The sequence below is a fragment of the Lonchura striata genome, chromosome 7 (genome assembly GCF_050655825.1).
Source record: "Lonchura striata isolate lonStrDom1 chromosome 7, ASM5065582v1, whole genome shotgun sequence".
Taxonomy (NCBI): Eukaryota; Metazoa; Chordata; class Aves; order Passeriformes; family Estrildidae; genus Lonchura; species Lonchura striata.
Window position 1 is genome coordinate 23,817,145 of NC_140709.1, and position 72,089 is coordinate 23,889,233.

General features: G+C 40.8%; 1 protein-coding gene across 2 annotated transcripts; it reads left to right on the forward strand.

Moving 5' to 3' along the window:
- Window positions 1-1,228: 1,228 nt before the first annotated feature.
- On the forward strand, window positions 1,229-56,718 carry UBE2E3 (ubiquitin conjugating enzyme E2 E3). Of its 2 annotated transcripts, none has more exons than XM_031505399.3 (6): window positions 1,229-1,381; window positions 2,633-2,835; window positions 4,995-5,045; window positions 51,192-51,324; window positions 53,026-53,173; window positions 54,187-56,718. In XM_031505399.3, exons 2-6 carry the CDS (start codon window positions 2,642-2,644, stop codon window positions 54,282-54,284), a joined length of 624 nt encoding a protein of 207 aa, XP_031361259.1. In that variant the 5' UTR covers window positions 1,229-1,381; window positions 2,633-2,641; the 3' UTR covers window positions 54,285-56,718. The 2 variants fall into 2 exon arrangements, with proteins under 2 accessions (XP_031361259.1, XP_031361260.1); XM_031505400.3 differs by lacking the exon at window positions 1,229-1,381 and adding an exon at window positions 1,671-1,812.
- The last annotated feature ends 15,371 nt before the right edge of the window (window positions 56,719-72,089 follow it).

Consider the following 72,089-nt stretch of genomic DNA (forward strand, 5'->3'; position numbering starts at 1 on the left):
CCTCTAGAGCATGGTACATGCTCTTTGAGCCCTTGATCTTGCACAAGCTAAGAAAACACAGCAGTTTTAAGTCATTAGGCTGTTGATGATGAAAGCTATCTAGGCAAAAGCCCTTGTGCTGGACAGCAACTGTTAGCCTTGAGATTTCATGTACATTTCACAAATATTTATAGTAATTGTTAATTTCTTCTCTGCAGAAGCCAGTAATCCACCAGCTCAACCTCATCTACTTTTCCCAGATAGATAAGATCTTTCTAAAGAAACTGGAATTTAACGCCAGCGTGATCAGGCTCTAAAACTGGAGTATTTACATTCCCTAAATTGGTGTATTGCTATGGACAGATAGTGTGAGAAGCTGTTCAGCGCACACCGGCACCGTGCATTTGGGACGGGCCAGAAAATAAGCTGCATCTCCGTACCATAGCACCTTTCTGTGACACCACAATTGTTGTCAATTATCCCCTTTCCTCTTTAAAACATTTGTGATTTGGCGCGCTGGTTGCTCGCAGAGCAGCCCTGGTTGTGATGGTGAATACTTCTATTCAGAGTGGGGAGGCTGCAGGGTGGCCGGTGTTTTTCCAGCTCCAAGAGCCGAAGGCAGGCGTTGGGGGTGTTGGGGTCGAGGGTCCCATTCCCGCGTGTCCCTGGCCTGACGCGGGGCGCGCGGCACGAGCCGAGGCGTGCGAGGTGCGAGGCCGAGGGCCGTGGACACCGCACGACCCCCGGGCATCGCCGTTCTGCCGGGCACCGGCCCGGCGAGTCCCGCGGCGGGCCGGAGGCTGGAGCCCCCGGGACCGGGTCAGCTGAGGGCTGCGGGAGGCGCCCGGCCGGGCGGAGCGGCCATCGAGGGGCGATCCCCCCCCCCGCTCCCGGGCCGCCGCTTTGTCCTTGCCCGGCCCGGAGCACGCGCGCCCCCGGCCGCGGCGGGAGCGCGCCTGCGCGCACCCCGGCGGCCGGCAGACGGGAGCGAGCGCCCCCTCTCCCCTCCCCCGCTCGCCGGGAGCTCCGCCGGCGGCCGCGGGCGGGCGGGGGAGCCCGGGCGGGGCGGGGAGAGCCCGGGGGGCGGCCGGGCCCCCTCCCCGCCTCCGCTCCGCCGCGCGCGCCCGCCGCCCCCCGCCCCGGCCCCCCGGCCCGCCGCGGGAGCCCGCGCCGCAGAGCGGGGCCCGCCAGCGCCACCCGCCGGCCGCGGGGCCGCACCGCGCCTCCCCCCGTCCCCCCCTGCTCCGGCTCTCAATGTTCCACACTGCCCGGCCACAGAGCCGCCGCCGCCGCCGTAGAGCCCCCCGGCCGCCTCCGTCCCCTCCTCGGGCGCCGCGGGCCCGGCCCGGCCCCCCGCCATCCCGCCCCTCCGACCCAGCATCGGGACAGGACGCCGGCGAAGGTAAGGGAGCGGCGGGCGAGGCGGCCGCCGCGGCGGCTGGGCGAGCGCGGTGGGGGGAGGCGGGGAGGAGGCGGGGGGGCTGGTAGAGGAGCTTTGTTCTTGTTTTCGGCGCTCGCTGCCTGGCGGCGGCCGGGGACGCGGGGCCGGCCCGAGTTCACGCCTCACTTGGTGCACACGCACGGTGCGGAGCGGGGCCGGGCGAGCCGCCGCCGCCCGCCGAGCCGAGGCGAGCCGAGGCGGGCTGGCGCTCCCCACAAAGCGCGGCCGGGCGGCCGCCCGGATCCAGCCCTGCCGCAGCTCCCGCCGCTCCTCCTCGGGCCCCCCCGGCCGCCGGGGCAGCCCCCTCCTTCTCCCCCCCGCCCCCCCGCCTTCCCGATCGGCGGAAAAATGTCGGTCTGCCTGGCGGAGCTGCGGGGAGAGCCGTGCAGAAGGTGCAGTTTGAATTATGCTTCTTCCCCCTCCGGCAGCTCTGTGGTGGCCAAATGCAGTTCTCGCTGCTGGCCATGTAAATAACCGGAGCTGCTGCTACCCCAGTGGCTTTAAATGCGTCGCGGGGCTTTTCCCCTTACCAAAAAAAGCCCTACCACCGATAAAAAACCAGACCTCGTTCCCCCGCGTGCCAGCCCTTTAAATGCTCAGAGCAAGTGTACATTTCCATCTGAAATCAACCCAAGTGTAACTGGCAGTGTATTTTCTCGGAGAGAGGGGAAGAGTGGGGGATCTGGACCCAATAAAATGCTCTGTCCCAGTGTAAATATTTACGGGTTATTAGTGACTTTTTAAAAAACATTTTCAGTGAGGTCTGTTATTTACAGTGTGTCATAAGTTATTAATGCTCATTGCCTAAGTACTCTGCTAAATCTGTCTCATGCCTTAAACAAAGTCGACAATTGGCATATTGTTTAAAGTATGAAAAAAAATGTGAGTGGGTTTAAAAATTGGAAATATCTGTATTTTCAGAAGTGTAAATATTGCTTTGTAGCTGTCAAACTCCAGCCCTTGTGTATGAGACAAAGAAGTATATTTTGATTAATTTCTCACTGAAACTGACTTGTCACCTATTCAAAGTTTTCTGGGACTTGGGGAATACCAAGAGAGAGTCCTGCCTGTTGTATGAACTCTGCCTCTTTTCTTCCCAAAAAAAGTTCCGCATGATGTCCAATGGTAGGCAGAGGTCAGCGGAACTTGGGGAATGACAAGAGAGAGTCCTTCCTTGTGTATTAATTCTGTCTCTTTTCTTTCCCCAAAAAGTTCCCCACGATGTCCAGTGATAGGCAGAGGTCAGACGATGAAAGTCCAAGTACCAGCAGTGGTAGTTCAGATGCCGATCAGAGGGATCCGCCTGCACCTGAACCTGAAGAGCAAGAAGAACGAAAGCCCTCTGCCACTCAGCAGAAGAAGAACACCAAACTATCCAGCAAAACTACTGCTAAACTATCTACTAGTGCAAAAAGGTAAAGGAGGGCGTGAAACGTCCTGCAGTATTTTTGCACATAGTTGGAGTCACAGTACTTGCACTGCGCTTGTCAGGGCAGAGGCATTCTTCTTGTAAAGCTGTGTGGAAGGGAATGTACTATCAGCTTTGGTAGTTGACAGGAGCCTGCTAAGCAGTGTTTTAATTAATCTAAGTCTTGTTGGGGTAGCAGTTAAACAGAATAGTGCTATGTCTTTTGAAGAGTTGGTGCAGAACTTGGTGACTTACAGGGTGACTGGGAGGGGGGCACCTAGGTACATTTTGTATTTTCAAAAATGTGTGAGAGATCTTTGGTGCTTTTTTCTGAGTTAGGTTTCCATGCCTGATTGGTATAGGGTGGAGTCCTCCTGGAATATTTTATTATGGTTGGTAGACTGATGACAGGCAATGCTGTCTAATTAAAGAAGTCATAAAACCCCAGTGGCTTCTCTGGGCCTTATGAGAGCTTTTCATGATGATGCACAGGAGAGCCTTACACACCTTGAAGGAATGGGTTCATTCTGCCATTCTCCTGGGAGAAACTTAGGTGAGTTTTCTCCCTTAGGAGCTGTGGATTTAAACCTGTGACATTCTACAGGTAGCCTCTGCCTTTAAATATAAGAATCTTCAGAAACCTCGTTTAGTTATATTGGTTGCACTTTCATTTGCATATAAGTTTATTGGCAGCTGGGCTCTCAGGAATTACTCTGGTAATTTTCTCAAAGATCAGCTGTGTGAAATACTCAAACTTTAAATTCTTTAATTCCGGCTGTCTTTGGAGATGAAACATAACTTTCCAGTCCTTTCCTTGGAGTTGCTTTTCTTTGAAAACATTTACAAGTATCCAGTAGCAAGAAGAGTTGAAAAATAGCTGTAGTTAGCTTCAAATTTTGCTTATTCAGCGTAACTATTGTAGTTCTGACTTTTATGAGCACTTTAGTAATTTTGTATTGGACTTAAACTTAGTAAATTCTTTTTGAAATATGTTAAAATTGTTGCAGAGAATGGCTGCATGCCTTTGATGACTTTTGAGCTTGTTAAAGAAACCCTTTGAAATAGGACTGGCTAAAGAGAAAAAAGTTTTGCAACTACTGTGCAGCACTTGTAATTTGTTGTTACTTGTCTTTTATTTGACAAGCCTAAGATACAGGGTTTTGACATTGAATTTTCCCATATTGTCTTTATTTCATTTAATTGTTGCAAGTGTAATTCCATGCATCTCACATAATTCAGTAGGCATACTGAACTTATTTAATGTTAATGCAAGTGGTGTTAATGCAAGGACATCCAGAGCAGTTTCTGTTAGCTCACCTTTTAAGGCCTGCTATTTGCATGAAATTCACAGTATTGCTCTTATGAGAAGTCTTAATTTTTTAAGAGGAGTTAACCATGTGTATTTTGAAATTGCACCTCTTACGTACTTAAATAAACTTAAATTGACAGGAAGTTTTCTGTACTCATTTTTCAAATCTTAACTCCTTGTGAATGTTTGTAATAGAGTAAAGTTATGCACAGATTATTTCAAGTTATTGTATCATTTTTTATCACATAAATACAGCTACTGTATAAGGTTGCAGGAGGCAAGGCAGCAGAAGGTATGGAGAGAAACAAAGTTGATCCAGAGAGATTATTCCATAACAGAGACAGCCTGGCAGATCTGCAAAAACACTTTTTAAACACACCGCAAAGTAATAGGTAAAATATTGTGAAAAGACTGTGTCTGCTGCCAGCACGGTTCACTCGAGCCTCAGTCACAGGTCCTGTAGCTCTGGTTTAAAGTCATTGTCACATCTGCCTGTGCAGGCTCCCCCCCACCCCCGCCTCATTTGCATATTAGCTTGAAAAGAAAATCTCCCTGGTAAAAAGTGCTCGGATGTGAAAAAGAGTTACTTTTCTGAATAGTTGTGGGAAATTTCTACCCAGCTCAGCTGTAAGTGTTCTGTTTACATACAGCATGGAGCAGGAAAAAAGCTGCAAAGTTTCTCAGCTGTGGGATTTGGGTTATGCCTCTGAGAACAAAGAGGAAGCAGCCATGTTAGCATTACTGAAGGCAAAGCCAATCTTGCATTTAACTGCATGGTGGTAGAGGGCAGTGTAATTCCCTGATTTATTCTATAGACTATCTCAAATGCTTTGTGTCTGTTCTCATTTCACCAACAGAATCCAGAAGGAGCTAGCTGAAATAACCCTTGATCCTCCTCCTAACTGCAGGTATGTAATGGCTTCTTAAATTGTGGTCGGTGGTAGGAAATTAACGTACTCAGGTTAACAAAAGGCAAACTTAGCGTTTACTACGGGTGACTGTTAGACAGAAATTGCATACTGTGAATTGAATAAGCATACAAAATGTTGAAACTGAAGTTTGGTATTTTGTCTGCATGTTGGAGGTGTAGTCATTAGTGATTGATGTACACAGTGAAATCTGTTCAGTTTGTTGTTCATAGCTGGTCACTGCCTTTGTGAAACATTAATTATATGAATGTCAAAATATGCTGAATCTTTCAACTTAATGTCTGCATGTAGTTTGAACTGGCTTTTTGAGTGCTGAGTTTCTGGAGTGATCTTTTCATTCTGAAGTAAAGAACTGTATGTGATTTTTATATGCTTTCTCTTAGTATGTTGTTTAACTGATAAACTGAATTATTGCCTCTAAATTCATGTGTCTGTTGGTCAAAGTTGTAATCTCTTGATAAAGAATATTCTTAAGGAAGTTCTCAGCTTGGGAGGCACTTCTGTTTGGTTTTAGAAAAATGAAATTTTAAGCACGGGAGACTGAGTGATTTAGTTTTAAAGTGATGTTTTGGAATTGAAGCACTTGATCTGTAGGAAAGTTAGATAGTAGCACAGTTTGATTTCTTTAAATCTTTTGGCATGTTTTACTTTTGTTTAAAGGATGCATAACAATTCTTATTAGCTGTGAGCATCCGGTGTTCAGATTTGCAGTAAAGCTAGCTTTAAATAATGTTGCTTTCATTTGAGGCATCTCCATAGGATTTCTGTCTGGAAGGTATCTTAATAACTCATGTAACAGTGAGCCATGTACATATTTTTAAAAATTTGCTGAAGATGCTTTCTGATTGTGTGTTGGAATTGTTTGGCTTTTGAGTGGGTTGATGGGGTGTTTTGTGAATTTGATAAAATATGAGCTGTTCCTCTGTCTCACTAATCTATGAGTGCAGGGGCTAAACCAGAGCAGAGTTTTATTGAATTTGTGGTGAAGGCATCTTGTCCTGAGGACTGTGCTGTAGATTGCCTGTGGCAGTCTGATGTATTTGCATGTAGGGTCAGTGGCTCTGTTTGTTTAGGGTTTGGTGTTTGTGTTTTTTGTGGTTTGGTTTTGTTTTGTTTTGGTTTGAGTTTTTTGTTGTTTTTTTTTTTTATTCGTTTGGTTTTTTTGTTTTTTTTTTTTTTTTTTTGTGGGAAGATGGGTTTGGTTTGGTTTTAAATAACTGCTTTAGATAACTTTAAATATTGGGCTCTAGTTCTGTGTTGGTCCTGCACTTTATATTTGGACCATCAAAGGGGCATGGCAGAAAAGAAAGTATTTAAATGAAATAGAACCCTGATGGTTTGCTTACAGTTGCCAAAAAGATAATTGTAGCAGTTTCGGGTACAGCAAGTTACAGCTTTTAGAAAGAGAAGCTTTCACAGTCTGCAGCACTGTCTGATACTTGGCTCCCTGGCAAAGCTTATTCCTCTCATATTAGCACAAGAGTATTGCAGAGCATTTTGCTTGTGAGCCGGTACAGCCAGATGCACAGGGATGATGTTGAGAATGATGAAAACCCCGCAGTGTGTCTAAAATTATTCAAGTTTCTTTCCTACAGGGAATAGAAAAAAAAGGGTTTTTTTGCCAGTGAGAAAGTCAATGCTTCTGTTCCCATAGGTATTTTTAAGAAGAATTTAGTGGATTTACTCAGTAACAACTTTATAAGTGCTTTTTTACCTTTTGCAAAATAAAACCAGAAAAATCTACAACAAGCTTCTGTAACAGGAAATCTGAGTTTTCATGATAAACAGTTTGAGCAGAGTTTCAGTGCCCAAAGTATTTACTGTTTCATTGAAACTGACTTGTTAGAAGGAGCCGTTCTGGTATCAAGAAGAAAATGCAGCTGTGTGTTATGTGCAGAAACAGTTGACACTTTTACTTTCTTACAAGGTGTAGTAGCACAGATTAGGGTACAGACAAACAAAAGGCTGATGAGACCTCTGCACTGCTCATCATGCAACAAGCAGCAGAGTGCTACTTACTGCATTTCTTGTGAAAGAAAAAGAATTTGTAAAAAAAACCCCTAAACATTTAAAAGTGTGCAAGTGCTTTAAAAATAAAAACCTGGTGTCTAAGTTCTCCCAAAAGCAGTTTTTCATGCACAGTTGTTTCTTTTCGTGTTCTAGAGCACTATCTTATCGTTTGCAGTCTGCATTATTGCAAGCTTCACAAGAATACAACTGGATGCTGATAGTCCTGCTTACTCACTTACATAAGTAATGAAAAATTAGCAATTTTAAAAATGCAGTAATGGCACATATGAAATGTTAAATGTTACTTTAACAGGATACAATACAAATACTAAAGTACAAATATGTTAAGCTCTCTCATACCATGCTAAACACTGATATCTGCGGCCCCTTCTCACCTGCCAATGCAACTGCCCAGAGTCACCTCATAGGAGTGACTCGAGGTTGATTTATCTACTTTAAAATGACACCGACTGGCTGCACTGTGATTCTCATGCAAAAGAGGTGTAGATTTCACCAGCAGTTGTTTTTCCTGCAGTCACATCTATTGCTGTAACATCTGCTTTATAAAATGCCAGAGCCCCAAGAAAGCGTGTTCCTGGGTATGCTGAGCAGGGCTGGGCTGCACACTGACTTCTATTTTAGGCACTGGGATAGCAGAATGACAGGCACAGTAAAACTGACTAAACAGTAGTTTTTCGCTTGCCTGTCTCAACAGAAAGGATTGATTTCTGATTCTGTTAATTGGACAATGAACTGTTGAAAAAATCATGTTGTCATGTATCATGCTGTCATGTTTGTGAGCAGTGAATATGAGCTGCATCTCGGGGGTACCAGCTATAAAACTTAATATCTTCATGCTGATAGCTTTCTCCTTGACATGCAGTAGTACTAAATTCCTGTGATTTTGGTGTGATTTTCAAGAAAGATAAAGCATCAAAAGCAATAAAATTAAGTTCAGTCCTAAACCACTACAAATCTTGGAGAAAAACTAAGTGTTGCTTTCCACTCATGTTTTCTCCCGTTCAACAGAAAAGCCTGAAACAAATCAATTACTGTCCAACATAGACCATAACACTAGGACACATAGGTAAACTGAGGACAGGTATCTGATTCCATTTTTTCTTCCTTTTTCAATCTTAACTCAAAGCTGTGCTACTTGATGCAGTGTACTGTATTTAATTTCTTTTGTGCTTTTAATAGCATAAAGCAAAGCTAAAAAGATCTTGGCCCTATTACTCCTAGGCAGCTCAGTTTCAAGCCATGGCCAAGCACTTATACATACTTCAAGGTGTGGAAGTGTGCCAAGCCCCACTGTTACAGACTCGCAGGTAAATGCTGCAAAGATTTCGCACGTAGTGCATGGTAAATCTGGGCTGCAGAGATGCTCTTAAATAAGTTTGACATATCTGGAATAACTATTTTCAGCTCATAGCATAAAACTGTTTAGATCTGAAGTCACTGCTCTGTAGTTGAGGTTTTGTCTGAGGCTGCTGTTGAGACCTGCCCAGCTTGGAGGCTGCAGCTCAGGTGGAGCACGGCACTGCGTCTCCAGCTCTCATTGTATTTCCTGGATTTTAGGGCTGGCACAAGTGGGGCTGTTCCCAGGGGTACTGTGATTTATAGCAGCTTCCTTTAGCTGTTCCTGGCTGCCCTGCTGATCTGCAATAGCAAAAATGTGTATTCCCAGTTTTCTTTGCTCATTCTTCCTCCTTTCCATTCCTAAATTAAATATTGTTCTTCTTTGTGGAAATGTTTTTGAAGTTCTATTTAATAACACTCATGTCAGCTTAGTTTATAGTTTACAGCCCATATTACAACAAATCCACTTTAGTGTAAACTTTGCAGGAAATGAATGCAAACACCAAATTCAGTGTATCCACTTGGAGCTTAATTCATGTGGTTTAAAAAGTGGTGAGTTGAAATAGTGCATCTTTCCCAGGCAAGCAGGCGAATGTCTTTTATATCCTGTGCTGTAAATTGGCTTTAATATCTTCTCTTTACTAATCAGATATTTGAAAGCAAGTGGATAAAAAAAAGACGTAAAGTGGAAAGGCCAGGCAAAACACATGCCTTGGAGCACTGGTCAGAGAAACAACTTGCTTTCTTTGTAGCTGCTGGGAAATGGGACTTACTGCTAAGGGAGAGCTGCTTGGATCACCCCGAAGGCTCCCTGCTCTGTCTCATCCTCTAGCCAGTGAGTGCCTGACCTTATAGGACTATTGGAAAGATTTTCCTTAATAGGGATTACAATATTGATTCCTATTTATTTTCAGGCCTTGTATGCTAATACATACTAATGTGATTTGAGCAGTATTACAAAAAGTGGCAGTTGATGATTTTGCTGTTTGTAGCCTCTCCTAGACTTGCAAATAGGTTGATATTTTATGAGTAGTTAATTTTGAAATTATGTATTTTAAAATAACTCCAAAGTATGTGGACTAAGAACAAATGGAAGGAAGATGTGTAAGGAGTTTGTTTTAATACAGGATTTTTCTGCTTCCTAAGAGCTGCATTTGTCCGTTTCATTACTGCCACATCTTGGGCTAATTCCATCCTGCAGTGTTGCCAAGGCCGAGATCTGGAGTTTGACACAAAGAAGAATGCTTGCAAAACCCTGGCAGGCGAGCGCTATTACTGCTTTGGTTATGGACCCATGCATCCAGATGTTTGTGACTGTTGGACTGTGCTTGTTATTCCATCAGTGTGGGAGCACTGCAGTATGTGTTTAAAGCAATGTTGTGAAGCTATTCCTCAGACCAGCAATTTAAGCTCTTTCAGTTGAGCTGCCTGAAACAATGAGGAGCAATGAAAAATTGTGCTGGTGGTGCAGGCTCATCCACGTGCAGAGGTAGCGCTGGATTTGAGCTAATGCAGCTTCATGTTGTGAGGAAGGTGCTGCAGCTAAGCTTGTAGAAGCATTCCTTTTGTTAACATGCTCTGTCTGCAGTAAGGCTGTAAGCAAATGTTTACTCTGCAAACAGTTGTGCCTGTTGAAGATGTTACTGCACAGCTGTGGTTTGCTCCGGTTCTGCCACGGACATGACTACTCCAGTCAGAAAGTGAAGCAGATTCATGTGATTACTCTGTAATGCTCCGCAGGGAGGGAAAAAAAAAAAAGGAAAAAAACCATCCAAGTTTGCTTAAATGGTTTAAATAGGTGATTCAAATGAACTCTGCTGGGTTTTTCCTCTCTCCTCTCACAGAAGGCATTGTTCACACAAAGCTTTTTGCCACACACACCAGGATATGAATAAGCCAATCCATTCTTTTGTCTTTCAGATGTAGTAAGTTTCCATCTCCCGTGTGTCAAAGCCAGGCATTCTGTTCCCTTTATGAAATCAGGAGGAGAAAGAATATATGCAGTCAAATAGCAGGCCTTTATACAGTAGCAAAAGTGTGTGCCCATCTTCACATGTACATTTTTTTCTTCCACTCAAGCTGTTGACTTTTCAGATTGGTCTGAGTCCCCCAGTTTTGTGTTTATTCTGTTAATTTCTTGTTGGGCAAATGTTTTCATAGTATTAAATACTGAATCCCAGTGAGAAAAAAAAAATTGTCAATTTTTCTGTCTTACACCTCTGCAGTGAAAACCCAGTTGTGAGCACTAAATTGTTCTCTATAGAAAGAGCAGTTGATCAAGATGTGTAAGAGATATTTATGTTTAAGAATGTCCCCAAATGCTTGTGCTGAAGCTGAATGAGCAAAATCCTAAAAAATCACCCAAACTCTACTTGATAATGTATCTTGTGACACATTATGCTTTTTATTGTCTCTCCCTGCCCAGCACTTTGTCACCACTAAGTGCAATAAATACATTCTACATTAAAAGAAAGCTGAAGTTTACAGAGTGGTTTCAAAAATACAACCCACAAGATTATTTCTAATACTTCCTTCCCTATGCAGAAGTTTACAGTTAGAAAAAATACTATGAAGAGGGTTCATGGCTCCTCTACAAACATGCTTGAAGTAACTCTCAAATGAATATTGAAGTTTTACTTGTTAGTATTGCCCATATCTAATTTATCTAGAATTATTTCTCCTAAGCATTTTCTTCCCTTCTCCTTTCTTCCTTTTTTCTAACCAGAAGGCTATAGTCCAGGTCAGAGTAGGAAAGAGTGGTGTAATTTAGCCCAGCAATCAGAAGTCTGGTAGTAGACTTCTGTCCAGTTGTAGAAGCAACCTTTATGTTACAGAGTGGCTTTTGCCTTATTTGCTGGTGAGTGAAAATGCTTAAGAAAGAGGGATAATGCAAATTTAGAAAGGCATTCCAGTGAAATATTTAAATGTTAAGTAGAGCCAGACTGCACTGTTATTCATATACTTTCATTTAAAAAATGCACTAGTGAAGGATTGTGTAACTTGTGAACGTTTTGAATTGTGAGAGTATTTAAATTACTTTTTTTTCAGTTGAGACCAGATGACAGTTTTTTCCCCCTCTGCTAGTATTGACCTCCTGCAAGCTATAAACTAAGGTTTTTTTATCAGCCCCCACATAGTGAATTTCTCATGCAAGTATTCTCAGTGGCATAATTAAGAGAGGGTTATGCAACACAAATCAACATATCTACTCATGGGAGTAAGTTTTCATGCCTGCAGATTTGCAGGTTTGACTCTTGTGTGAGCAGTGTCTGCAGTGCTGTCCTAACTGCTCTGTAATCTGTGTGTTAGTCCAAAGATTATGTAGACACTTCGCTAGTTTTCAATACTGTCAGAATGAAAATAAAAATAAAATTAATGTTTGTCTATCTACTTCAAAGTTAGAGAAATAATTCAGACACATTTTCATTCAGCTATTGGTGTTAAAGAACTGATGTCCATTATGTCATAAGTTTTATCTGGAAACAATAGAAAAGCTTGACCAGTTTTTTAAACAATTCTTTAGGTACTGTGCAAAAAATTTGTGAAAAATGCCAAGTAATGGGTCTTAGAGTTAAGGACAAATTTGCTTTTTGGATTTTTATATTGGTACAAAGGCCCTTCAGGCTCTGTGATAAAACTGACTAAAATATGCCATGTATATGTTTTTTTTTCCCTTCTTTTTATGCTCAAACTGCATTTCTCACCCCTGCCACCCTGTCATACTTAGTTTGTGATCAATAGTATGTGTGGCAAGGTCCTAGCACTGAATGCTTCCCCCTCAGACTGGCTTGTTTCTGTGTATCAGTTTCTTTACTATTATAGACTTGGGACACCGACTTCAAATTCGATGTAACAAAGTGCAAATACAAGAGGATCAGCTAAACAGCATCAAACCCTTTATGTAAAATTACCCAATTCCTATAAAACTGATGAGTGGAAGAGTTTCCTGGAGCTGGTGTAACTCAGGTTTGCATAGATGTGGAACATTTGGAGACAGGTAATACGCAGATCATGGAAAATACCTTGAGCATATTTTCTGAGTTCAGGGCTGGGTAGGCAGGAGGAGGAATATCCAGCTGCCATCTCAGACAGGGGCATGTGTACCATTAAGCTATCCAGGAACTGTGCTGTTCTTTATATTGATGCCTTACTTTAAGCCAGTAACTGCTGGTGAAAAATGAGTCCTAGCCTGCTTGCATTAATGTGGATTAATTTTCCCTCTGCAGAGAGTGCACTATAGTGTTACGTAGTTCAGCACTGTGGCTGGAGCAGTTGTTAATTTTATAGCACTTACAGTAAAACAGACTGGCCAGACTTTTAGGAACTCAGATACAAGTTTAGTTGACAATTATTAAACTACCATTGTAAGCATCACCTTCAGGAACAATGGAAGGATAAGATTTTTTTTTTATTAAATAGCAAAGTGACCTGTAGTTAGCAGTGAGTCACTTTCAGGTTGGAAGAATCTGTAGAGGACCATCTGACAGTCCCTAGTAACTGATGTTTTCCTTATTGATGAGGATACTGGCCTAGAGCATATAAATACTGCATTTGGAGTTAACAGTGGGGATGAAAGGGTTGTGGCACATTGGAGTACAGGACTAGAATGCTAAGTGATGGGGGCAAATGTAGCAAGTGACCTTAAAAATATTGTGTAATTTAATAATGAGAACTGCTTTAGTAGGCATAATCAGCTGCACAAATCCGTGGGGAAAAAAAAGACTGGATGAGGAGCAGTTCTTCACAACAGGTGTAGCCACTTTGAGGATTGTGTGCTTTGAAGGAAGAAGGAAAAAAAGGAAAAGATCTTCAGATATAGAAGGAAGTTGCTGCAAAGGAAATAAAGGAAGTGTTGCTAGTCCAGAGTTGGTAGTTATGAAAAGCAACTTCAATTACCATAATGAAGACCTAATATCAATGTAGGAGTACCTGGACATAAAGACAGCATGCAAAAGGTGGTGGGTCTGCATTGCCAGAGGTCTTCAAGAAACAAAGGACTGACAGGAGCATTGTAGATACAGTTGTTTCTACTTCAAGCAGGAAATGGACTAAGTGACCTCTTAAAGACCAGTTTGCCCAAAGTAGCATTTATACTGGATTTAAATTATAATGCTAAAAGAAAGCTTGTGGGGAAGCGATTTTTGCTTCATTTAAAAACTGTAATTTAGTCAGGGTTTTAGTATAATCATCCTGGAAGATATACAGGTTCTGTGATTCCAAGCAGCAGCAACAATTATTTTAAAAGTCACTAGAAGTGCACAGATTTTGTGCTGTTGTTAGTCAAAAAAAGCAAATGTCCTGTGATTTTTTTTTTCTGCTGATTTATTATTCTACTCTGTCCTTCTGCCCCCCCCAATTGTTACCTAATCCTACTTTAATTGCACAAAGTTGTGACCTTCTGCTAATTAGAAATAAACGAGGCACATGTCCTCAGTTCTCCAGAAACGCGTCACCTTTGGGAGAAACAAATAGCACAGTAGATCTGCAGTAGACCTTGATTTTTGATACTTCATACGCTGTGTTTGGGTTCTCTCTGTTTGTTCCACAGGCACATGAGCATCTCCAATGCTGAGCTAAACAAAAGCAAGGGGCATTTTTGTCCTTACACAGAGGCAGTTTGCAGTAGCTGTGCAAGCACTAATGCATCTTTCCCAGCACCCCAAATGGATCAAGCACATCAGAAAGCAGTTGTGTAGTGCTGTCCGTGACCATGGATCCTGTCTCAAAGCACCCTCTGGAATCAGAGCTCAGATGATTGTAGTGAAAATGTAAGCAGCCTGGCAGGTTTCCAGCTGATGAGTTAATGCTGCTATAAACTTGAGTAGTTCCTCTCTGAAGCATGCAGAAGGGTGCAGGAGCTGGGAAGGTAGCCAGCAAAGTCAGAGAACAGACGACAAAGCTGAAGGCCAGCCTCAGGGATTCACAAAGAATTGTCTTGGAGGTGACTTCCTCCCTTGCCAGAAACCCTTCATGTAGCTTCAGTGGCAGGGCTGGAAATCAGTAAGAAAATGAAGGCTCTCATTCAGTGCAGAGCCAGCCTGCCTTTTGGGAACTTGTTTAAAATAGCTTGAGCAAAGGTTGCTGTGCCCAGCACTCAGGCTACCCTGTGCCTGGCTTAGCAGTACAGGTGCTGCAGAAAGCCAAGGGTTCAGTCAGTGCTGGCTCAGTTTGTTGAGCTCAAGAAGTTGCAGTGAGGTGGTTTAGGTTTGAACTAAGGTTATCACTTCACTCTGAAGCCTAGACATGGAAAATCACCAAAATGGGATAGGGTGAATCAGTAGAGCATCAGCTGGTCAGATTTCATTGGACAAATGGAAACATGGGTGCTCTCTTTTCTGTAAGGGAAGATAACAAGCATAAAGCTATTTTTGTTTGCTATTTGCAATTTCAGTAAAGCATTTATGCTGTAAATGGATTTAGAGTGTGGAAAGTGTTTCAATAGATCAGTAGCTATGCAATAGGAAAGATGTTCAGCTGATGGTGGTTCTTGCTGTGAAGGCTGCTATTGTGGCAGACTGGGAAGGTTCGTCCCCAAATAAACCTTTTCTGACTAAGGGGTTTGCTAATACTTTAGCTTCTGTCTGTCTTTCTCCCTGTTATCCTAACATCAAAGACTTCATCCAGGCTGGAGGATCCGAGGGATGAGTGAAGTGGTGCAGGGATGGTTAGCTGACACAGAGCTTGGTGTTGTCATTGTGCATCAGTGCCTGTCCTAACTTGTTCATAGAAACCTAGGGCATATCTGTATCTGCTTCATTAATATCAATGGCAGATGCTGTAGTTGGCCATTACAGATTTAGCAGCATCTCCCTCTACAGACACCCTGAGGGCCCAAAGAACCAACATCCTTATACAAATACCTGGTTTTCTGTTCAGAGCTTTGGGTGTGGAAGGGAAATAATGAGTTTTGGTTTGATTTCTATAAAGCTAATGCAAAGAGAGGTCTTGAGAGACTAAAATCAACTTGCACCGAATACTCTTAATCTATATCACATAGAAGCAAATCTAAGTGATCTAAGTTACACAGCACAGCCTACTGCACATTAAGCATTGCTCAAGTGATATATGTTCTTATGCAAAAGGTAGAAATACTATAGAACCTAAAATTCTACAATCATGATTAAACATTAATGTGGGAGGGTGGTCTTCGCATGATAAACAATTTGAAGCACAATCCATGGCTGAAAAAGTGTTTATTGTCTGGAGTAGAAATTTCATATGTACCCATACAAGTTTTATACAGCCAGGTAGTGCCTATCTCCACCTTCCCCTTCTTCCACAGAGTGATGGATAACTGGAGTAGTATGAAGAGTTGCAGTAGCAACCTGGCTGCTGTGTATTTTGAGTGTAGTTTGCTTCTTCCTTTTTTTTTTTATAGGCCAGAATTCCAGGTGGTGTACTTAGTTATACCAGAGCAAGCACACCACAACTTAGTTTTTTTTAAAAAAAGAAACAAGTTCCTGAACTGAAAGGGACATCATCAAAACAAAGCAGCGATTTGTTTGATAATACAGAGTAGCAAACCTTAAATAGATCCATATGTGGAGAAGTCAGTTACTTTCAAGGTTCTCTGGAAACAAATGCAGTGAAAGCATTTTACTTTAAAGTGTTTTGTTTGGTTTGTTTTTCATAGTAATACTGCAGACTAGCAATATTTAAAGTCTTTGTTTTCTGCTTGGGTTTTTTTATTTTAGGAATAGAAGAAGCAAAGTGATTTCATATCAGTTAGAAGGCAAGCTAACAGTAGTGGCTCTCGATACTAAAACAGTTATTGTAGGCTGAGCACCATGTGGTTGTCCCAGATATAAAGGGCATTCTGGCAAAATGCCTGTACAATGACCAGTGTGCCTTACTAGAGAAGGTGGGGTCGGGGATGGAGAAAATGGAGATGGATGTGAGCTGTACTACTCTGAGAAATGACTTTTCATCCTTCTGGATGCTGTTGATGCTGTTTGCATTGCCTCTGAATTTCTCTGCAAGCTGTGCTTGATATTTTTGCTGTAGATGGCTACTGCCTACTTTTCATTCAGACAGGGCTGTAAGAGAGATTTTGATAACTCTGGAGTTTTTTTCCTGATGAATGCAAGTTGATGTGCTTAATTTTTCTTAACTCCCAGATTCTGACCTTGGAAAAATAAATATAAATAAAATCTCTTATCTGGATTGTCAGACTCAGCTGTGCTTGTACTCTCTTTTTGTTTTCAAACATGCGAGTAAGGAGACAGGAATGACTGTGAACACACCTCTCCCCACACCTGAGATAAGCTGGATACCTCCCTGCTAAAATAATAATCATCCAGGCTGGGCAGGTTTCCAGTAAAGATGACATATGCCCACCAGTGTGATAGCAGCTGGGTTCAGGAAGTGGGGAGATAAGAGTGCTGTTTGAAAAAAATGCACCAATAGAAATATCATTTGGGTTTTCTGCTTCTTGAAAGTGTCTGAAGAAAAAGTAATTATGAGAGACTGTGTTGCCCAAGGTCGTAGTCCAGATCCATTTATGCCCAGAAGAATTCCATATTTGTTAACTTTGAAAGAGCCATTGCCTTTTGAAGCCTGAATGAAAGAAAAAAAAAAAAAAGGCAACGCTAAATTGTGCAGTGAGCAGTCCATGCAGTGCACTGAATGTTATTTCTGAAAGTAATTCTGTTGATCTTTTTCTGAAGTTGGTCATTGATCACAGACCGAGGGGTCAGTTCTGGTTAGCTTTGCAGTAGATGCCATAAGCAATGAATGCTTGACGAGTGTCTGAGAGATGCTGTGCTGCATCTGCTTGTGCTTTCCATATGCAGCTCTCTGTTTCCTTCAAAGTCATCAGAGTGCAAAGCACCATGAGTCATCCTGGCACTGCTGGAGTGTGTAGCTACAGTCTCTTAGCTAGGTGCAAGCCAGAGCCTGGCTTTCATCCAGTTTGGATGCAGAGCAGGACGCAGGAACACCCCATTGCACTGTTCTGTCTTAGGTGGGTGGATAAACTGCAGTATGAAATTGCACCAGCTGCATGTGATGCTGCTGAAACCTCTGTTAGGAGTGAGCATGTTCCTGGGGCACCCCAGTTCTGCAGCAGAGGCAGCAGTGCAGCAGTGAGCCAGGGCACCCTTCCTCCTGCTGAGGAGCGGTGCTGGGCCCAGGGTGCTGGTGGTGCAGCTGTAGCCTGCCTGTAGCTCCAGTGCCTGCACTAATGGGCCCTGTGCCTCTCAGTCTGCCAGCCGTTTCTCTGAGCTTTGTCCTAGCCTCTAAAGTTTTAATGGTGGAGTCTGGATCACCACTGGAATAGAAATTTGGGGAAAAAGATTTTCTTTGGGGAAGTTTGAAAGACAGAAGCTTTACTATAAACCCTTTCTATTCTCATTTTTGGACTCTGCAGTAAGTTGTTCCTGATATTATTAATTCTTCTGGCAGGTAGAGTTAATTTATGTAATAGTCTTCATGCTGCTGTATAAATTATAGATTTAATTATGGTCCAGGTGCTCAGAGCTTTGCCATTCTTCTATATGTTAAATATAAAGAAAAAATAAGTCTGAGTAATTTTTTAGCTTACTGAATAGAGGTAAACACTTGGAAACTGTGGCAGAGTGTAAATAAATAGAGGATTTACTTCATAGAGAATGTTATTATCTACTCCAGGGAATTCTGCTTTATGGGGAGGATTAGTGCCTTGCATTATACTGGGACACACTTTTTTACAGCTACTACTCTCTGCAGGAGAAGATTAAAAAGTTTTCCTTTAATTCCTTGTATTTCCAAATTTTCTTTTGCAATTACAGCTCATTACTAGGGGCCAAAGGTTGATTTGAGTTAACATAGCCATAACGAGAAACACTCTCTGATTCCCTGGTAGGTGTAAAAAAACTGCCTTCTTGTAGGCAGTTCTGAGTTACTTCCTCTTCTTCTGAGTTGCTCAGTCTTTTCTGCCTGACACAGTTTTATTCACAGTCCTTGAAGGTTCTCGTACTTCAAAGCTACTTAAGTGTGTTTGTTTCTTGTCCTAAACCAGTTTGCTATCCTACTTCCTCCTAACCTATAAGAAAAATCCATTTTTGATTGCAATTTAATTCCATGAAACTCTTTCCATAATTGTCTGTTCACAATCAGTCTGGTTATGAGTTCTATGAAAAAACCCTTTTTTTACTGAGATTTTGTAGGATATTTGGGCAAGGGGCAAATATATGAAGTATGCTAAATAACTGGGACTTATTTCTCTTCATTCCTCTTTTGTGTCTACATTTTTAATTACCGCTTTTCTACTTTGTGGCCCTGAGTCAGAGAAAGCCCACCTTTCTTGCCTTTTCCAGGAAACTGTGTGTTTGTTTAAATGCTTTTCCAAAGGGAATATGAATTGGCCTTGTTTCAGCTGCCACTAAACATCCCAGCCTGTGGGACTGCTGTACTGAGGACAAAAAAAAATTAAGACTATACTTCTTTAATATATTTCAGTATTAGAATATGCCATTTATGGATGCAATAGTACGAAATTTTCAGATGAGGGTCAGCTAATTTATTCTTGCAGCTGTTCCCTTATGCTTCTTCTAATTTGTGGGTCAGAAAAATGCATGTCATTATTTCATTTTTCTTTTGGGCGCTGCAGCTACTCTCAAGGGTCTGCTCTTCCTTAGACATGAATAACAAACTTGATGCATCTCCTGAGGAAGCAGCCAAAAGTGCATGTTCTGACCTCATCTTTAAGCCTTTCCATTTCCTTTACTCACACTTAATGAAGTTACTATCACAGGCATTAAAGATAATTGTGTAAAAGTAGATTATGTAATTATTGTAGTTGTACTGTTTTAGTATAAAGTCAAGTATTGATTCTGATTTTTTATTTTGGCCCAATATGGCAATGCAGTTTGATTGTTGGATTTGGAAGTCTGTGTTGGTTATTTGAGGTGGCTAGGGAGTTCTTTCTGAGGAGATCTGAATGGTTTTTTAGAGCACTTTGATACTTTTGTTTGAGAAATTAATTTACATTGAAGAGACCCTATTTTAATGTCTCAAAAGTTTTTCCTCTGTTTCTTTGATGCTTAGTACAGGGGATCATTTACAGAAGTTTTGCTAGTATCCCTCAGGTCAGTTGTGGTTCACTGGTATTTATGCTATGGAGAGCTATAGATATCACTGGTATGAATGCATCTACAAGTGGGTTCTTACACTTTCTGTAAGCTCTCTTGATGCACTGCACTTTTTGATTGAGGAAGGTACACATGCAATTTCTTTATTTGAATATACCTCTAATGTGGTTAAGTTTAGACTAAGATCTGGAAGTAAACTCTTCATAGGGATTTTCCTGTAACAGAGCCTAAATTTAGCCTTCTTTTTTATGAGCATCATTTTAGATCTTGAAGAACCTACACTTTGTGGGAGGTAGTGAATGAATGGGCTGGGGGCTGCCTGTGTATAGGCTTTCAAGTCCTTTACTCAAGAAGGAAATGCAGTTGATGACAGCGTGTTAATTTGACGGAGTACATTTAGAGGAAGCTTTATATAACTGTTGGGTGTTAAAACCATGTCTTCATTTGCTACATTTGTTTGTTTGTTGTGTCCTTAGGTTATTTAATAAAACATGCAGTGAAACACTAAAAAAACTCCTGCACTTTTTCTTCCAAACAGCTATTGGTGTCAGTGTTAGGGTTCTTCATATCTTAAACAAAGCAGTCATTTTTCCTTATAGCAAAAGTATGCTTTTGAAGAGTTACTTACTCTTCATGTGTTACCGTGTATTTTTATTTTAAAACTGAATTATATAAATTAGGCCTTTTCTGGATGTTGAAGTCAAGTCACTGTGACTTCTGGAAATAGAACTGCTACTGTACAAAATCCTTATTAGTATAAAAAACATTCAGAGAAACATTTCAAGTCAGTGCCCACACTCTTCAATTCCCTTTGTTTCTGAAGGCCACTATGGGCTTGACTGCTGTATTTCTGTGTCTGTGGTAAATCAGTGCAAACAGCGGTGCAGTGCATGAGACAAGGTTGGCTTGGCACCGCTGAATTGTCATCCGTCCGGTCTTGTTATTACTCAACTGTGCTTGGCTGTAAGCACACTATAGATGCTCCCTGTTTAGTGCTCAGGAACTCTTTCCTTGGAAATTGTGTGCCTTTTTAATGTGTCATGGCTCAATTATCACATTCATTTTGGCTGCCAAAATAGCCATATATATTGTCTAGCAAGTGACAGCCTGGGCCTTTATCTCTTTCTGGCTGTTTGCCAGCTGTTTAATTGCAGCCCTGTGTTTGCTGTGTGTCACATCTTATGGTGGTCTATTATACTCAGCTAAAACAATATTTTGAAAATGTTTCAAATGTGAACTAATTCTGTGAGACTGTACATCCTGTTATTTACATGATCTGCTAGGAATGTAATGTAGGTCATTTTTCCCCCTACAAATATTAACATTTGTACCTCCGGTCATCTTACAAATTTCCAGGGCAGAAAGAAGGCAAGATGGGGATGCAGAAATGCTATCTCATCCCCTTGAGAGATGTAATTAAAGCTGTACACTTGTCATGCAATTTTTCATTTGTAGTTTCCAAGATGTTTTAAAAGCCAAATATTCTCTTTGTTCTGGCTTTAGAAAAGAGCAAGCGTACTCAAAAGGAACAGCAAAGCCTGTGAGCCATATTTCTGCCCAAATGGATACTTTGGGTGAAGGTGATGTTGGGGTTTGTGTGAATGGTATCTCATAGAGGCAGAAAATGGTGCAAGTGCTGTTTGCACACAGCACATTTGGTTTGGAAAGCCACCTGCTTTCCATCAGGAAACTCCTAAGGCAGGCTGCCTGTGTGTCCTGCCACCCCACCTGGGGGATGGAGCCACTCAGTGTGACACCAGGATATTGGAGGGCTAAGTACTCCATAGCACTTAGCTGTGCAGGGAATCCTTGGGCTAAGTGAGTTCAGTTTTGCCTGCCTCTCCTTGTACAGATATTAGTATCTTGCTCATTTTTTGCCTGAAGAGCTTGAGAGTTTCAGCTCCTGGATGGATTCCTATGTGGTGCAAATGCTTTAGCCTTAAGAGCAATGAAGGTACATTAGCTAACAATCTTGGCTATGTAGATTTTTTGGCAGAAACTTTGTGTTTCCACTGCTTTAAGAGGAAATCAGGATTTGTTCCATTGCTTGTTTAATAGGAAGAATAACTATTTAACAAGAAAGACATGATAAAAGTCTTGGTAGACAGCTTTTCAGTTCAGAGGAAGACAGAACAGAAGAGCGCCTAAGAAAGATCCCATTTTTGTACAAAACACTAGATTTATAATTAAGTAGTAAGGATTAGCTTTAAAAAAGAGAAGAAAGAACAAGTTATCCTGTAGGTAGGATCTACGGGATTTTTTTTCTTCTTAATTGGAGGGGAAAGTATCCTATCTAGCTAAAGCCATCTAGCATACTGGAAGAGGTTTGATTATTAAAATGGACTTGTTTAAAAGGATATAAAATTATTAAAGAGTGCTCTTAAACCTTGTGGAAAATACAATACTGTGTGAGGGTAATATAGTCCAGCATGTGCATGTATGTTTTTTCTGGTTAATCTGCTAGAAAAATTGTGGTAAATAACCCCCTTTTAACATATATTTTTGAGAAGCTGACCTGTTACAAAATGAGCATTCAAAGGTATGTAGGAGAGAGTTGTACATATAGGGGGCAGCTGGAGTGAGAATGGTTGTGGCAGTTCTGCTGTGCTGTCACTGCATGTCTCCTCAGGAAATGCATCAAAACAGTCACTAGTATCATTTTTTTTTAGCAAGCTCTGCATAATTCCTGTGGTTTACAATGTGACCAGTCTATCCAGTGTCAAAGAATGCCACTTTGCTTGAGTTTCTGCCTGACAAAACTCCTCATTGTTCCATTAAGCTTTTGTGTAAGTACTGAATTTAGTAGGTTTTTCATGTGAGTTTTTTACGTATTGTGAATCACTCTACTTCGTGGTGAGTCTGAAGACATCATCAACTAAGTTTTGTAGTATACAGATAAAGTGGGTGCTGAAAGGCAGCCTGCAGAAACCTTTCCTCTCTTCATGCTGCCTGGCTTGATAAGGCAGGTGTGCCTGTGTGCCACTGACATGGAGGTGCAGACTTTTACTTGATTTGTTAAGGAGCTTTTATTTCTGAAAAGAAGTTCCAACACTCAATGAATAGATACCCTCTCATTGAAAAACACGTGTGAGATGTGGTCATTGCAAACTAATGGTTGCTCAGAGGAAGTGAAGTTTCTTTACGGTCTGGGGTCTTCAGATACCCCTGGGAGTTAGATACTAGGAAGTTAAATCCCAGCAAGGCTTGTACAAAGCCCAGCTGGCAAAACAATGATGCCAATTGCTCATCATGGCTGGACATTTACAATCTACTCAGCAACAGATATGAAGGACATGGTCACAACAGGTCACAAGAATGCATAGCCCATACACCACTACAGGCTGATCAAGCCTGAATGTTGAAATAATGAAATATTAATCAAATGCAGGAAACTGGTGGCAAGCAGGGTGAGAGCAAATACCCATGCTGCATTTGCTGTGGAATATTGAAAGGCGCAGTGTGGTGCAGCCAGAGTGCAGAACTGTCACAGGCCGACGGTTCAGACTGAGTGTGGACCAGCTGCAATACTGGTGCTTCAGGGTTGTGCATGGCTTTTCATGTCCCTAAGCTTGCTGTGCTTCCTGTTCCAAGTCCTGTTTCACATGCTGCCTTCGTTCACCATTACTGACTTTTTGCATCCTCTTCCTCTCCCATCTCCACAGCTGTAATTTCAATAATTGAGACTAAATACTGTCCTTTCTTCAGTAGAATATTTCTTGTATAATCATAGCTACTTTCTTTGGGGATTAAAAAAAAAAAACAAAACAAAACAAAAAACACAAAAAAGCCAACAAAAGAACAGAAAAAAAAAAATACACATCCTTGGCAGGAACATGCAGCAGGGTTAAAGCAGACCAGGAAAAGGGACACTTCCCTTTCTTGTCAAATTAGCTTTGGTTTCTAAGATCCATCACGCTGGAATGCAGCCCTGAAATGCCAATTTTCTTGTAAGGAGGAAGCAGAGCCAATTGACTTAAACTTTTAGTTGCATCTGCTGGCAATTTCCACCAGAAGCTAATTACAGCTCACAGCTATCACCAGCAGATGACTGACTGGTTCCACTTCACAAAAAAAAAAAGTTTAAACCCACACAGAGGTTTCTTTTCATTTTTTCAAGCAGATATTTTACACATACAAGCAGAAATCTTCAAAATTCAGGTAAATTATTTTATCATACAAATAATATCTCTAGGTCTTTCCAAATCTGGAGGTCATTTATTTGGCTTTGCACTGTATCCTGATATCATATCAACACTACACGTTGTGTGCATTTTTAAATTGTGATGTGATTAACCCAGCTCACTTTCTGTGTTGTCAGTTCTGGAAAGTACTTCAGGATAACTAAAATAGCTCAGATCTTTTTTTCTGTGTTAATGCTTATGGGTACTGAAATATTTGCTCCTCTTGATATTGTGGTTCCACAAAAACCACAACTTTGAAAGAGTGAACCTTTTCAAGGGTGATTCTTTTCAACAAAGAATGGAGCATGACTTTTTTTTGCTAGCATCACTAGATGGCGTTGCCTAGTAGTCTAACAGCTGAGAGTCTGAAAATAGATGAAATTAATGTAAATCTGTAGAGTAATTAAAACATTTAGATCTTTCAGTGTGTATGTCTTAGGTATTTTTTTCCTTTTCAGTCATGCTTCTAATTGTTCAAGAGAGGGCGTTGAGCTGAAGCGTTACTTCTGCCTGTTGCAATTCTTAAGCAAGTAGTGAGTGTGCTGGAGTTTCTGCTGTGGTTCTGCTCTTCCTTGGCTTGCTTGAACACTGCTTGAAGTCGTGTGCTGAGGGACTGAGGCTCAGCCAGAGCTTGTGCTGCTGTATCATGCAGGGTTCTCTATGTACATAATGAGCCTCTTTTAATGGTATGCTGAAATATTAGCAGGACTGCTTGGAGGATGCCAGAGCAGACAAGCAATGAAAACTCTGCCAGTATTACTTTATAGAAAGCTCCTGGTACATGTTTTTCCTAAAGTATGATGTCCACTGTTATTACAGACAACATGAAAAACCCAAAAGTGTTGTTTGGAGCTTTTATTCTGTTGTTTATTTTGTGGTTTAGACACCATGCCACATTTTTTTCTTCCTGGCTGGTTTCCTCTGTTTTGTCAGTGGTCAGTCATGCTCTGGCAGCAGCACTAACATGACACTGCTGTGCCTGCACGTGGGGCATGACCGTGCCTGCACATGGTTTTCTGGTGTGCTTTATCCCAGGCAAGGCTGGAGGAAACCTGCCTTTCATATGAGTAGTGTATTAACTGAAAGCAAAAAGATGTCAGGTAGGTGGATTTATTCAGGGAGGATGGTAAGGAGAAATGGTGAACCAAGCAGTTTTTGTCCAGTGCTTTCAGTTCAGCTCCATCACCTGCCTCTTTTAAACTGTGAGAATTTGGCATAACCTACTCCCTTTTCTTAGTTCACTAGCACTTTTAATTTAAAAGATCTCCTGCTTGACATTATAGTTATTTTAAATTCTTTCTTAATCCATTGCAGTTGTCTTTACCAGTCTACTAAAAATTAAAGAATTATTGTTGACAGGAATTGATATAACTCACTTGTTTAGTTTCTTAGTTTAAATAATATTTCTAGATAATGTCAATCAGTTTGCCTGTAATTATACATTTAGATGTAGGGAGTGTGCAGACCTCTGGTTGTTTTAACACTTGTATTTACAAAACAATATTTTTAAAGACTTTATGGTAGAATCTTAGTTTTAGGATAATGTTGAGGGTTTATAGTTTGGACACCTATAAAGCAGTATCACATTTCACAGAAGAATGAGGAATAAAAAAGCCAAGTTAAGAAGCCAGCAAGCAGTAAGTGTGTACCAGACGCTTTTGATGAAAGTTGGTCACCAAAGTTTCTGTTTGTAAAAGAGATTTAAAATTAGGTGCTAGACCTTATTTGAACAACTTTCTGGAAACCTGTGCAGTGCATTTCTGTACGTGAAGGTAGCTCTTTGCAAAGCCTCACTTCAGAGAAATGTCAAATAAGATCTGGGGAGAGAGCAAGGTTGTGTGAGAACTGCAGCACAATGCTTAACAGCTCCTCACGTGTGCTGGGGAAGTGGTGTAAGAATACCAGGGCAGGAAAACCCTTAATCTTCTTTTACATATCCATGTTTTTAAGTCAGAATAATGTGAGTAGCTATAAAGTGAACAAGTCACTTACGAGCTTATTTTTCATCGCTTTATACCAAGTAATTGATAATAAAGGTACAAAATTTGGTACAAGAGAGCACTGGTGGGAAAGGTATATATTTGCACACCCCAGCCAGTAATGTACTGAAGCATGAGCTTGTCTCCCATCGAAGGCACCGTGTTTTGAGTGCATGCAGAAACACTTTCCTGAGCTGAGTCTGAGGGAGGGGAGTCAGTCAAGCAGGGCCAAACACAGAAAGAGAAGGGGAAACCAGCATGGTGACTGCAAATGGGAAATAGCTATTGAGTTCATTATTTTACAAGGAAAAAGATCTACCTGTAGCTGCACAATGCACTGCTAAAATTTGTACTAAACCTCAAAACCTCATCTTCAAATACATCTGATCCCCCAGTGCCAGGTCAATGCATTTGGAAAGCATAGGCTTTGGTGCCTGAGCAGGGTGAGGAGAGAGAAAGCAGGGGAACTAGGGCCTGCCTGCTCTGCCCTCTCTTTGCCAGCTTTCTTGTAGTTTCAGAAATACACCATTCAGAGGGATAATATTTCTGCCATACCTCCATCCCAGTCTGCAAGCAGGGAGAGGCAGAAATGTGGAGCCAGTAGTTTTGAGGAACTACTCAGAACATTGCTGTTTGGAAGGACTCTGTTTCATGAGCATAAAATGAAACTACACATTCAGTGCCAGTCTTTTCATCGAAATTTTACATGAGGACTGAATGCTCATTTAATCCTGTTTATCTGGGGGCATTCAGCACATAATACTAAATGTGCTTGATTTTTTTTTTTATTTGCAGGTCACCTTTTAATGGAGCTGTAAAAGTAAGTGTAAACTGCACCTTCTTTTGTCATCAGTAAGTGCTGAAGGGTGTAATGCTCAGGGCAGGAGTGGCTCTGGGCTCACATGTGGGAGAAGGATGGGCAAGCCCTAGCACTACCCAGTAAGTAAGAGGGTTGAAAGGCATCATGGGCTCTTGTTCATGTGCACTGTCTGTTTGTACAGGCCTCCTCAACACTACAGATGCTTACTTTTGGTTTCTTACTTGGGATGCTTCTCAGTGGCCCTGTTGTGCTAATCCTAACAAAGACATGTCCAGAAGGATGGTTTTTGCACTGAAGAGTTTATCTGCAATAGCTAATGGTTGTCCTGCTTGGTTGAAAAAGAGATCTGGATAGCTTATCTCGATGTCCTCCAGGTCAGATATAATCAAGAAACAGAGCTCAGGCTGCTGCTCTGCTCAGGGAGGTAGCACATACCCCTTTCAGAGTGCCTTACAGAGGAACTTTGTACTTTTGGAGGTAGAAGTCAATTAAGTACACTTTGCACATACGCCAAAAATGCAGGTGTAGGCCAGATGAAGCAGTCATAGGTCTGAAACCCCCTTTTCCCCTCCCTGATTTGCAGCTGTTGAATTCATTAGCAGTGCACATAAATGGGAAATGACCCAAAGGGGACTCAAATTCACAGTACACTGTGAATGCTTTGGGCTGTAATCTGGATGGGTGGTGGAATAAATAGTCAGATCAGGAGTTGATTTCTTTCTGAGGTTCCCTCTTCTGTCACAAGAACAGGTTATAACCCTGCTGTTGCAGATCCTCCTCATTCACTCCCTTCCTTGGCAGCTTGTGTGTTTGAATAGGAAATGTCTGCATATCTGTGGTGGTGGGAGGAGATGAGAGTTAGGATGTCTCACCCCAGAAGATCATCAGTCCCTTTCAGGCACCAGGCAGGAATGGGCAGTGTCTGGAGGTGGCTGCCCAGCTGCCTCTGTTCTGTGTGTCTGTCTGCCGAGCTTGGGCGCCGAGTGCTGTTCTCTAGCAGTTGTGTGATCACTGAAATCAGGATTAAAGCCTCATTTCTTAAAAAAACTCTGTGTGTTTATTTTAAATCGCAACTTTTTGGAAGAAAACCCAACTGTTTAACCATGGCATTTCCAGGAAGGTGGGAAAAATGCCAAATGGAAGCAAATGTAGTTTTTACTAGTTGAGATAAGCAGACTTGAGGATCTGTGTTACACATGGCTGCCATCACTGCAGAAGTTGTCTTCCTCTGCACAGGGCTGAGCTTCCCTGTGTAAAGTCAGCAATGAAGGAAATTATATAAAGTAGATCTGATGTCTTACTTCAGTGACACATGGGAATTTCTCTGTCGGCTTTTAATCAGTTGCAATAATAAAAAAAAACCACTTTGACTTGTCCTCAGTTCCTGAAACACATCTTTATGATTGTCAGTGATTTCATCTCAGTTATTTTTTCAAATCCAAACAGTTTGGATGACTTTGTTGAGTCTGTTCTGTGAACATGGAAGAAAGTCATGTTAAGTGCCAGAAGCTGGGAGCTGAGAAGGGCCTCAGCCCTTGTGCAGGGTGAGGTCACTGTGGTGTCAGCGAGCATATTTGAAAAGTATAGACCAGACTTGCAGGCAGTGGGCATCTGTCAGGGGTGTGTCTTTATTTCCTGCCTGCTCTGGGAGCTGCTCTCCCTGTGTGAGCTGGGGGGTGTGGCTGGCATTAGGAGCAGGGCTGAGGCAGTGCTGCAGTGAGCTGCCCTTCCTGTGCTGCTGGCAGGAAGGCAAGGAGCAGGAGGCACAGGTGAGCTGCCAGGCCTGACAGAGAGTGCCAAAAGGCAGATCTGCACAGAGCCATGAATACTGTAAGGGAACACCAGCTGGCCTAACTTCATCTTGCAGGCTGCTCTTCAGTACAGAACTGTCACTGGATCCTCTGAGGAGATGTGTTAACACAGCAAAGGCAATGTGGCCAGTGCCCCTGAGAGGGACTTCCTGCACATCCTGCACTTGTGTGGAGAAGACAACAGGATCATCCTGGAGCAGGGAGACTGGCAGAGGGTTTTCTCAGAAGGAGCTCTTCCTTTGCCTTGTGTCTTCTAGTGCTCCAGGAAAATGTAAATACTTGTGTAAAACTTTTTTTTTTTTTTAAATTAAAAAAATCATTACTTAAAACAGAAAGGTAAGCTGGAGTTTGTCAGGAGGAAACACTCAAGTCTCATGCAAGTACAGAGAGGTTGGTGCAGGACATTTTGTGTGCAGAATGGTGTAATGACACTTGCATAAGATGTTCTGCCTGTCTCCCAGTTTGGACCCACCGTGTTGTGGCTTTATTTTTTTCATACACTGTGTGAATCAACTCAGAAGCAGCAGGTTGAAGCAGCAAGACAGCTTCTCTCCTGTCCTTGGAGACAGGGAAATATCAGCATGCCACCAGACCTGCTTATATTACATGGGCAAAACATGCTTAGTTCCCTTCTTCTGTGTGTTTTTCATTTAAAGGTTAGAGCACAGGCTGAAAGAAGAGGGACTTTGAAGGGCAGGGCCCTCTGCCTAATTATCCATTAGGCCCCTTACAGTAGGTGTCTGTCTCCTAAGTGGTCTAACTCCTATTGTACAAACACACAAAGGAGTTAATGGTGCTCAGTTCCTGCTTTCCCTTGATGTTCACAGAGCTCACTCCCAAGCACCGTCTGTCTCTGCCTTGAAGCCTTCTCTGTGGCCAGGGGGAAACTCGCCCTGCTAGGTGTGAGACGAGGAGGGGGAGGATCATTGTTTCCGGGGAAAGTACATTTGGCAGTTTTACCTGTGAGAGCCAGGAACAAGCTTGGGTGCCTGCCAGTCCATTCTGAACCTGTGATTTGGCAAATTTGAGGTAGTAGGAGGGAGAGCGCCCAACAAAAAGAAGAGAAAAGCACACCTAGAAGATCAGTTTGTCCAGCCGTGTCCTCTGTATCCATGGGTAGCAGACGGCCTAGCACTTCTTTTCACATGCTGACCATGCTGCAAGGAGCAGCAGTCTGCTGCAGAGGGGAAATGCAGATTGGAGCCTTCTCCCTGTTTGGTCCTTGGCAAGATGTGTGCCCTCAGGAGTGAGCTTGGAGAAACACTTCCCTAGCAGAAGGTTTGACAGCAATTTAAATGGCTGATCAGGACCAAAGGAACCTGCTTTTGCTTCCAGCACTGTGTGTTGAAAGGCAGCCCACCTCTCCAACAGTCTCATCCTCTTCATGTTCTTTCTGGCAGCTTCCACCGTGGTGCTTCTGCCTTGAAACACATCTCAGGATCCGGCTTTAGACCAGAGAGTGATAAAAGGCTGGTGTGGGTGGCATGGCTCTGCTTTGCAGTTAGCTGCAGTTACTGGTCACGTGTGAGAATAGCACCTGTTTCAGCTCTTTCTTGACCCAATCTCCAGACAACTTGCTTTTGTGCATCATCCCAGGGTTTCTTGAATCTCTCTCATAACACCTGGCTTTTTGTTGGAGGCTTCAGGATTATTTTGTTTTATACAACTTTTCAAATCTTCCAGATTCTTGCTGGAATCCTTGGTTGGCTTCCAGGTCTGGCATAAAAATGAGATGAAATATCCATATTCTCCACTGTCTTCTTTTTGTTGCTGGACAGGCAGGTTGTTGCTTGCCTGAGCTCTTACTTCCCTGCAGAGACCCTGGAGATGCAGAAAAAGGGCTCATCAAGGACCTCTGTGTAGGTAGAACAGGGGGCAGAAGTGTCCACCCAGCTGCTAACAGTGACAAATGTTGTGGGGAGAAGCACTGTCTGTATTTGTTTGCATTAGGAGGACAAGGAGACATTTACAGAGAGAGGAAGGAAAGCACAGTTTAAGTATATTTAATATTCATTTGAATTTAAAAACCCATAAATGTTCGTAATCAAATAGATAATTCAAATTTACTGAAGTATACTTTCAACAAGGAAATATTGCAAGCTAAGGGCTTTGTGATTGCTTTGTTGATGGAGGATGGACTTTGCTGAGGTTATTACAGTATCGACTTGAAGAGGATGGATTTACTAACAGGGCGGGTGATTTTGTCTGGCCTCAGCCAAGAGAAAAAAATGAGGGAAGTTAAGAAACTAGTGCCAGCTTGTGGTATTGGCTGAGTAATCTCAAACAGCCATAAATATATTGTAGCTTTAAAGTTATAGAAATATATGGTAAGGAAAAGGAAGATTTCATTCAGTAGATATGGGATAGTGGCAGTCAAGAGAATTAGTTTACATTTTTATTAGGCATTCTCATCAAGGGAATGGGAGAGCAGGATTTATTCGCTTCCTGACTCCTAAGGCTTACTGGGGGTGTTTCACTACTGAGAGCCTTAAGCATCTCAAACTAATGAAAAGATCATTTCAGGGCTCTTGAACTGCTTTATAGCTTGTGATAACAGAAAAGATGTGTTTATTTCGGGAAAGATTGTTTAACTGGTAAAGAAATGTTCTTAAGCACTGGCAGAGCAATATGCCAGCAGTTGTCACATGCATATGTAACACCATAGCTGAATATGGATCTAATCTGTTTACCAAGAAAGTAAATAATAAGATTGTGGGGTTTGCCCTTGCTCAGAACAACAGTGAATTAACCTGAAGAGATTTTGTTTCTTATGCCAAGAGATTGTATCTTATATTAAGAGACTTTATATTTTATTTGGAGAGATTGTAGAGGTTCTTACAGATTTTTCTGTAAAACAAATATTAAATCTGAACAAATTACAAATAGATTTTTATCCAGAGCACTGGAATTCTGATTAATTTTTAGTTTTATTGCCTCTTTTTTACATATTATTAATTCATTGACTAAACTAATTAATTAGTTATACATTATCAATGTTAATAATTTAGTTTTTAAATGTTGATTATTATTAATTAGCTACATATTAAAGTATACTTTATGCTTTAGATAAAAGCACAAATTACCATATTTTATTTAATTTTGAATTAAGTAAATTAATTTTTACTAACATATCCTAGTGTCCAAAGTGTAATACAGTGTATTGGTTTAAAGCAACTCCACTGACATCAGTGACATTAGTTGAGCCTCAGACAAGACTTGAGAACTGAATTTGGTCAAAAGGACTGAATACATTTGTTAATTTTAATAATTCTCTGCATAATCTATGCCAGCAAAATATTTCCATACCAACTAAATCTAACAACCATTCTATACCCTGCATGCACCCTGTGAAATGCTACAGATTTAAATAGCTATGCTGAAAACTTTTCAACCTCCTCCATTAAATTTGGGAGGAGTATATACCCAGAAAACCTTTAAATTTGAAAATGTTCTCAGTTTTGGATCTCCATTGGCCTTCATTGCCTCCCTCTCTCCTGCCCTGTTGCATGTTTCTTGGGATTTGCCGCTAAAAACCATTAAGAGCTCAAGAGCTAAACCTACTCATCACATTGACATAGGTAGTGAGTAGTCCAGGCTGAGAAATCAGCTCTTCTACCTGGATCCCCCTGCTTCTCTGAGGCTGGTCAAGGTCTTGGGTAAATCTTCAGAAAAGGGGCCAGTAGGATCTCCTCCTGTAATGTCTTCTGCATGAAATGTTTCTAAAATTGTTCCAGCCAACACACACTCTTACTTCTCCAGGAACAGAAGGTAATACTGTATATTTTGCTGATCAGATTTATCATTTTAAGGCTCTATTTAGTTGACCTCCTGCTGCTGGCATTTGTTACATTTCCCAGATAGTAAAACTGAGCCTGTCTGACTTTCCATAAGCACTGGGAAAAGAGACCTCTCCTCTCCACTCCTCTCCACAAGTTCCCACCGACCCTCTGCTGACAGCTTCTCTGCACTCATGTGAATTCTCCCAACAAGTCTGGACCTGAGCACACAGCTTTTGTTTCATTTTTGGACATGCCTTTGTATGCTGCTCTTTTAAGTAAGAATCAAGATTGCATCCAGCTGCTCCAGACTATTTAAATTTTTCTGAAAGCATGTTTGTCCTGGAACAGCCCCACTGAAAGGAACAGAGGAGTGGGACATGCCAAGTGTCTCCTTGGCAGCTCTGAACAAATCCTGCCTGATAACATGTTTCTGTTTGTTTTTCAACAGTGGAGTAAGTTTATTGAATCTCAATGATCATAATTAGGCTTCAAAAGTTAATGTTGTGTCAGCACACAGAAAAGATATTGAATGTTGCCTTGGAGTCAAATTTCAGACTTGGTGTCACTAGTTCCTGTGTGCGTAGTGCATCTGCTGGGCAATGACATCTCTAACCTCTTCTTGAGCAAGTGTTCCCATCTAAGACTGGTAACAGCTCTAGTATAGGGCACCTTGTCCATCCTTTTGGTGCAGAACATACAGAGTCAGGCCCTCAGGTACTGACGGAACAATACTGACCCCGTTCCAGCTAGGCTTTACTTTCTTTAAAATCCTGAATGAGTAGCTTCATTTGATGAACAGTTCTTGGAATGCAGTGAGTCAACTGATAGAGTCCAGTTTACTTCATCAAATACCAAATTAGTCTCTACCTCAGCAGAGTTTATTTTTGGTCTTTCTGTAATTAAAAAAAAACAAAAACAAAACAACCAACCACAGAGTTTGAGGGTTTAGTTTTTGGGTGTTGGGTCTTTCTGGCTTATTGTTGTTACAACACCCGTGGGACCTCTTGAAGTCTGGAGATGGCATTTGACCTGGAAAACACATCTCAGTTGCAGAGTAGTGCACAGCTCAGATGCCAATAAACACCGTACAGACAGCTTTAACTTCTCAGCATCACTTGTCTTATGCCAGGCAGGAAAACGGATTGATGCAGCACTCAGCTGGCTTGTTTCCAGACTTCACTGATGGAGTCACCGTGAGCAAGGCCTGCTCCTGCCTCCCTCAGCACTGGTGTGTCATATATTCCCAGAGCAGAGTGTGGCACTCTGTGCTTGGGAAAAGCAACTTTAATATTTTTCCACATTATTTGTGTGCACCACACACCAGTGGAGTTTTCCTGCTGCTCTTTCCTCCTTTCTCTGGTTGCTTGTTTCTGACGATGGCTGCTGGAGCTTGATCATTCTTGAAGGATCCAGTCATAATTCAGTAGCTGTGCAGAAATCTCTGAGAATGTTTCTGTAGGTTTTAACTGTGTTGTGTGTGTTCTTTTGCCAGTGTGTCTTCTGTGGTTGTGTCTGTGCTCCAAGACTGGGATATCCAGCCTCAGGTGTGTGAAGAACTTTATTTGTCTTTCAGGGAGAGTTGGTTTAGTTCAGATGTGCTGCTGCTGGGATCATTTTTTGTCTTCTTCAGTAATGTAGTTATGTTTTGAATCTTAAGTCCTCAGCTAAAGTAGAAGTAAAGTATTTGAGAAAACTAAATAAAAAGAAATCAAATGTTTCTGTTATGTGTTAAAAAAAGTAAGTCTTTACAGTTTTATTTATTGAGATAGAAAGTAGGTGAGATAATGTCTTTACAGATGAAAACCATTCTCACAGATGGGGGTCTGCAGAATAAATAATTCAATCTTTTGTCTTTTTTTTCTTTTTTGTGAATATTTGAGTATTACCATGTATCATCTCAAGCTCTGATTTAGATACAAGTTGCAGAAAAGTAACTTCAATGTCACGCATCTGAAAGTAAGCAGGAGGCAGGGAAGAAGCCCTGTGCAGGGCAAGCGTCATGGTCAGAGATCTGAGAGCAAGCAAGGAAACTCTCAGCATATTTGGCTGAGAACTGACTGTGAAGAAATCAGAGGATTTTTTATGTCTTACCGTTTTTAGGTTTCTTTCAAAAAAATGAGGATTTGGAGTACTAAGCTCAGAAGGAATGCAGCTGCTGCTTGGATAACTTTACAAATATCTAAGTGTAAAACAATTGCGAATCTGAATGTATTTTTATGGCAAATGGACTAATTGCAGTATCTCTAAAACTGTATATACTACTGTCCCATACTGTACAGTTGCTTTAAATTTGTGTTTGTTTTTCCAATTGAGGATGCTGGTTTTGCCTGTTTTCATGTGCATTTAATACATCCTGTAATATATTATTTCCTGTATATTTGCCTCATTCTTCTGGTATGACACTGGTATTAGTTTGAGTTCTTTCCTAGCAAAAGACCCTGCTATTCTCCGAGACTTTTTCTTTGTTATCAAAGTTAATGGTTGTATAACATGTAATTCCTTTTAGCAGTGAAACTGTTACACTCATAATTCTCTTAAGGGATGTTAGTGGTGAACTCAGTTTGGCATGTGAGCCATAGCTGTTCTCTGATATTTTGGTATTTTTACTGGCAGGGTATAGACAGTTTGCTATAGGTTATAGGTACAAAATATTTATCTTACTAATAGGTGATGTCTCTGAAATTGTGAAACATTTTATTAGACAGAATGTACAGTCAGGTAGTTAAAGGGAATGTCAGGAACTTATAGGAGAGTTTAGAATTAAAGTTGTCATGTGTAACTTTGAATTTAGCATTACCTAGTTTATGAATATTTAATCATCTCCTCTAATATTTCCTTGTCACTTTCCTTTTCCTTTTTTATTCCTTACTATTGAAATATTTCTAGATTTAAAAGAAAGACTTTTGAGGAGAAATAAATGTTGACAGGAGGAGTATAAGCACTGTTAACAGATCAAAGTATTTCAGGTAACTGCAGCAGATTTGCATTGATATAGTTTTGAGATTAAGATGCAAACAGAGGCTGTTTAGACTCATCATCCTCTTTAGACTTAATTTATAATAAAAACATTATTTTGATATTACACAACAGACGTAATGAGCTAAGAAGTATTTTGCCAGTGTGGGGAGGGAAGGGTTGAAAGTGGAAGAATGGTAAGGAGGATGGTGGATTCCATCAAGTGACCTTGCAGCTGGGAATGCTGAGGCCTGGAGAATAACAGTGTGGAAAACCATGTATTATGCCTACTGCTGTTTATCCTTTGTCTGTTTGAGAAGAGGAATTTCTGTGTAGAGATAAGACAGGTGTTTACAGAAACTTGGAGGCCCCCTCCCAGACATGCTTGAGCTCCCTGTCTTTGGAGAGAGATCAAAACAGAGATCATAAAAAGCAGAGAGGAAAATCACAGCATGGTGTTAACCCATGCATGTGTGGCCCTTTGATAAATGGGTGCATACAGCAGCCCTGACACCCTGCCTGGGATTGGGCTGTGCCTGCGCTCTCATTTTGGGTGTCTGCAGCCCAGTTTGGTTTTGGGATCCTCTAGCTGGCGAGTTAACAAAATAAATTTACTCTTTGCATTTCAGTTTTGTTGTTTTGGTTGTCCTCAATCACTTCTGTGCATTGATTCACACAGCCATATAAAAAGAGGGTCATTTGCCTAGAAATTCAGGAGGAATTCAGAATTCTAGTTCTCAGTAGTTGCTGTTAGTTGTATGGCACACTCAGAAGTAAATAAAACTCCTCCAGTTTGAGTATGAGTCTAAGGTGAGTAATTCAAACAAGTTGGAATTAGTGATGGTGAATGACACTTCGGTGTTGCTGTGTGTCTGATATATGTTTTCAACAGATAGGAAGCATGTAACTGTTATTTATAATTAATGTTTCTTCTTTGAACTTGAGAGATTGTCTAGGAAAAATAATTTTGTCTTCATGGGATGAGGATTGCCTTCATTGTAAGAAGAGTAATAGTTAGAAGGATTACTAGGGGCCTATTCAAGGAAAGGATTGGAGGATCTATTGGGAAGAGATGGGAGGCATTCAACTGAACCAGATGGAGAAAGAGAGGTAGGGAAAACATATGCACATTCTGGGAGAACTGCAGTCAGTCTCTGCTGGCTGAGTTTTTAGTGAAGACATCCTTTTTTTCCTGCATTCCTGAAGGGAGGTTGAGAAGGCTATGAATAGAGTGGGAAGGTGTAAAGAACTTGAAAATTTGAAGTATAAGGAGGCTGGAAACATGCAGTCTGCAGAAGTGGTACATTAATTTTGTGGACCAAACTTGTCAAAATTAGTCAAACAACAAGTAGATAAAGCTGGAGGCAAGTCAGTGTTTAAAAGCTGGGATTTATTTTTCTGTTGGCTGCTTTCTGATGCCAGATAGACAGCTATGTTTAGATTATTTGTGCTTGGCATATCAAATGTACCATGTTGTTTAGATACAACCCTTAGCCATTTCTGCTTCACCTTTTTCTTTGACTCTATGATCTGCTGCTTGGAGCTGTGCCCAGAGACCATTCAGAAGCTAAAATCTAGCCTGTTTGTTAGGCAACACTTTATTGGAAGTGCCAGCAAAATTGCCTCCTGGCTCTTATTTGTGTTTGAGAGTGGAGCTTGACCTTCAGAGGATTCAAAATCCCCATTAGGGATATTGAAGGCTGGGATATTTGTAAGGTGGGTCCTTGCTGCTCCATTCCTGCTGCCTGAGCAGGGTCTCCAAGAGGCATCCCAATGGCTCTCTCTGTCCAGAACCTGGCAGGTTCACCCTTTTCAGTGCTCCACAAAATTCTCCCCACATTACACTGCAGGTTTGGTCAGGATCTGTAGCTCCAATATAATTGAGCTGAGTGGATTAGTTTATGACTGTGTAGGCAGTTCATTTTTAAGTGACTAATGTTATTCTTGTTCGTAGGAAGGCTTGGCATAAGCACTTAGTTGATCCAAGAAGCACAGAAATGCCAATCTGCAGAGTATATATAAAGGTTTCAAAAGGGAAAGAAGAACACAAAGAAGCATCATCAAAAATAGATCACCATGACATGTTCCACTTCAACTGCTAATTGCTGTCTTTATACCTTGAGTGGTTTAGCGCCTTGTGTGAGGCATGGATTGCTGCACCTTCCATAGCTTGGATGAGTCAGTGGTCATTGAGGTCATGCCAGGTGCGGGAGGTCTCTCCAGGGCAGATCTTGAAAGGGAGGTGCAAGTTCTGAAGTGTTTGAGAGGCATGTGAAAGTGTTACAGATTGACTGCTTCAGAGCATGGTAGGTGATCTATCTTTTCAAAAAGCCACACTCATACAATTGCTGTTATAACTACTGAAATTTGTTAATATTAAAAAAAAAAAAAAAAAAAAAAAAAAAAAAGACTCATGAAAGTGTTTAAGGCATTCAGGATACCTTGGGGAGCCAAATGTCCTGGAGGAAAATGGTGTAAATCTTTTCTTTGTTTTTACATATGCAAAAACTTAGGATGGGCTCCCAAGAGCTGCCAAGGATTGTCAAGATTGACAAGGAAAGCTTATGGAAAAAATCAGAAATGACTGATAGATCAGTTTAGCAATGACTGTCAGCAGGAGAATAGTACCACAATTTGCAATATTTCTCTTCATAGAATATATTCGAAACAGTTTTTTACTTTTAGTCTGATTGAAAACAAAAAAAAAACAGCGTTGCTGTTTTAGCATTACACTTTTGACTTTCATGTGGAAGCCCATGCTGGCCTCAAGTTCATCACAGCCATGTAGTTCAGGAGCAGCACTGCCTTGAATGAATGGTGCTTCTTTCTTTCTCCCAAAGGCACAGAGGATGTAACATGTAGTAGAAGGGGACATTTCCAAGTTTTGCTGCTTGGGTCATGCCAGCAACAGAGGGATTGTGTCATTCTGTGCCTGCTAAAAAGGCAGCTTCGTGTCAGCACAGTCTTCCTGGATGTCATCCACATGTGAACACAGCTAATTCTATGTTTGCCACTTCCTTTTAGCCACGGAGATTTTTTAGTGAATAATAGTGTTTGCTTGAAAAAGTAGTTCAAATTAAGATTGTGATTTATATGTCACATGGTTTGGGACGTACCTCTGTAGTGTCAGTTCTTATAAACTTGATGTTTCTGAATGTTTTTGAATATCATTTACTAAGAGCCATATTTTAAGTTAGTATTTTGGAGAAGGGAGGTAAGATGATTCTTGTAACAGATGACCTTCAGCCCTCAAGGAGTACAGAGTATTGCAGGCTAATTACCTAAAATGTATGCATCTAAATAAATTTAGAACTGAGGGCTGATAAAGGTTACTTATTTTTTTAGTGTGTAATTGACAACATCCACAGGGTAAAATTTGTACAAAATGAAAGTGAAGGTATTGCTTCCAGTTTTAGTCATGACAGTCTTTCTGCAGGTGGCATTCAGCAGTCTTGGTGTTTTGCCCAAGGTGAAAACTCTTTTGTCCAAAGAAGTTTAAATAAAGCAATGCTGACATTAAACAGGACATTCCCACTGTACAACTACCAAAAATCTGTATGTCACCCATTCCTCTTGGCTCTCGGCATAGGGATACATTTCTTAGGTAGTTCAGGGTCCTCTTCCTTTCCATAGCACAGTGAGAGCATGGTCAGACATTTGCTTTGCAATTAGCTGCACATACAGAGATGCTGCCAGCTGTTTTCTGTGGCATTTCAAAGCCCTCCCAACTCTGCCAGCTGGAGGATTCATGTGAATGGGGTCAATACTGGGGTCTGTATTCCCACTTTGTACTGAATCCATCCAGTAACTTGGTAAATCTCCCTGTGAAATAAGTTGTATCAAACTGACAGTCTGCTGTGTCAGCTATACTGCAGGAGCAGAAATATTCAACCAACTCTTAATCTTTTTTGCTACATCCCCCAGGAGGAGACATTTTAAAATCATTTCCATCCTTGTAAATTGTAGACTGGAACACTTAATGCTCTGCAGAGTATATCTCTGCATTGCCACTAGCATATATTTGGAGTAAAATGTTGTGGACAAAGCTGTTGCATCTAAATAAAATCTGACTTGGTCCACTTCTCTTTTCATCCCCTTATAAGATTTTATTTTAGGTTATCCTCAGTAAGTGCAGCACTTGAGTGGCCATATGCTTGGCAAAACACAGATAATTTACAAATGTTGTTTGTATTAATTTCTGTAGTTCTGAAGTTATTTTAAAAACACAGCCTAAAAGACTTCTTCCAGAATTAATATGTTTTCACATAAATCTGGAAATGCCCGTACATCTGCTCAGATCTCCAGGAAAGTGCATTTAGTACATTAGTTTCATGCTGAAGTGTTAACATTTTAGGTTGTTTTATTAGGAGAGAATAAAGAACTCTTGCCTTGTTGAAAATTTGTTACACAAAATAAGGATGAAGAGGTTCCAAAAGAGCTAATGCTAAGCATTGGAAACTGGATGAAGCTGTGCAGATTGGAAATATTTCCAAGACATCTGGTAATTAGCTTCCAGTTCTTATGGAGTCCTGCCCTGTGAAAGCTGCTGCTGCTTGGTGCAGCAGGAGTGAGATGAAGCCTAACTCTGAAAAGCTGGATCTCTGTGTTCACAAATTATCAGTGGGCTTTTGAAAACTCTGACTATCCCTTTGGAAAACTAACTCCTACCAAAAATCTGTCCAGTATTTCTCCCACTGCAGGATTGTCTTCTATTCTGGCATTTGCTTGGCACGATGGGGAAAGGGAACAAGTTATCAAAGAGTTCTTTCTGGCTTTCCCTGCCTGAGCCGTTCTGCCCCACACCAGCTTGCTGTGTTCCCCAGGGACTGCAGCAAGCTGGGAGTTGCTGGGGCATGACTGGCTGGTTACTCCCCTGCCCAGCCCAAAATGCCAGAGAGGGTTGCCACTGCTGTCAGAGCTGGCCCCTGGCAACCTTCTCCAGGGAAGTGAGGTAGCACACTCAGGTGCAAGGGACCTAGAGCCAGGCCAGAGCTTGATCCTTTTGTTATTATTATCATTATTGTTGTTGTTATTATTACTACTACTGTTGTTATTTTCCACAGGGGTTTTTTTGTTTCATTAAGGAAGATTTAAACATGAAAGAAAACTTGCTATTTGAGTTAGTTTTGTAAGTTGTCTCTTGGGAGCACTTGTCTACACCTGGTTATAGGATAAGGGGTGTTTGTGGGGTTTTTGTGTGAAGTTGAGATGTATAAACCTTCAAGCAATGAATGGGAATTGCTGAGACCTAGTGCTTTGGTTCCTTGTCAGAGACTTGGGAGACTACTTCTGTACCCTGTTCTGCCCCTTACCTGTGCAGCTACTTTTATCAAGTCATTGCCCTGTCATGTTTATTATTCTTTGTGTAAAACAGAATATTGACCTTGTCTTAGATATCTGCTGTAAAAGTGGTTAAGAACAAATATTACTTCCTTTTTTTACAAATATTTTACCATCTAAACATCAGCAGTCAGTCCCAGCACACTCACTACTAGTAAAGATGTTTATCTTTTAAGCTCTGTGTCTATTAAGTGCAATGAGCAGACGGCTTAAGTTAATTTTATAGCAGTTCACTGCTTAAAAATTAGGCATTTGCAGCAGAGAAAAGCTTTATTGAGATTTGTTATCAGAAATAAAATTCCTTTTCCTAGATTGCAAATGTAAGCCAATGTGTGGTTAAAGTGTTCACTAAATTATACTGACTGAAAATATGAAGGAAGTAGAGTTACATATGAATATATAATATTAGGACATGTTGGAAGAGATTATACTTAATTTGATATAACCTGATGAATTTTGCTGCAGTAGACATTATCTCCACCAATAAATCATGCTTTCAGCTTCAAGTAAAGACCATACACAGTGTGAGCCTTTTCTTCTTAAGATCACAGCCATTCCATGTCTGTGTTGTAGCAGTATCTAATTCCTGAATGTGGTGCAACTGGTGCAGCTGCCTGAGCTATTGGAAAGAAGGATTTAGCACCCAGTGTCATGTGCTTTTGATTTTCCCATGGTCTGAGCTTCTGTATCTTGCTGCAGGCAGAAAAATGCCACTTCCCAACAGCTGCCTCCAGTCTGGGCTGTGAGAGAAAATGACTTTTCTTACAATGGAGTTCCAGCATATCTTAGTCTAATGGCACCAGTGGTCCAAACTCAACAGCAGAATTCCATGGGGGTTGCAAATCCCTTGACCTAAGCAAATTCGCTGCTTGTCCTAAGCAGTGGCAGCTGCCTTAGAGAGGGGTACAAAGCCCTACTCCTAGGGCTAACCCAAACAGTTTCTACTCCTTACACTACAACTATATCCACAGAGAACATTTGCTTTGAATATTCAATTATTGCTAGAGGAAGCAATAGTTGGGCTGGATCTAGCTTTTCAATAAACAGATTTTACTAGGTGAGACTTGTTTCACTCAGATGTTTATGACTTTGCTTTCCCTTGAAATGATTATTATTTTCACATTTTTCTTTAGCGTAGTACACTTTTGTGGAGTAAAATAAACTCGTATCAGACATTGATTTATGTGTATTTATATGCATGATGCTTTCTCTATTCCTTTGAATTGCTCTGTTTTTGGAACTAAAGTTGGTATTCTCAGAGTGTTTTAATGCTTTTTATACACAAATTACATTTATATATTCTCTGTACCAAGTATTGCTTCATCTGTCTTCAGTTCTGCATTACACAAGCAGATCCTTGTCCTCAACTGATTTGTTTTGAGACTCTCCAAACACTCATATTTAACTAGTGTGGTGGACATTGTTAGGCTAATGTTTCAGAACCCAAATGGAGCCTGCCCTGTCCTGGTACAGTGCGGGTAATGCTCATAATGTTGGGTCACTCTACAACTCACGTACTAAATTAACATTATGGAAATGTCAGAGGGAGGATCCTGAGCCCAGATTTTATCCCTGCTGTAGCTCTGGAGCTGCACATGCAGAATATAATTCCAGCATGTGTTAAGCCAGTTGAGGTTGAGCTGCTGCAGCCTCCTCTTTTGCCCTCCTCCCCACTGCAGCAGTTCTTGTGCTGGTGCTGGCATCTGAGCCAGTCTGCAGCCAGCTGCTGTTTCCAGGAGTCTTGGCAGCAATCACTGGTTACTTCTCAGCTTGCTCAGCAACACAAAGCAATTAATATCAAATAATAAATTAGATATATAAAAATTGTCAGCAATGATAAACTTGTCCCTTGCACAGAATGTGAAGCTTGTCATAATTTTGCTCCAAGCAGGATTTAAAGCTCATAGCCAGAGTTTGGGTGTTCATTTCAGTGGAAAAAGAAAAAAAAAGTGAGAAGCTCATTTAATCAACCCTCAGTGTAGGAAATTTTGTTGGCCAGTGTGGAGACTTAACTAAAGACAAACCTTTTGAACACTGAACTGTTGTGCTGAACAAGGTTCTTGAGTTTTGCCTAATCAGATTCATGCCCCTTCAAAAGAGATAACTACTTTCAATTCAGCTCATCCACATGGTGACCCCAAGCACGTTTGGAAAAGAGCTGGACTGGAGAAGGTGTCTATATTGCATGCAAAGTGGAGAAAGTCTTGGTGTATGAACTGGGAAAGAACAATTATTTTTTGAGAAATACAGCTTTTTTCTAGTTACAGAGATTTGCATCAGACTTTTATGGCTTCAATGTAGGCACCTGACAGGGAGCTGTGGCACAGCATTTTCTGCTTTGTTATTCTGTACAGTCTTATGCGGAAATGAATAGAGGCAAGAGGAAGAAAATATTTAAAGGTAATAATAGAATTACACTTGGGAGAAAGCCTGTGCTGGAAGGTTAGGAAGACTGGACTAAGAAATTACTTAGATGCTGAAAATACAGGCTTCTTTTGAATGAAAATACTCAGTGCTCGCTACAGGTTAACTTTCAGGAAGTCAGTATGAAGCAGCTCTAAGTACAGAACTGATATGCCTGTATTAGAGGTCAGAAATCCCCAAGTAGGAGCTTCTTATTCAGAGTGTTAATGTATGGCAATGGAGGCAAGGTTATCTGACTGGCTGGTTTTGTATTTACTTCTGCGTGAGCAAGCTGGAACTTCTTTGCTGAAGTTTAAAGCTGATTTTTTTAAGAGGAGGGGGAAATGCATCTTCTAGCTATATGTTGTAAAGTGGTAGAGAAGCCCAATCCTGGACATCCTGGAGATGGAGGAGGAGGTTTCACTGTGGAAGCACCAGGCATGTTGGGTGTTCATCTTCTTGACAGGTGGATACACACATTTCAGTGAAGGTGACTTCTCAGCAATTCTCTCTTTCTTGGTCCTTCATGAAGTACCTGAATAAATCATGTTCTAGAAATTGCACTTTATCCTTTTATGATATTAGAATCAAATTTTTCCACAACATTAACGCCGTTCGCAAGTTTAATCACAGAGTCTGCCTTTAGGCTTGAATTACCGGATGGTGGTGATTCTCTCATTCACCAGTGTGCTTTCTGTCTTAAAAAACACCATTCATAGATATTGCTTTCAATTGTTGGATGAAGGTACCTTCCTTAGAAAACAAGACATAATCTGCAGAGAGGTAGAAGACGTTTTTAATACCTTGGTCACATTTTTTAATACATTTGGAATTGCCTAACAATTAGGTATTGGGTATAGCTTGATAGGTGGGGATTTCATTTGAATAGCTTAGTTAACCAGCAGGCTTAGTCTGTTGAAAACTTCTCACTTCTTCTTCTTAGGCATGAGTATTTATATGTTTACTGTATTTTTAAAGCCAGTTGTATTTTTAGTTTAATTAGGTCTTTTAGTGAAATTGCTTTAACTTCTTTCTTCCTCCATCTGAAGGGTGTGCATAAGGGATGTTGGGAACAATCTCTTTGTTCACATTAAAAGTGTTATTGAAAATATTGATAGGAAATCCTGAACTGGATTTCTCAGTGTCACTTAGCTTTGTGACATGAAGATTTTGCAGTGAAGGGTGGAGGTGGCTGATATCTGAAGCACGTGGTTGCCTCAGAACAACTGAATGACTTAATAAATGTAATCTCCAGAGGGTAAGGTGGTGGTCTGGGATTTGGGAGTTGGATGTTGCAGGCATACTCCCCAGCACACATTTTCTGGATGTATTTGTGGGCGGACACCTTAAACTAAAGCTGCACAATTTCTCAGGTACTGTGTGATTCTTTGAGTGTGAATTGCTAGAATCAGTATGGAGGCTAAAGATACTGAAAAACAAAATATGTGTGTATTCCAAATGAGTTTTGTTTGTGTTAGGGAGTTGAGAAAGATTCTCTCTCACAGAAGAAAAGCAAAATTTTACATTATTAAACCAAGGTTCGTCAGTAATTTTGAGTGGAAGAAAAATGGGAACTGTGTACCTGCTAGATAAATTTCTTCAATGAAGTGATTTTGCCCTGCTACAAATTAAATTTTATATCAACAGCAAGAAAATAGTGGTTTGACACTAGTACTACAGTTCTTTCAACTCTGATGAAAGGGATCTGGTCTTTTATTTTGTGCTAAATTAAAGCTTTGTTATTATGAACACATGGCAGAGTAGCAGGAAATGTTTCCTTTTACTGACTGTCCTGCTCTGTGTTTTATTAGGAAGTATGGATAATTTCTCCTTTGTAGGCATACAAGAGGGACTTATGTGCATATTTCAAGTTAGTTCCTGCTGAACATTTGTTTTATTTTAAATTCTTTCATGCCTATGAGATTTCTGTTTTCAAAAACAACTCACATTTGGTAAACTTTTTTGTGTATTGCCTGGGTACACTTCTCTGTCAAGAGCATAGACATAGAATATCTGATGTGTTTTGTTACATGGTTTAAGTTAAGTATTTCTGTTGTAATTTAGCAAACTGTGTTCTGGTATTTAGTTACTTTTTCAAAAGAAAAATTACAGGAATTCTGCCTCCATGATTAGTTTGGGTTGTCCTGGAAGATGGAAAGGACCTGCACACACTTCTAACTGCAGCAATAAGGGTCCTAGGAACTAGCAGGAATACAAGGAGAAAAGTAATCTAAAGCTATTGTAGCAATGAACCAATTTAATGGGGCTTTAGGCAGTGGAAAAACTGTCAGCTTTCCAAAATACATTGTTTGAGTTTTCTACATATTAAAATTTTGATGGAATTAGCAAATGATTTGTTACTTAGCTTCCTTTGGTAACAAGAGTGTATATTCTTCTACTAATGGCAAGTTTAGCACTGGAGGTTCTAGTGGTGTATAACACCTCTTTCCCTTCAGGGTGATGAATAGCAGACCTGCACTGGCTGAGGTCCCCTGATGGTACAGTGTGACCTGATCCAAACACAGCCACGTGGTTCCATTTCTAAGCCAGAGCAAGCAACTAAAGTTCCTGCCCTACTCTGGCTGCAGGAGGGGAAATGACACCTGATTAAGGATAAAGCTAATAATCCATTGATGGTTTTTGAACGTGTATGGTTTGGCCAAGTTAGTTTAGGCTGGGTCAGCACTTTGCTTGGAGTAGCCACACTGCTCTTGAGGAGTTCTCAAATTGCACTTGCTTTGCATTGAACCATGTCCTTGGGCACAAGTTCTGCACTGCTTTATAACCAGCTGAATTATCAAGGGATCCATAAGGTAAAAATAGGTTGTTGTTGGTTTTTTTTTTTTTTTTTTTTTTAATGCTAATTTCAATGTCTCAATTGTAAGGGTATGATAGACTTTAGGGAAGTGACACAAGGAAAGATTTGTAAACTGAACTAGATCCTTATATCCTCAATTCCACAGAGCCTCTGTGGATCTGCTAGAAGCAGTAAATAACCCTTCCCAGCAAACAAATGTAGCAGGCAGTACAGTGACAGGTAAAATAAAAACAGTTATAGCTATATAAAGAACACAATAGACTGAAACTTTTTCTTTGTAAAAAATAACATCTAAATCTTAATAATAGTGAGCACCTTATCAAAATGTGTTTTCTGCACAGTTTTGATATATTGCTGTAGACAGCCCTCATGTGTCCAACCTTAGAAAAATGCTGTAATCCTAAAATTAGGGCTATACTTGTAGCTCCTGCCAGTGAAACCAGAATGCTTTCTGTGTGTATCGGATGGGGAAATACTTTCTGTGTAGTACTCAGATTCTTTAAGTAGAGGTGCTTAGGCACAGGTACTGATAATATGAATGCTGAGAATAAGCATTCCAGAGAGCCTTGTAAATAAGGCATTGAAAAATAAAGAAAATAGAAATTGTTATCTATGCTTGTCATAGGTCATAGAACTGAAAGCCACACACAAACATATGCCTTTTAATTAATGTTCACTTCCTTTCTTGCAAAACCACAAGAGTGCCTCCACACTTGGAAAAGAGAATTAAGAAAAAAAAGGATAATGGACAAATTTTCTTCAAAATGTTGAAAATATCAAAGCAAGAAAATATTTTGAGCATTTTCTATTCCCATGCTTACCATTAAAACATAACTACTGGTAAGTGATCTGTGCTCTCTTCAGCCTCACTGAGCAACTCAGACAGCTTGCCCCAGACAGAGATCCTTTGGTTGCTTGTGAGATTACTTTTTGTTCTTTAATTACCAGCAGCATAAGTGTGTATCTGTAGCTAGATAAAAAGGTAGTGTGCTACTAGATAGGGTTGTCTAGCTCTGTTTTCATTCACTTTCTCACTACATGGAAGGGTGAGGAGGATTTTCTCAAGTGCTGAGCTTAGTGGCTTGAGTTAGGAGCCAGGCTCCCCATTGTTTTTGGTGAAAGGTAGGTGTCACCAGAGGGAGATGGAACACATTGGTGTTAGGGAGTATTTAGATATTCTGGGTGCTGCAGTCACTCTTCTCTTTACCCTGATTGTCTGGGTAGCCTGTGGGACAAACATCAGCATCCACACTAGATATCCTGCATGGTAAATATGGATCTACACCACTGTGATAAGTTGAAGTTACCTGAGCCTGGGGCACTTTTCTTCAATGGGAAATGAGTTCATCAAGCTCAGAAGCTGAGAAGGTGAAGCAGGCAGACTCCCTACAGATTGGGTGTGTATATTTACCTGAATTGTATGTGCTGGTGGCATCTGTCAGAGCCCCTTTAGTATCTCGTGGTGTGACACTGAGCTAGCTAATTCAACAGCTTTAGCTGAGACAGTGGTTCCAATATACAGACTTTTGTGCTGGTAACATCCTGAGTGCCTTTCCTCCAGCAGGATTTGTAAAAGTCAATTTCCAAAGCTATGCTGAAGATTTTGCAGAACTTCACTATACTGTAGCATTATGAAGTGGATTTTTCAAGTACAAGGTTATGGAATGTGCTTGAGGGCTTTTTTCTTTCTTTACTTAGTACCTTCAGTTAAAATAAGAAAAATCAAAAGAGATGTCTTATCCCTCTCTTAAAGCAATGTCTTCACTTACACTGCTGTAAAAATTACACAGTGACAGAGTTGTAGCTGAGCAGTCTTCCAAGAGTTTTACTTTGGCTGAATCTCATTTTGAATTAAACATCTGGGAAGGATGGAGGGAGGTCTTTCTTTACCTTCCTTTCCTAATTCTCACCCTAGGTGCCCCATTTGGTTTGTTAGCTGCTGCCTTTGTGATAATGAGTAGAGATCTTTTCCAGCCTTTACAGTTCTATGATTCTGCCTGCTTGGGTATCACACCTGAGGGCAGAGCCTTTGAGAGAAGAACGTGAGAAGATATTCCACCAGTGGTTTTTTTGAGGTGTAGACCCTTTAGTTCTATGATACCAATGACATTTCTCATAGGACTTTTAGAGTCAGACTGACTTCACTGTTGGAAGCTTCCTAAAAACAAGGACACTCCCTCCCAGTTGTATGCCATTGCAGGCCCATATTCAATATCATAATAAAGCGTAACACAGAGTTAACATCAAATTTGGCCAAATTACATTTTCCTTCATTCTTTTTCTTCTCCGTTAGCACAGTCTCAGTATGAAGTTGCATTCTGTCGCCAGATTTAGAGCCTTGTGTTTTAGAGGAGGCCTGTTGGCAGCATTGCATTTAGTAAGTGCAGAAAGCAAAATGCTACCAGCATCATGTAGATTGGAGATTCCTTGTCCTAGTTTCTTGTCCTGCATTTAGTTCCATATGGGCAGCTTTAATACATTTTGATTTAATGAATTGTAACAAAAGCTGAACTTGGATTTCTGTAACCACTGCATCAGGAGTGGTTACAGAACTTCTTGCTTCAGAACTTCTGCTTAGTGGTTACAGAGCTAACAGAACTTGCTGGTGTGAATGCCACTGCATCCACATGAATGCTCTTAACACTGTTCTGGAAAAGCTGTCCTTCATCTTCGGGAAACTTGAGAGCGGGGGTTCAGGAGAGTTAGGTGTGACAGACCTGTGTGACCCCATGGGCTCCTCAAGTTTAACCTCATGTCTTTTCAAATTCACCATCTCAAGTCACACTTGTAAATTAAATCCGTTCTGTGGACTAGCTTGGCTACAGCATGGTCATAAATCCTTTCTTATCTGAATCAGGTATATATCCCTCAGTAAAGTGACATAATGAATATTTGCTTAGGAAGCAGATGCAGGCAGTTAACTAATTTATTTTTAAAAAGCAATTCATCTTTAATGTATGTAGTAACCCCCCCTAATTTTGCAAATAATATTTTGTCATTTCAATTAAATTGCTTTGTTATTTTGTCTGAGATTTTTTTAGCCCATATTGTAAAAAAATTAATCAAGTGGATTTTTTATTGAGAATGAATTATTGGTGCCTTTACTGAATTTGTGATGTTCTGAAGCTAATTTAGGAGGACAGCAGGCTGTTAGCAATGGGCTGCACTTGTATGCTCTGTAGCCAGAACACTGAAGTTGTCATTCAGACCTGTTGCTCCATCAAGATTTTGTGTTTTGTGGCTACCAGCTCACGGATGCCCTAGCTCTGACTTAGTAAGTGATTGACTCTGGTGCTGCACTTAATTGTGACTGATTCATTGGGCTGAAACGTCACTGATTTAATACATCCATTTCATTAATGTGTTTGAATTTTGTCCAGCTGTTGGAAGTGTATGAAAGAAAGGTACCTGACATGCAGAGCAAGAGCACTAACCTCTGCATTAAACTATAAAGCAGTCATTAGGACATCCTATGCTGAAATTGATTTGCTCCACAGAAATTTGGTTTTCAAGCACAGTACTAATTAGCTGTAAGCTTGATGAATGTCAAGAATTAATTGAAACATTTCAGTGCCCTGTGTGGGTTTTAAGTGTTGTCATTATTGCCCCAGTATTTTCAGTTCCTACACTAATTGTTTTTTAGAGAGCATGAATAAAATTATCTTCTGGAGGGACTGAAGGTACAAATGGTTCATTGCATTACCAAAAATGGACCTGTTCACTTTTAGATTTCCCTTTTTTTTTCCTTAAAATGTATCTAATATTTTTCTTCCACTTCTATGCATGCATTTCAAATAGAAAGTAAGATGTTAGACTCAAACTTTATTTTTGACAGCACTTGTATTTATTTTTCACTAGAAAATGCTTTTTTTTCCCAGGAGAATGCTCTGGAGGCCAGCATTCTCTTGTTACCTACTTTCATTTTGGCAACAGGAATATAGCTACAGCTTCATAAAATAATTTTTTTGTTTTTAATTAAATGGGGTGTCATCCAAATTCCATGATTATTTTGTCCTGTTTATGAAAGAACTGCAACATTTGGTACATGAAATGTCTGCAAGATAAAAAGCATCTTGGAAATTTATGAATTGAAAGAGAATTCATAATCATAATTATATTTTTTCTCAAATATTATCTTAATGTAAAAATCCCTACATTTTGCAGGGGTGGGTGTTGGGGATTGCAGATCCATAGTGCAGACTGCTCATATTCCTTGTGTCTGATGAGTGTCTCCATGTTTGACTACATAGTAAGGATGAATGTCCAACATGTTGTGTTACAGACTGCAAACATATGTATGACAAATATGTGGGCTGACATGACATAGGAAGAGCCTTTTATTTGCGGGGAGTTTCCTCTGTGTGTCGAGCAGTTCCAGAAACCACAAATTCCCAGGCTGCAGTGTGGTGCCATGCCCTGTCACTCACTTCATACAATTCATGTATGACAGTCCCAGGGCCTGTTCCTGGCCACCACAGCGAGACAAGGATGGGGCTGCTTTAGCATGTCTGGGAAATGGAGGTGGTGCCTGGGAAACTGCCCAGGTGGGGAAAACTGAAAGGACCTTTTACAGTGCTGTTTCATTGGCTCATCTGCATGGATGTCATCAGGCCACTGTGTCTGCATGAGTTCAGTGCTGCTGCTCTCCACAGCAGTCAGTTCAGTAAGTTTGGCTCTCAGCAGGGTGGATTCAGGACATTTTGTGGAAGGTTAGGGTAATTTTTATTCAGACTTGCTAAAGATTTGATTTTTTTTTTTGGTGGTTGCTTTTTTTGGGAGTGAGGGGGAGGGGAGGGATTTATTGTTTGTTTAGGGTTTTTTGTGAGGTTAGATGGTTACTGTGTGATAATAGCATTAGTGACAGCTCTAGAAATTGAGAAAATGCTGGATCATCCATTCTTTCAAACCTTTACTTTAAGAAGTAATTATGCAGTAACCCTTCCCCTAGTGAGAAATGCATTCTTAAAATAAAATATTTTTGGCTCGTTGTCTCATTTCCGATTGCCCAGAGGCATAGCACAAATATATCCCAAAGAAACAGTTATTTGGAACAACTGCTGCAAGAAGTTGTAACAATTCCATGTTACTTGGTTCTCTCACCCTTCCCTAGTTTGCTGCCCAAGGTGTAACATTTCACTCGAGTCTATGAAACAAGTAGCAATAAATGTGTATCAATATACTTGAAAGCCACATTTTTTATGGAGATGTGATCTGTTAAATGCTTGGAGAAGACAAATGTGGTCAAGATGTAAAACTCCTTTTGTGTACTAATATGATGGCAATGAAAGGGTGATGTAGAAACTCAGAGCAATGATATACTCAAGAAAATAAATCTGGGGATATGTTTTGGACAGTGAAAAACCAGGAGTGCATTGTCATTCTATTTCATTGCTGTCTCTTCAAAGGGGACAGCAAAGTACCCAGCTTTTGTGCCAGTTTAAAACACCTAGCCCACTGAAATTAGCTGGAAATTGAGCAGGTGTTAAAAAGAATCAAATGGTTTTTATGCAATAAAATGAATGCTGAAGGAAATCCATAAAATGCCTCTCTCAAAAGTACATCTGAGTCTTCCTTTCCCTCTCCTCTTTTTTCTTTACACAGTGCCGGTCCTAAAGGAGATAACATTTATGAATGGAGATCTACTATACTTGGACCTCCAGGTTCTGTATATGAAGGAGGTGTTTTCTTCCTGGATATCACATTTTCATCTGACTATCCATTCAAGCCACCAAAGGTAAGGGTAGGATGTTTATTGTGCTTATCCTTTTTTCATGTGAGAAGAATACAGCTTACAGCCAAATGACTGCACATCACTTTCTGAATAGCAAATTTGTTTATGGTCTCTTGAAAACTACAAGGTCCAAAATCTTGGCTTGCAGTCTCAGAAAAATCCCATCTAATTTACTTCTTGATTAACACAGTCAGTGCTGATTTACAAACTTCACCAAGTGATAAATGAGATGATAATTCAGATCAACACGTAAAAGTCAAGAAATTTTAGTTCTAGTAGAAAACAACAGAAGACTTATGTTTCCTTCTTCTCATTCTAGCTACTAAAATATGTGTTTAATAGTCTTTCCTGTTATGAGCCAGATTGTACATTAAATATTATCAGTAATTTTTAAAAAAATAAGAAAAGACTAAAATAAGTTCATATAGAAAACTGGAGTGTTATATTGTGACTTTAAATTGGGTAAATTAGTGTGATGAATTTCCATTATTTTAAAATGTCTATTTGCTACTGCTAAAATCAGCAATCTTGTTTGGTAATGTTTTTGAGCAAAAGCTTTTTTTATTAAATTAAACTAATCTTAAATTAAAATGTCACTTCCTTGCTCAGAAATAGTATGGACACCTAATAAATTGTAACTTACTAATGGATATGAAAGAATTTAAAGGTCATTCATTCCCTTTTCCCCTCTCTTAATGCCAAATTGCCAACTCTTGACCAAGTCACTACAAATGACACTGCAAAACTCTCACAACTAAATACATTTTACCACACAACATTATACAACTTACGTCTTTGGGGGCTATAACTAGTTTCTATAAATCTAATATCTTTTTTCATTCCCAGAATTATTACAACATGAAGAATATATACTCTGTATTTCATACTTCTTTTTAACCCACAGCATTTAATAAGTTCTGAATTAAGAATGTTATACTGAAGTGATGCACAGTTTTGGACAAATTCCTCATTCTAATCTTATAGATTTTTTTAGAACATGATAGTTTTTAAATTTTCAGGATACATTGTGGATTCCACTCCCCTCCCCCATCAGTATGAAAAAAAAATTCCATATGTTCTTGTGATTTGTGTAATTAAAGGAGTTACATATTTTTCACTTCTTATTTGTGCAGACTGTTCACATGCTTTATCAATATTAATCTGAAATAGTTTAAGGATGGATTTAGTTAGTGTAATAGCATTGTTTTGGCTGTACATTATATTCTGCCTAATGAAGGGTAAGGACAAAGATTTCATTGTTAATTTAACAAGACTAATTTTCATGGTATGTATTTAGGCTTTTGAAAGAAAGAAAAATATTAATTAATACTGCACATGCAAACAAATTCTGTGTACTTCTTCACCTTCAGAAACCACAGTAAAGTTACATTTGTAATTAGAATGTTCCTGACATGTGGTATGTTCATTAAATAGCTACCATACTATAAAGTAGGTCCTTACAGAGAGCCTGTGTGAAAGCAGTTTATGCCCCTAATCTCATCATGGTAGGTTTCTTAAAGGCAGCCCTGGCTACAGAAAATAGTCACTCTCCTGTTAAACAATTGTGGTTTGGAAGCCAAGCAGAGAGGAGCTGCATCTGCAAAAGCTTTGCAGAACTGGATCCCACGGGCTGCTCAGAGCCAAGGGGCACCATCCCTGGGCAGCACTGAATGACTCTCTCTGTCTCTTGTGCTGTGATTTCAGGTTACTTTCCGCACCAGAATTTATCACTGCAACATCAACAGTCAGGGAGTCATCTGTCTGGATATCCTGAAAGACAACTGGAGCCCTGCTTTGACTATTTCAAAGGTTCTGCTGTCTATTTGTTCACTTCTGACAGACTGCAACCCAGGTAAGGAGATGATAGTTCACTGAGAGACTCTCAGTCGTTTGACTTAGTTGCCATGGAATGTAATTTGTATATTTGATTGCACGCAGATTAAATAAATTTTAATATTTTTTTAATTTGTGATGAAGCACTCCATATTGGATGTGGTCCCACTTTTAATGGTGTTTTACACTCCTGTGACATAACAGAAAGTAAATAGCCCTAAGTCCTTTTTTTTTCAAGATGTGATGCAGAAATAAGCTGATGTCATTGAAGGTCTGTACTGAAGGAGCTCCAGCAAATGAGTGTTCAGTTCAGGAAAGGAGCAACATTCTCCTGAGATATAATTCCTGCATGTGGGAAGAGGCTGCAGGAAGTTTCTTAAGACAGCAGCTGAAAGGCTTAATCTTCCAAATGTGAGGGAGGTGATGTTCAGAGAAAACTCTCCCTTTTTCAAAGATGCTTCCTTGATGCTGTGGGGAGGGGAGGAGCTCTGCTGGAAGCAGTACAGATTCTCAGCAGCAGCTGTGTGACCAGTGTCATTAGGTGATGGATGCTAATTGCCTGCGGTCAGGGCAGGAGCTGAGCAACAGTGCTGAGGGACCCTTCATTTACAGAAAGTGGTCACAGTTAGGCAGAAATGGATCAGCCTCTTAGGTACAAAGGCTCGATGGCTCCTGAAGGGCTCCCCTAATGCTCTAACTCACACTTGTCCTGTGCACCTCCCTGACAGGAGGGTGCCAGGCAGCACTGCTGAATGTGTCCTGCAGGCAAAGGGCTGAAAGCAGAGCACCTGCCTGAGGCAAGAGTCATTCATATGCAGATAACCACAATAGATGTTTCCTGTTTTCTTTTTCTGTTTGTTGTGCTTTGTTCATGTGCGCTTTCTTGGAAATGTCTTATATGATAAAAGCTCCACTATATTTCTGGTCTAAACTATATTTTGGAATGGATGCTGTACTTTAAAATACGTTTTTACTCGGGGATTTTTGTTACTGTGGGATGCATGCTGATGCATTTTCTCCTGCCTTTTGCAGCTGACCCTCTGGTTGGAAGCATAGCCACTCAATACCTGACCAACAGAGCAGAACATGACAGGATAGCCAGACAGTGGACCAAGAGATATGCAACATAAATGACAAACTACTTGTGCAGTGTGAAGGTGCAGAAGGCAACTTTGCAGTGTGCAACAAATCTTTATAGCCTTTACAATACGGACTTCTGTGTATATGTTATACTGATTCTACTCTGCTTTTATCCTTTTGAAGACTGGGATACTGCCCCTCAGAAAGGTAAATGCTATCAAGAGTAGAAGTTTGTAGCTGTAGATTAGTTATGTTTAAAATGCCTACTTGCAAGTCTTGCTTCTTTGGGATATCAAAATGTATTTTGTGATGTACTAAGGATACTGTTCCTGAAGTCAACCAAATATTATAGTGCATTTTAGCCTAATTCATTATCTGTATGAAGTTATTAAAGGTAGCTGTAGATTACTAGGAATTATGTCATTTGTATTAAACCCAGATCTATTTCCAATATGTGGTACATGCTGTTGTGAAAACTGTTTTAACTTTTACCTTTGTCAGTTTGTAATGAAAGGATTTCCTTTTTCCCTTTGTAGCTCAGAGAGCACCCAGTGTATCATCTCAAACACAATAAACATGTTCCCCAAGGAGTAGTTTCTTTGTTTTCCTATTTTAAATTAATATTTTAATAAATTTAGTTATAGTAACAAGGCAAGACCAATGTATCACAGATCCCTGTGGATAATTTTTAAATTAATATACATAAGCAAAGGCTTGCTATTAAATGTTTAATGCACACCTGTGGATTGTTTAAGTTTTCCCTGTTTTGTTTTTAACAGAACAAGTGAAATTTCTAAAATTTTCTGAAATTTAATACTTTTCAGCTCTTCCTCAACTTGAAATGTTCACATTTCATATGCTTACTTCAGAAGTTAACATAGCTGGTTGCTTCAGGGCCAGTCCTACTCTCAGAACAGGCTGCCTCAGTCTTGCTACAAAGGTTTTTGCAGGAGGATGGCCAAGTTAGAGATAGTCTGGTGCTTTTTTTCTGAGTAAAGCAAGTTGGACTTGCTGACCTAGAGGACTGAGTTATCCACTGAAAAAGGTCTTCCAAAGCATGATTGAACACTGTATCATCTACCCAGAAAAAAGAGGAGTACAATGAATTTAATCAGATTTATATGACATAAAAACAGTTGTGGGGGAAACAACCTTTCTTAGTAAAAATGAAATCTATAAAAGTGTTTTAGACTACCTTTTCCCCCCTCCACTTCCTGCCTTGGAAATTTTGTAACATCTGTAAGTACAAAAATACAGCTTTATAGTAGATACCATTTAAAAGGTAGAGTCACTAATAGTTTTATAGTTTAAGCTTTTATAGTTTGCCAGTCACAGTATTGATTATAAAAACAAAAGACACTTGATTCTTTTAGATTATTTTTAAAATTACACTTAATTTTAAATTTTACAGTCTCCCTTACTACCTGGTGTTTTCAGAGATAAAGTAGCACTTCCATCAATAAGATACTCTGCTCATTTAATATATGAAAGCTGAATGTTAAGTTAAAATTTTAAATCAATACAAAAAATAATAAATATTTACATCTAAATTAACCATTACTATACAGGTCCCTGGTTTTTGTATCGCATAACCTTTGACCGTGAATTGTCCACCCTACTTTAAATATTTCTACAGATGCCTGAAGGTGGCTTGAAGAACTGTGTATCCCAAATATCTCACCCTAGAAGCCAATCTCTCTTGGTAGCTACAAGATAGCTTTAGAGTTCAGGTTAAAAAGTGCAAAAGGGAATGAGAAACAGGATCTGGCAGGTGAATATGCCTAAGTCAGGTAACAGACTAATGCCAGGAGATGAAGTGCTGGAAATCACTGCTGAAGGTGACCAGAATTTCTTGTCATGTCATTGGATGTGTGAGAAATAGCACAGATTGGCAAAGAAACGAGGGGCTATCACGTCCGGGCTGCACATCTAAAGTCTGCTCCCTGCTGACCATTAGTGCACTCGTGGGCCACAGGGTGCTCGTACACCACTCCAGTGACCTTCCAGTGGAGAGCAAACTATGGAGTTCATGCACTAACTGTGTTGCCTACAGAATTTACAGATATTTATATCATAAAGTATTCTGCTATAAAAATACAGGTTTTAATTCTAATTTTAATGTATTTTGGGTTTGTGTCGTACTTACAACTTCAGATACCTAGGTGTACAAATGGGATGCCTTGTTAGTGTTGCCCCATCTTGCTTTCCTTGCAATTGGATCCTTTACACTGAATTCCCATCCTCTTTTTTTTTTTTCTTTTTTTTTTTTTTGTTGGTTTGTCATGATTCTGTTCTTTTTTAATGTAGATTTTTTTGGTGTGTAAATTTTATATTTACTGAAGTAAAGGTTGTTTTTGTGTAAACATTTAAACTTTAAAAGAAAAAGAAAAGAAGCTAATTTTGTTTCTCAAGTTCTCTCTGCTAAACCATGCAGTAGAAAGAAATTTGTATTGTTAAATAAATCAATTAGTTGTTAAATGAGAATGTGTGTCTGTTTTCATGGGGAGGGAAGAAACCCCTGCTGGAAATACATCCAAAGCACTGGTTGCAAAGAGCATCTGGTGTTTCAAACTATTTCCTGTGCTGGGGTGAATACTGCATGCTACCAAAGAATGGCACTGATCCTCTTTTACAGTTTTAAGGAGACAGAAGAGAAAATTATCACCAATCACTAGGCTCTGTATTTGGGAAACAGTGAACTGAAATTACATTTTTGTGTAACACTGAAGATACTGCATGTGCCCTCTTCTTCTCCATTTTCTTTTGCTGTTTTTGGGATTTGAGTGGGGAATGCATGCATCTGGTTGGGAAGCTGCACAAACTGGGCTCCATGATGATCTGGCATAAAGAGATCTGGTGGGAAGCCAGCAGTCCCAGCCTGTGACATTGCTGAGAAATTGAAAGGGGCAAACACCTCTTCAGCTGAGCTACTGGCTACATTCAGGGCAAATGAGAAGGGATGGGTAAATGTACATGTTTAAAAAATAAAGATACTGCATACAATGGGGAGGCTAATAAATATCAGCATTGGTATTTCTGTACTAGGATGTTTTTGGTGTCTCAGTGATGTGTGGTGTGCCTGATACAGTCTTTGCTGATCAGTGCTGAGTAGTGATCATTCCAAGTCTATAGCCAGGAAGGGAAGGGAGTCATAGAAAGCAAGACCACAGGGCAGCCCAAGCCATGGGCCTGGCTTGCACAGCCTTGTAAGGAAAGCAACTGCACCAGATCTGGTTCATGCTCTGTTCCCTCCCTACCCTTTGGGGAAAAAGGAAACTCTTTCAGGCTTTGTGGTACACCAGTTCCTGCCCTGTACCGGCTTATTTTTGGCCATAGATATTGCAGAAAATGAGACCAGTTTTCTTCCATTCTCCATCTTCATGTGTGAGAACCAGATTTGTGGCTTCTCAGAGGTGTTCTCGTTTGCACCATGACAGGAAAGCTACAGGGCTGTGGCTGAAGGGCTTTGCAGTGGCTGGGTGGAGTTCTGAGCTGTGGGGCAGCCCTGGCTGCATGGCTTCCCCAGGGCCTGAGTCCCCACAGTGCTGCAGGGAAGCAAGCTGCAGAGCACACAAAGAGCTCCTGGCCTTCTGCCCCTGGGCTTTTGTCTGCGTGGGCTGAAGGAGCAAAGGAAGGACTCCTGACTCCAGGCTGAAGAGTGAATTCCAACTTGCCTGCATTTTCCTCAGCAAAAATCATCAGTGGATAGTTATATGAAAGAAGGAAGGCTTGTGCAGGAATCCTGGACTAAAGCAGTAGCAAAGGACAGTGACAGTAGCATGACTAAAATGCAATTTGATTCAGCCATAAACCAGCATTGTATTTTGGCAGCCTGTGCTATAGCCAAGGAAACAGATACATTTGAGAACTTGGCACTGCTTTATGTACAGCATCCCTTCAACTTCTTGGTGGCACCACTTGCATTTGTTTTGCACAGTAACTTCCAAGGCTGAACCCCCTCCCTTTCCTTCACTATCCACTCCTGACTGAAGGTGGCTGCAGACAGGTTCCAGGACAGCAGGAGGGATTCTGTAATAGAGCACTGGTTCCAAAGGGAGAAGCAGGGCATGGCTGCCTGTACTAATGCCTGACCTTGCAATGAGAGTTGGACACATTCAAGTGTTCAGCTTAGATGAGAGAGCAGATCATGTACTTGGAAAATAGTGGCTGGAACATTTGCAGCACACCAGTGCTTTTGCTTTTTTAATCCTTAAAATGGGAAGTCTGCTTCAGCTTGTCTCTCCCCCATCTCTCTGCATGCATGTCTCTGGAGGGAACCTATGACTTCCTCTGTTGCTGGGTAGAATAGATGGCATCCAACATACTAGCAACAATTTGGGGATCCTTAAAAATAAAAACTGTCAGAAATAGATAGAAAAGACACAGTATGAAATATATATATCTTCTCCCTTCATGGGGATCAGAGGCTCTGCATCTTGAGGGATCTAAGATGTGGTGAGACCACATGCATGAATATAAATTCATGGAGTCATCTCATTGCTATTGCTATCGCTTTTCCACAGCTGAAGGGTGGATGGCCCTATCTATTTATATAGTGTTTCCAAGTGTTGGGAAGGATTTTTTAACTTTGTGGTCCAAGGTAAATACCTCATTTAACCATTATAAATTATTACCATAACATCCTTTGGCAGTTAATGCTACAGATATGTATTGGCTGTGTGAAAAAAGCACTTTGGTAGGTAATTATTTCATGCAACCTGGTATGTGAGCACTTCATTTTAGGTCTTCCAGTTTTATACTGTGAAAAAATAATAAATAATTGCATCTCTTTTCCTGGATCCCATTGATGATTTTATATGTCATCATTATTATCAGCTCCTAGTAACCTTTTTTTCCAGGCTGGAAAGTCCTCTTTTATTTAATCTCTGCTGATATGGAACATGCTCCGAAGAATCTGGTCACTCTTGCCTGTGCATTTTGTAATTCCACTCTAGCTAATTTAAATGAATGAGAGCTCCACGCTGCATGCAAAATATGAACTCAAAGTTCATTTGGAACAATGTTTTCAGGTTTGATCTGTTTGCCTGCTAGTTCAGAATGCTTTGCCTCTTTGACCTTTATTGCTTAGCTAATGCCTTCATTAAACTGTTTAGAGAGGCTGAGATCTCTTTTCTGAGAAATAGCTAATTTAACCTTTCATGTAGATCTAACAAATGTCTTTCCCAATATCTACTGCTTTATATTTATTAACACCAAATTAATATGTGATCTTATCTCCCACTTCTCAGAAACATTAAATCCTTCATGACTCTTGGCAGTAAATTTTAGCTTAGCTGCTTTGAATATTGACTCTGTGTGTGTGCTGCACGCACCAGGGGTGGGAGGTAACAGCAAAAGTAATAGCAAAGTGCAGTGGACAGGTCTGGCTGCCAAGAAGTGATGGGTCCCTGAGGACAAATTATCATCTAGCTTCTGAATGGCACAAATGAAAGCAGCTGCCAACCGTTTTCATCAGTCTGGGCTTTGTCTCCCTCTACAGAACAAATGTCAGGTCATTATTTAGAGAGGAGCTTAGCTTGGGTAAATTTCCAGAGTGCTGAATGAGCTGTCATTGTGGAGAATCGTTTTCTGGATATCATATAGGTAGACAGGGTAATCAAAAATTTGTGGGAGACCATTCCTCTGAACACAGCCATTGGATGTATGTCTGAAGGGTACAGTTGGGTTGGAAACCTGCAGCCTAGCGTACGTTCACGGTGCCAGGCAGCAATAGTGGGGCTGCAAATGTAGAAGTGATAAATGGCAGGGGAATGAAGCTACTGCTGAAGTACAGCAGAGTGTGATGCATTTCTTACACTCAGGAAGGCAGCTTCATGCAAGTGCAGAAATCTAGGGTTGTGTTTATGTACTCCAGTGTTTTCAATTTGTGTACTTTTGTGAAAATTTGCACCAAGCTGAGACTTTTGACTACATGCTAAATAAAGGTTACCAGTACTTACAGTTCCTAATTTATAGACAGTGGACTTAAAGTGACAGACAACTTGAAAATTCTATTCAGTTTCTGAGGAGAAATATTAATACACCTTATGCTATTCTGCCCCTTCCTAGGTTTCCTTGTTAACTGGGAAATGAATATGCTGCCATTTCACTGGAATGATCAATTATCACAGAAAAGTGACATCTTTATTCTATTCACTATTACATGTTGCTCTTTTCAAATAGCTTTTTTTTTTCATCAGTATGGATTTGATGAAAAACTAAAACCATTAAGGTATCAATTAAGCTTCATTCATTTATTCAGTGAATATTTTACAGTAAAAATTACCTGGATTATCTTTCTTAAATGAAAAACATTAGTGTCTTGACCCAGTCATAAAGAAAAACTAAAGTTAGGACAAAACAAGTCCAGTTCTGCTGTTTAGTTCAGCTAAATTCCTACCTTTCCACGCAGGGGAAAAAAAAAAAGGCAAAAAACAAACAAACAAAACCCCCCATAATAATAATAATTTTTTAAATCAAGTAAATACCGAGCCAGGGAAGCAGCCAAACCCGGTGAGAAGTTTTCCCTCGAGCCCTTTCCCAGACGCAGGTGTAGGGGCGGGGCGGGCGCCGCGAGGTGGCGCTGCCGCACCGGCCACGGCGGCCCGCGCCGGGCCGCGCGGGGCGGGACGCTCCCGGGACGCGGGGCTGCGGCCGGGCTCTCCTGCCCGCACAGCAGCGCGGGGGCCTGCGAGCCCGCACCGGCAGCCTGCGTACAGGAGGCCGAGACCCCGGGGCTTCCCCTGCCCGCGCGGATGGAGGCCTGCGGGAGCGATTGCCGCCTGTTCTGCTCAGCAGCCACCGCGCGTGGCACTCTCAGGATAGACAATTTGCTTTAAAATCTAGTTTTACCCCAAAATTGTTCAAAATTAGAAGCTGCAATAGATTAAGTGAAGCAACTGCTCTTAGCCCCATACTCCATCTCTCTCAAGTTCATTAAGCTGCTTAAGCTGCACAAAGTTAATAGCACTTACCTAAATCCAACAGCACTAGGGGAACACGAGGCATTGGTGCACTGGCCAGTGCCTGTCAACTTGCTCCTTTTCTCGGAGTGTTCTTCTCAGACAGATGGACCATATATTTAGAATAGTGGTGCTGCTGCACTTAGATGCCACTGCTTCCAAAGAACAGGCTGTTAAAGAAAATAAACTCACAGTTAAGAAGATATATTTTCAACTATATTTCAAAGTTAAGTATTTGTAGATGAATAGATTTAGTCCAGATGGAGTAAAATATCATGTTCAGTTTCTATTTTATTTAGGAAATTAAGTATTAGACTCCTGGCATCAGTAAGTTATTTTCCCTCTTTTTATAGACCACATTCATTCATATGTCCTACTCTAAAACCAGGCCTTGCTGTCCGTGGTTTTGTCTCAGTAACAAAGGACTCTGATGATGCTGCTTCTTTCCTCCTTTGCAATCCTGTCTGCTGCTCGGGCTCGGAGTTCATCCAAACTGTGGCATTTGTAGTGGGACTACTGCTCTGTAGGCCAGCAAGGCTTTTCCAAGATTTTGACATGTATTTGGCCACTTGAAGGGTAACCTCAGCTAAACATTGTAAATCAGGTAAAGCTCACAGAGGTGACTTGTATCTCTCTCAGCTTTCAGCTCCAGTGATACACTTGCCTACTCAGCCATAGTGCCTAATGCTGTTCCTGTTTACCCCTCTGGCAGCAGCTCCCCAGTGTAACAAATGGAGTTGTGCTGGTCTGGCACTCTCTGTTTAAAAATGACGTATGGTTAAGTATTTTAAATTTACCAAATTGCTAATGATTTTCAAAGGCTTTAATTGAGTGATTATAGCAGCCATTGATTTTTCAGGCTTCAACCTACACTATAATTCAGACACTCCGCAAAGGAAGTCATGCACAATCGGATTTAGCCATCATTCACAGTGAGGCCTGTGCAATTACTATTGCAAACGTCAGGTATTGTGTTTGCCTTATTAACTTACATTAGGAACCTGTAGTGAAGCTGTGAAATAGCAGTTGTCTTAAGAAGCTTCCTGTGGTAGGATTTTTATTAAAGAAATTTACATAGCCATAAACTGCAAAGGAGGATGTTTGATGCAAATTGATGAGATTTGTTTGAATGTGTTGTAACGTCTGCAAATATGCTGGAAATCCTACAAAAGTACTGCTGCATCCACAGACTGCATTGGGAGGAACCGGTACTGCCTGGCTGTGGGCTTTTTAAGGATTTAGCAATTTTGACAGTCAGCAGCAGTTCTTGGAAAGCTGGTTAAAAATTACAAAGCTTTTTGCAATCAGGCCAGAATCTGGGTTGGAAGTCAGGCACAGGGCAGTACATGGGAGGTCTCATGACACTGTACCTCCACCCTAGGCACTACATGATCTCTCTGTCCCATCCATCACAGCGATGCTCCCTAGAGACAGTAGCTACTACATGAGGAACCTTCTTGCTCATTCCCTTGGGGTATTGGACATTCTACCTACTGTTAAGTCTGGCTGGACTTCGGGAACCTTCAAACTTCCAGTTAGAAGGAGAACTACAAGGAGAGGATGAACATTTCACAACCCAAGTCAATTTTTTTTTGTATAATGGCAGTCATTAAGAGCTAAGGAACATTTGCCATGCAGTAACATAAAAACACTCACATAATGATGTCGCAGTTGAGGTGGCCATTATACACAGATCACCACACAATTTCAGAAGGCTTCAAGCATCTGCCCATACAGAGTAACTTCATTCCACTTCAGAAGGCTTCAAGCAGCTGCCCTTCTTTTTCTTTAGCCCAACATTTTATCCCCTCATGTTCATGCATTGCACCTGTGTGCCCTCTGCTCCCTGTGGTGATTGGTCAGTGCACCTGGGCACTCCATGGCTCATTGCTGTCAGTGCTGCTCACCTGACCTACACAGCTGTAGCCTGTTAGGGATGAGGCTCAGCCTCAGCCCCACTCCCAATTACTACAAACTGTGTACCTACAAAATGAGAATCAAATGAAAAGGTTATTTGAGAGGCGTTTTAAAAGCTGCTCCTTTGTATTTAAGCCCCAGCTCTTCAGAGGGAGGGGATGAGGACTTGGCAGTGTCCTGGGATGCACACATTTGTGAAACACAAAGCCCTGGAGACAGGAAAGTTTAAAATTCCTCAAGGTTACCTGCTCCCGTTTGCCAGAATTGACTTTTACTGTGAGGATCTGACTGTCTCTTGGAATCTAAGACTAAAGATTTTTTTAAATTGCAGTCAGCTGAGGGAACTAAATTAGCTCTTTTCAGGTCTTGTCCCCCATTTATTTTCACCCTTAAATTTACAGTGGTTCCTGCTTTCCTGCTTTTGTTGTTGTACAATTGACTCTGCTGTTCCCAGCCGTTTTTAGTGATGCATTGGGAAAAAGGCTTTGGGAGCTGCTTCTGCTGGTTTAAAACCAACTAATTTACTGTAGCAAGTGCCAAGCAGGCTGCAAGCACCAGATGAGTACAGCTTCCTTGTGGCATACGCACCAGTATAAAAGATTTTTCTCCCAAGACCATCCTTCCAAGCCTCACTAATGTTTTCTTTACCACCCACTTTAAAATTTTGAAAGAAGAGTTAATTTCCTTCAATTTGTTATAATGAAATTCTAATGTGAAGGTAGCACTTCAGTCTTAAATTAATATAAGGTTAACACTCACAGCGGCTGAGTGATGGGGAAGCAGAAGTGGCTCTGGCTGGCATGCAGAAGGTCCCTGGAGGCCATCACACTGGCAAGAATTATTGCCTGAAGGGCAATTACATTGGCAAGCATCAGCTGGAGCACCGTGCACCCTACTTTCTCACCTCATCATGCCAATTCATGCCGCCAGCTTTGTTCTGACACCCATCCTCTATCACAGGAGCAGGTGGCAAGGAGCCAGCTATGCTCAGCATGGGAGTCTGTGCTCCTCAGAGAGCCCATAACCGAGGGCCAGCTCAGCCTCCATTGTGACTACATAAATCCAACACAATGCAAAGGGTGGAAATAAAGCCCAAATGAATAAAACCCAAAAGATTGGACTAGTCTAAGGAACTTTTCTGGTAAACAAGAGGAGCAAGACAGTGGGAGCAAAGAAAATAAAACACATTCTGGAGTTAGACCTGACTGGTGGCAAATTGACAGATGGACAGCTCTACTCATCCTCCTCCTAGGGAAAGGGGTGGTCATTCAACTGTGAGACAAAAGACATGGACAGGAAGGTGCAGATCCTGGCTTCCATCCAGCACCTTCTGAGACAGCCGTTATCCCACTGGGCTTTCATTGGTCTCATCCCATTAGGGTTAGGGATGGGGTTGGGAGGCAGACAAAGCCTGGCCCTGGGCTGGAGAATTATAGGATGGAGGCCACCAAGAGAGAGGCCATGCTGCCCAAAAACTGGTCTCTGCATGAGCTTATCCTGGTCCTTGTCCAAGTGTCTCAGGCTCAGCCTGAGCCCCAGACAAGGAATAGAGTTAGGGATAAAGGTGACTGTGGAACTGTTGGGTTATTGCATTTTTTGTTTAATAAATTAAGAAATTATGGGAAGACTGTAAGTCTAAGATTGAGTGTCCACAGAAAGTACCTGTAAATTAAAAAGAGAAGGACCACAGCTCTACTTGTTGCAGACAAAATGTTATTTTTGACAGAGCTACCCTGTAATAGTGTCCAAAATATGTTTTCATTTTGCTCCAGAAACCAGAACATATTTTAAAAAAATAAATAAATAAAAACCAACACCACCATTTAGTCATCATCCCTAAATGTTTACACACCACTTCCTGGCACTTTTCTTGCCCTATACATCTTTCTTAAAGGCCTTAAGCATTAAGAAATTAATGCTCTTCTTCTTGAGGAACTCCTCCTTAGCTGAAAATATGGAGACAAAAAAGTGGTAAGAACAGAAAAAGTAAGTATTTGATTTTACACATGTGTGCAGTGAATAGACAAGATGTTTTCCATGAAAGATTTTAACATCACCATCTAAATTTTTCTCTTGGCCCTACACCAGCTGCACCAAACCCAACAGCTACTGCACTGCTGCAGATGTGGGGGATTTAAGCCTACACGAAATGAAAAAGAAGTAATTTAACATATGTGAGACATCACATATAAGAAGCATCGCAATAAGAAGCCCTTCCAGCCCCACTCTGCCCCACACATACAATGGCTACTACTGTGCACTGAGGTCTAAGGACTGTACCTACTGAGAGCTGCAATTTCCAGCCCTCTAGCAGCTGACAAATGAATATCAGGCCAACCCAACTTGTTAAACCACCAAGCAAGGAACATAGGGAAAAAAAAGGTGTAGTTTTGTGCAGCTGCCTTACTTTTCATCAGCTCAGTGTGGGGTCAGGTGTGTGCTAGAGTGGGTGAGATGGGTGAGACTGAATAGCTGTGAGCAGGAGCAGAGACATAGAGACAGGGAGGGAAGATGTCTGCTCTTTTCAGCAAAATGAGGTGCCCTCTTCCTGCAGAGCGCTTCACTGCTTGCTTGAATAAAAATCAGTCCTAAACTGGGGCCTGTAAGCTCTTCAAGATGGGGGGGACCCTCTCTTCAGATTTGAAGGTGCTTTGCCCCTGTCAAACAACTGCAGTTCTTCCTTTCCTTTCACATTGCTTCCTAGTGATATCCAGTTGCATTCAATTGCAAATAACCTTGGAAATCTGGCACAGGTAGATCTTGCTGATTAGTTATCAGGAATGTCATATTAAACATTACGTTATCTCCACTCCTTTAACAGATAAGTCCATTATCTCCTATTGGTGTCTGGTCAATTTTCCTCTCTACTGAATGCTTCCGTTTCATGATGGAGAGGCACACACTACAGCAAGCATTTCTAAGGCCTTATTTATTACCTATCAGTGGTGCTTTAGCTCTCTCATTTAGACTACATGACTTATAAATGGACTCAAGATGCATAGTGAAATAAATTGTCTTTCTCTTCAAATGCAAATCCTGTTTTATTTCATTATCTCTATATTCATAATGTTTATTTGTTCTTTTTCAGACAGAGTGATGTCAGCAGGGCTTACTACTAGTGAGAGAAATGTGCATTTTTCTTTCAAGTCTTTAGTAGACATATACAAACACAGCTGCAATTTTTTCTCTAGGCTGTGAGTTGTATATTTTTTCACAGCATCAAGTATTGCCTTTTTTTTACACCTATAGCCTAGAAAAAAAACTAGCAGCATGGTCTCTCTACCTATTTTAACTCCATAGATGTCTCTATTACCTAAAAGGGGATTTGAATGTGCACCAGCAGCACATGTAGAGGCATGATTTCTCACTCTTGTTCAATGTGGGTTGGAAAGTATACTCAGTGTCCATTCCCCTAACTCATCACTTCTAGTATTGGATAGTGAGTTCCAGTGGACTGCAGTCAGTAATACACACTGCAGCTACCCTTGGCTCACATGTCACTTTTTCCTTTCTATTTGTCAGGGGACCACAGTGCCAGGCACTCCAGCCCCCAGCACACAGTGTCACCTACTGTAGTGACATACACAAAGATGCTCAGCACCACGATGTGAGGGAGAAGGTTTCCTCTGAATGCATAATTACAAATTAGTTAGGCTTCTCACAAAAAAAAAATTTGCTCAGGACCTGTGTGTTCACTTTGGGAAGAATAGTTCTATAGGAGCTGAGGAGGTGGGAACAGAAACACACAGAAATCAGCAACAATTAAGGACTGTGCAAATAGAAGTTGGTGTGGTTTCAGATTCTGGGAGGACTTAAAGATTAAGTCATTGAATAAGAAACGTCAAATAATAAATTAGCACCTGGGCCCTTGCCTAGAATTTTGAGTACAGTCTTTCCCAATGTTCACATTAATATGTTTTTTTTTTTCTCAGTTCTGAATAATCTAGCTCCAAATGATCAAATTTTATGTGGGATCCTGTTCCAGCCTATTTTTTCAGATGCATTCACACCAGCTAATTTGGGGAATGATCTGGTCAGTCTGGGCTTTTGAACTCAAGCCTCCATGCTCCTGAGCATGTCATCTACTCCAGAGTCAATTCTTGTCTAATTAGCACAAATCACAGGGACGTGACCTTTGGAAAATACTGCTGATGCACAATGCCTTTCAACACAGTATCTAGCACTGAGATGTGATTTGTTGAGAACACTGTTATAAATATTCTTTTGCACAAGAGAGGCATGGCTAAGAAGAAAACCTTATCTAATCCTGTTTTATGCCACATGCCAGATTAAATGTATCAATTGCTATCATACAGGATCCAGATGTAAACATACTGTCAGCTTTAAACGGTATTCTAATTTTATAAAAATGTAAACCCTATGGCTGAAGTGTTTATTCTGGTTTCTATTTCCCATATTGGATTAATGCATCAACAGCTGTAAAAGAATGTTTCCAAGCTACAGGATCTTATTATTGAAATACTGTCCATAAATAATGCCCAACAAAAAAAAAAAAAAAAAAAAAAAAAAAAAAGTCTTGAACTCTCTGCCTCTGCTGGACACACATTAATAAATACTAGGTTTAACATTTCAGAATTTCCTTTCATCCCAAAATGGAGTTAGGAATTGACATTTCAAAGGCCATGGAATAGAAAAAAAATCACAAACTTTGCAAATACCAAAGGTAATTTTATTGGACAGTAGGCTGAGAGAAGACCAGAATTTTTCATTCTGGTGTTTCCATTTGCATGTGTGCCTTCCAGGGCACCACCATCAGCATCCAAGCAGGCAGAACAAAGTGGAAAGTGGCTTCACCTGATCAAAAGCACAGAAGGGATTTTCAATAATTTCCATGAAAGATAACATTGATGAACACCGTATGTTCTTGCAAAAATTTGGTTGCATCAAACCTGTCTTTCTTCAATGAGGAAAAAAAAAATTTTCTTCAGAAAAATAAAGCAGGGAACAGTTCATAGTGCAGGGATGGTTAGAGACAAAAGGTTTCGCAAATTTTGTGAACAATGTAAAATTAGACCTATAAACCCCATAGCTCTACAATTTTTTTCAGTAAATACACATGTACACTTTGTAGGGTGTTGCCCTTCACCACTGTTTTGTTCTCATCCACACCTATGTGAAACTAGAATCACTTCCCCCAAGATGTTCTGCTTTAGGCATTTTCATTTTTCTTTGCATGAATTTCCGATTTCCTCTCTTTGTGTTTTGTAGTTATCTATTTCTTTAGTCCCATTTATAGAGTCCTCCTTTCAGTCCTCCTTCAATTGCACTGGAGATTTATATACCCTGCGATTTCAGTGGAGAAAAGAAATGTCCTTCTCCTTTTCTATTCTTTCTATTCTATTCTATTCTATTCTATTCTATTCTATTCTATTCTATTCTATTCTATTCATGTTGAATTTATAGCTACACTTTAGAGTAGGATGCTTTTCAAGATTCTTTTTAGTTGAAAAGGAAAATATAATTAAACCAGGAAGAAGTGGCAGGCCCTGATCTGCTGCACATTTGAGGGAACATTAAACTTTGCTGAAGAAAAAGACCCTTCTCATCTCTACCAAATCAAACATGCATGAGTCTTCTTCCCTTATAGACTTTCTATGTCCATGCCACATCTTCACTCATCAGATGAGGACTTGTGCTGCACTCATAGCCTCTGATCTGTTCCCTGCTTGGTAAAGCAAAGGGTCAGTCCTGGTAGAGCCCCAGCAAACTGCTTCAGGACATCTGTGCTCTTTCTGTGCATGAAGCCCCCTGGGGAAATCCATGAGCACACCTCATACTTCCATTGGGCATTTACCAAGTTGCTGTTGCCTACAAGGCAGTTAATAGCAGTCTCTTACCCACTTGGTGCTCTTTTGTAGGATCTCCTTTTCATGGTGCAGCTCCCATTTCCAATATAAGTAATTTCAGCAGTTTGGGAAGGGTGCATTTTATTAAAACTATATGTATGAATAAAATCTGGCACAGTTGCATTCTGAGCCCTAGAGAAGACAAATACCCTAATTATAGGAAAATCTTCTAGCTCATCTTTCTATGTTTGGCTGTCTGAACAAATGTTACTCCAAAAAAGTGAAAATGCTCTCACATTTCCCTTCAGATTCAGGGTTTCAATATCTCAAGCTATGCCATTGATCAAAATGATGAATCTCGAAGTATCCTGTTCTCATCAGAAGAACCCTTTGCAGATAAGACCTTGTGTGATTCAGTGACCTACTTCCCTGAGTCCTCTCATTCCATAATGGCAGCCACATGGCTGCCATGGCTGTTTGTATCTGTGTGAAAGTCCTGTCCTAACTTAGAGGAAAAAGGATGCATCATTCTAAGAGAAATTATTTATAGTAACATCTGTGAAAATGAGGCCAGTTTTTATTCTATGCATATATGTCACCATTCCTCTTCATTTTAATAAGCAGAGTATTTCTTACCTACCAAATATTTGGGGCTGGGTCACGGTAGCAATTATGACAGACATTAGTGTACTGTCAAGAGAATCCATGTACCAACATAGCTAGTACACAGACCTTGAGGAAAAAAAGAACATCTTAAAGCCAGAAGTTGCTGACTTTGAATTGGCTATTTGGGCTAAATTGAAAAATATGCACAGAAATGCCCCTCCTGAAGATCTGTTTGTAGATTTGCTTCTGGATAACACAATCCAGAAGATTGTGTAGACCTCCAAGTCCTGTTCCCTTGCCACTCCTGTTTACACCTCATACCACAAAGGGAAAATTGTAACTCTGCTTTGTCATGTGTAGAGTTTCCTCCCGCTCCCCCACCAGCTTCACTGTCCCTCGGCCTTTTTAAAGACAGAAAGAGGAAAAAGCCAGCTCTCAGCTTAGCCCTCCCTTTCCCTGGCAGTGCCCCAGTGAGACACAGGCAGCTGCCCCAGCCCCCTGTGGTGGCAGCAGCATGCTGGTGTGCAGGGCTGCCCTCACACCTCAGGCACTGGGCAGCACACAGAGCACCCAGGCCAGGGGCCTGATGGATGTGCCAAACCCAGGCTGGGCTGGGCTCTGGATACCCACAGAGTGCCCAGCCTTCTGGGAGGCTCCCAGTGCCCAAAGTGGTGCAGGGCTGCTCTCATGCTGCCTTTGTCACCGCAGCAAACCTCCTGCTTTGTGTGCTGGTGGGGCTGCTTTGTGGGAACTCAAAATGTCTCTCAGACATTTTTAGAGGTTCCGGGCCTTGGTCTGAAGCATTCTAGACCCTGGCAGACAACTGAAAAACAGCTGTGATTTTGAGTTTGAGCCATGGAATGAATTACCAACTTTGGAGGTGGAACAAGCAATCACAAAAGGTTAGATAGTATAGTATAAGTAGTTACAAAGTAGAGGGGAAATTTTTTTAGTATTGTACAGGGGGGTTTTAACACATGTACAGGGGGGTTTTCACTTTGTACATGGGGGTCAGAAGTTCTAGGATAGAGGAAAGTGGGCTGATCCTGTTCTTCCTCCTTCTTTTTCCTTACCTCCAAGTTCTTGGTGATGTTGGCACTCACAGATTGGTTTAGAGTAGAAAAACACTTGGCAACATAGGTAGTAGGTATTGGGGAATAATTGTAAACATGTTATACGTAATATATCTTATAAAAGATAGAAGCAGCCCTGGGTGGGGGGGGAGACGAAGAAGACAGCAGATAGAGAGGATGTCAGGGTGTGTGTGTGCCTCTACCCAGGCCACTGATCAAACAGCCGCAGTCCAAGAACATAATCTGTTAGATAACTAGCAATAAAGCCTGTGGAGTTTTTCTTTGGAAGCACGGGTTGGAGGAGGAATTTCACCACCACATGAGGCCCCAAAGCAAGGCTGGGGTTCTCACACTGCTTGAGCAGTTTCATCCTAGAAACCAGGGAACTGAAATTAATCCTGCTGCTTCATGGGTTTATATTACTTGCCTGCGTTTGCATATTTTCCTATGTGTACCTCCCTATAAGAGGACAGAGTGTAACTTCCTTTTGAATTGGTTTGTTGTAGATAATAATTTTTAGTTGATGATAATTTGAATAGGCTAATAGATATTTAGAACAGTTAGGGCCAGAAGGGGACTCCAAAGCTGGTCCAATCTCACCACTGGGTCAATCTGGGTCAGCCAGAGCCAGTTGACTGCCCACCCAGCTGGGCTTCAAGTAATTCGAGAGATGGAGATGCCTCAACTTCTCTGGGTAACCTGTTCCCATGTTTGACCATCCTCACAAGATGAAGATTTTTTCTTATGTTTAAAGGGAATTTCATGTGTCCAAGTATTTCAAATAGTGTTCCTGAAACACGTTGCTTTCAGTTGTCAGCAGTGTCAGGTGGAAAGGGACACACACCCTGAAAAGCACAGCTGTGATTCACTCAGTGATACTGAGTGAAATATAAAAACTTTACTACTGAGGGCTTTCTAAATTGAATGTGGTACATTCATTCATAAGTTCTTTGTGTACATAGGTACAAGAGGAGGATATTTTCTTTACTCTGTCTTCTATCATTTATACAATTCCCAATGCTCCCAGCAACTCAAAATTATCTTTAGGTTAGATACTGATTCTGCTTGTTATCAGGCCACTACCTTGTCATTCTGTCACAGTGGCAGCTGAATAACTTCAACATGCCTGGTACAGTGCTATAAATATGAAGATATTTTAAAACATTCCACAAGTTCACTACTTGCATGACATTCTGTTTCTTCTTTCCACTACAGACTTCATAATAATTTTAGAAAAAAAACACACATTATTTCTGTCAACCAAACTGGCAGAAATTATCTTATCTACCATAAAATACAGGTCTCAGCTAGTTCAAAGGCCCTTAATTTTCCTTTTAGATAAATCTTACTCTATTTTATCTCTTTCCTGATCATCACCAACAACCCTGCAGGTGGATCAGACCCACTAATTCCACCAGAGAGGCTGTGCCCTGGCTGTGTCCAGCCACAGCTGTCCTAACGCACAGAGTCAAGAGCATCTGATTGCTTTG

Coding starts and splice junctions, on each gene's coding strand:
- UBE2E3 (XM_031505399.3), top strand. CDS start 2,642: ATGTCCAGTGATAGGCAGAGGTCAGACGATGAAAGTCCAAGTACCAGC. Junction 2,836..4,994: donor CTATCTACTAGTGCAAAAAG/GTAAAGGAGGGC, acceptor TTTCACCAACAG/AATCCAGAAGGAGCTAGCTG. Junction 5,046..51,191: donor GATCCTCCTCCTAACTGCAG/GTATGTAATGGC, acceptor TTCTTTACACAG/TGCCGGTCCTAAAGGAGATA.